General features: G+C 45.2%; 1 protein-coding gene across 1 annotated transcript; it reads left to right on the forward strand.

Annotated features, from left to right (window-relative positions):
- The first annotated feature begins 8,680 nt into the window (after positions 1 to 8,680).
- Positions 8,681 to 39,356, forward strand: LOC142587005 (uncharacterized). Its single transcript, XM_075697871.1, has 6 exons — positions 8,681 to 8,842; positions 11,804 to 11,940; positions 12,005 to 12,078; positions 24,619 to 24,705; positions 25,235 to 25,273; positions 39,133 to 39,356. Exons 1-6 carry the CDS (start codon positions 8,723 to 8,725, stop codon positions 39,300 to 39,302), a joined length of 627 nt encoding a protein of 208 aa, XP_075553986.1. The 5' UTR covers positions 8,681 to 8,722; the 3' UTR covers positions 39,303 to 39,356.
- The last annotated feature ends 32,733 nt before the right edge of the window (positions 39,357 to 72,089 follow it).

Genomic DNA, 72,089 nt, shown 5'->3' on the forward strand with positions numbered 1-72,089 from the left:
CGTCTTGAGACGGTGAAATAAGTCCACCTTGGCTCTTTTGCTTAATTAAAGGTGCCAGCTCATCTGAATGCAGAGCGGTGATGCACTGCTCACATGTTGTTGTTGTACGAACTTTCTGAACAGTAAAGCCTGATATATATGGCACCACGGCATCGACAAATGCAGAAAGGCTTTCGGGCCAGTCGATGCTATGTGTATAATTGTGGTCATCGGGCTGTAGGATTGATGACCTGCGCATGTCAGTGAGAGTGCTTTTTGCATCTGCCATGGCTACTGTAGTGGTTGCATGCGAGATAGAGACCATATCTTGGGAGCAGTTTCCAGAACTGGAAGACGTTATTTTCGTCTGAACCAACAGACGCTTGTATGCAGCTATAAATTTCGCGGTTGTAGGATTGTTACGTCCGCCTCGTCCGGGTATGCATCCGAAGAAGTTCTCGGCGTGATCTTCATTGAGTTTGTGCGTCAGCAAGTACTTCAGCTGATCTTTGCCAACAAGTTCATCAAACATTCTCTCGGTGCTTGCCATGCATATCAAAAAGCCAACGAAGCCAGTTTTTTTTCAGACTTTCGGTAATTGCATGCCCTGCCGGGTCTCTAAGCCCATTTATGTACGCTCGGGTCTCAGAAAAAGACGGCTTCCAGCGAGCTTCGTTCTGCTTCCGAAGGGGTGCTTTATACGACCTTGCTAGTGGGTTCCTGGAGTTCAAGATGTCGAACAAGTGATCGAAAGTTCAAATGAACTTTGATGTTGCGATGGCACTTTTGAATTGTGGCAGCTTGCGCACCTGTTCGCAGAAGTCCAAAGCGTCAACAACTGAGGCACTCAATGCTTGTACAGCATTCGCACCTTCATTTTTTGGTTTTCCCACTGAACGTGGACCTTCGTAAGCTTGTTGCGAAGCAGCAACCCTTCTCCACGTTGCAGTGCTTCCAATTCCGCTAAATAAGACCATTTCACATGCCTTTGTTCCATGTCAACGAGGTGACTTACGGTTGCCAGCGAGTTACGGATGAACTTAATCACATGACAGGCATCTAAGCTAATGTAAATATTTTAGTGGCATCAGTTGGGTTGGCCAAACTTGTGATAAACTGATCAGTGTCCAGTCGAAGCTGAGCATCTAAACACTTAGTCATAGTGAAGTTACCAATAACAATATACCAATCCCGAAGTGTACGCTGTGACGGAAGGGAACCATTGAATTCGGATCGGATGTACTCATAGGTTGCCGGCGAATAAAAATGTAATGTCAGTGCGAAGGCACCGAGCTCAGGCGGGGACTTGCCCTTCTGTTCGTTGCCCGCCCTGCAGAGAAGCTGCTGAATGTCACTTGAAAAGCCACATGTAAACACGTGCGAGTTTTCTTCTCAGAAAAGTTTTCGTTCTCTGATTTCTTTTAATGACTTCTTGTGCTGTCTCATTTCTCTTCGCAAGCCTTCACTTCATTTGCTGCAAAGTCTTAATTTTTATCTTCAACTGCGTTATCTGTTCTTCAGAGGCACTGACTTTGTCCCTGTACCATTGTTTGGTAGGCAAAGACACAGGTGGGTCTTCAACTTCAGACACTTCGCTCAGATGGACAGTGCCACTGGCTTAGCAGTCTTGGTGCTTGCGTTCTGGACGCTTCCTTTTTACCTGAAATGGACACCATATATTTTTGTTGAGCTTGAAGTTAGATAATATATTGGCTAATGAACCAAATGTAGTTTGTTGGCTATACCACAATCTTAGTGCTGGGACGTCTGAGCACCTAAGGCATTCGCCTGACGAAGCAACTTCCAGTGTGAGTGAGCTGTCGTACGCGAGCAGAGGGGACACGGTACAGACTATTTTCATTTTTACAGGCGGACGGGGCTATAATTGCATCTTTATATCCGGATTGACTGTTCTCACGCAATTACAAACACTTCTTTTCAACGAAACGAAGTAGAAAAACAGTTCCCAAGCCACACCTTTTTCCACGAACACAATCATGCAGCACCATATTAAAAGAAATGAACGCGAACACTGTCGACATCTAGACGTTTCGTTTCCTTTACTTCAATGTACCTATACAACAAGGTCCTTCGTCGACTCTCGATTTCGGTGCCGCATTGGTAGCACGAATACATATCACGTGCGGCAAATCATTTTTCCGAGCGCGTGTCACGGTATGACATTCTGCAGTAATACTCACAGGCTTCTTTAGAGGCTGCAGAAAGGCAGGAAACACGGAAGGTACACTTCCCGCCCGCAGTATGGTTGTTTTCCCGGTGCGGTCAAAGCGCTCTGTCGAGTAGTGCACGGAGCACAGGCGATCTCCATCTTTCGCATGCCACTTTTCACTGCGAACGACCCGCTCCCACAGACTCCGCTGTTCGGGATCTTTTGGACACCTGTCGAAAATTTCAGGACTGATATTTGTTGCACGCTCACAGCCATCAGTTAGCACCCCTCAGTAATGTGCTCGTAATGGCCCGAGCCTGAACCGAGACGTTCTCCCGTACACACAGGTGGAATGCGAGACCGCAACCCTTCTTCAGCCTGTTTGTACATAAGTAGGCGACGTAAGAGGCAACCATTATAAAACCGATGGTGTTTACATACATATAGCGTCAACTTGCACTCCAAAACAACGCACGAAGCCGGCTTCGAGCGCGCTTTCTGCCCCTGACAAGATGGCGCCGGCCAGCTTCACTTGACGAGCGCCCCCTCCACTCCAGCAAATCCTATATATCCTCCTAGGTCACAGTATATTAGGAGGCACGCGGTAGGGGGGGGGGGGGGGGGGGGACTCCGTAAGAATTAATGGCCACCTGAAGCTCTGTAACGTGCACCAAATGGGAGTTACGCGTTTTTGCATTTCACTCCCAACTAAATTTGATACCGCGCCCTCGCCTTTAGCAGCACATCAAATTCACTGCGCCACCATGGCAGGTTCTCAAAAAGATATTACAACTGACAAAGGTGCAAAGTAAACCTAAATGTCATTACAGATGACAAAGTTCACCATAGAGCTGTGAATCACCTCAATTGTCACAATATGCAAGAGATGCGAGATACCATGCAAGGTACATTCAAAATAATGGAGCAGTTAATGTCCTTATGGTAGAAATAATTCCCAAACATTCACATGTAACGCCACATGCTTAAGCAAAGATTATAATACTTCTCCTGCTACTCAGTGACTGAGGTCTCAGCTAAGCACTCAGCTAAGCACTCAGCTAAGCGCAGCACGCACAAATATGTTGCTACAAACATGCAAGTTGAGCTAAAATAAAGATTTATCTCTGGCTGCAGTTGCTAAGGCACGCACGGCGGTATGTGTATAAGTTCATAAAACACGCGAATAAATTGCATTTGCTACATGACGTCATTAGGACAGGTACAGAGATGAATGCTTTTCTTAATAACTTTTTCGAAAAGTTCCAGGTTACAAAGCACGTTCAGAAATTCTCGCCAAATTAACATCAAATTTTCTACACTGACTAACCGGTACATTTGGTGAACTACACAAACCACAGATATTGCAACTGGGACTGAACCCAATTTGAATATTATAAGAGGCCCTCGCGTTCACAACCAGCTATACTTTGCTGTCGGTTACATATTCTCTTTAGCATAAGCGAATTAAAAATATCATGATGCTAAGATGGGTGGTTCATGACTTGGCACACGATCTGACTTGAAGAGAATCACTAGGCCGCGAAGGAAGCTACAAGTCACAGAATAAATTTGAGCGGCATAACATATAACTGGCACTCTAACTAAAGACACTAATACGTGCCGGCAAAATGAGAAATATCGCAAACTCTCACCTCGGAACTGTTACTGTCACAAACTAAACGTAAATGTCGCGCTTTGACATGTCATACATCTCATTAGGCATAAAACGTGAGAAGCATATCCGCACTAGCTCACTGGGGAACTCAAATACGAAATACAAAATTCCCAGCAGTGAGGGCCCATGTACTGGAACAATTAAACTGCTAATGTCACAATATTTTCACCTCTTCTTCTTTGAAATTAAGGCTCGGGACCTTTAAACCCCGGACAACACAAGCAGGTCTCAGAGAATCCTAAATGATTTAATATAATAGCTTTTCTACTCTAGTTTGAATTTCCTTTCTATTGTGTAGGGTAACCTAGTAACCTAGTAATTGTAACCTAGTACGTTGTCGCGTCAAAGCAGGACACTCGCTCCGGCTCGCTCTGCCATTCACTATGCCGCTGCCCCGTTTCTCTGAACGAGTAGCAGCATACCAGGCGACCGAGCAAGCCAGATCGAATGTGAAAACGTCAGGATTTCCTGATTTTACGCGCCCTTATACCGCATCATAACGTCAAACACAGTATCCTCCACCAAGGATGGCGCTGACAGAGTAGCACACCGTGGCATAACGGTTATAACAAGGATAAGGTGCCTCAGAAAGGCTGGCCAAAGTTTAGATAGGAGGACCTATCTTCGTCAAAGGTGGCCTCGTCATGCGCTGCGGGTTAGTTTTATTGGGTTAGTAGAGTGACGTCACGTGAGTTCGTTGTCGGTGGCGGCTGGCTGTAAAGGGAGACTGCAAATAAACTGAGCACTGTCATGTGACGTCTCTAGGCGTGGTGTAATAGACGGGGCGAAATAAGCAGAAGAGTGGAAAGGCGGGGAGAAAAAAAAAGAGAAACGAAAATAAATAAGAAAAGAAGAAAGGTCCTAGGAGGGTTTCGGGGAAGCGAGATTTTAGGGACCGCCTTCAGGGGTGTCGTTGGCGGGATGTATTGTGGCGTGATAAGAGCCCGTCGCCGGTCTGTGCGTGAGTAACAAAAATGACATGAGTTGAAAGAATGAGTTGAGTCGCGTAGCAGAAATGTGTCGGGTAATTTTGAAGGAGTTAAGATGGCGAAGTTTGCAGGGACGACATGGCCACAATTAGTACATGACCGGGGTTGTTGGAGAAGTATGGGAGAGGCCTTTGCCCTGCAGTGGGCGTAACCAGGCTGATGATGATGATGAAGATGGCGACAGGGAATCTAAGTGGCAATGGATTGGGTAGCTGCAAGGCAGCGGCTTGGTCGTTCAAGCGACGTTAGTCTCAGTATCTCAGCGTAGGCGTCGTTTAATGCAGTATACAGAGGTGGCGACACCCTGTGTGGTTCAAGCGCCGTAAAAGGTATCGAGGCGGCTGGGACTATGGAAAGTGTTGGTGAGAGTGATTCCAAAAATGAAAAAACACCAAAACAGGGGGGACCAAAACCGGTATAACAAATAGTAGGGTGACCTGAGTAAAAGCGGGAAGGCGCAAGTGTATATGAAAAGGGGTCGTACAGTTGACATATACGTAAAAAGATGAATAATATATTAAATTGAGTGTTAGGGTAGAGGCAGGCGATTATTAGAGATGGAGGAATAGGTGAGGTTAAAATTAAGGTTAGCTGGTGGCATAATGTGAGTTGGGCCTTGGTTGAGGATACAATAATTTCAAGTTTAAGTTACACCTTTTAACTGTTACAATGCCTAAAAGTTGTAACTTAAACTTCTCATTAACCAAGCACAAAATAGAATCGCTAAACCGTTTACATTAAACCTGAAATTCTCGCACTACGAACCAAGACAAAAACACTTTAAGCCACTAGCTAACTGTAATTCTCAAACTGAACTATTCCTCCATTCCCAGTTCTTTCCGTGCCTCGCCCCTTCCACTCCATTTAATATACGCTTCCACGTTTTTACGCATATATCAAATGTACGACCCCTTTTCCCCTATACACCTGCCCCCTCCCGCTATTACTCATTTCACCCTCCTATTTGTTATACTGCTTCTGCCCTCCCCCTTTTTTGGTCCTTTTTTATTTTTGGAAAGACTCTCACCAACCCATTCCAAAGCCCCAAACGCCAGGATACCTTTTTTGGCACCTCAACCACACAGAGTGTCGCCACTTCTGTATACTGCATTGACGACGCCTACGCTCAGCTACTGAGGCTAACGTCCTTTGAAAGACCAAGCCGCTGCCTTACAACTACCCCATCCATCGCTACCCACATTCCTTGTCGCCATCTTAACACCTTCAAAATTACCCGATGCATTGCTGCTACGTTACTAAAGTCATTCTCTCAACTCATGGCTTTTTTCAATATTCACTCAATGACGTGCTGACTGGCTCTTCTAAAGCGACAAAAGCGGGGCACCAACGACACCTTTGAAGGTTCCCTAAGATCTCGCTCCCCCAACACCCACCTATGACCTTCTTTCTCTTTCCTTGCTTTTTTTCTTTCTCTTTATTTTTCTCACCGCCTTCCCGGTTTTACGCTGTTGTTTCCTCTTCTTAGAAACAATTGCTAGAGACGTCAGTCGACAGAGCCCATTTTCTTTGCAGTCTCTCCCTTTACAACGAATCGCCATCGACAAAGACAGCATATGACATTTCAAGTTTCAAGTTTTCAAGTTGATTCTCTTTTTCAATTTCATATACAGCATCCAAATATACATCGCCACATCAGGAGGTAGGCTAAAGGCTGTGTATGCCTGACGAGGTTGTGTATGCTGACGAGGTCGTGTATGCCTGACGACGACCCTCCTGGTGGTGACAAACAGGGCCTTTCAGACGACAACAAGCTTTCTTCTAAGGTTACATTAAAATCCCACAAAAAGGAACAACCACAATTCTGTTCAGTATATATATGTTCTTGACATAGTAATTTTTGAAGTTACAGCTGTGAAAAGAAACAAGAAAGAGAGCACAACAAAAATCAATAACTAAGTAAACCATCGTTATGTACCAACATTGTAAATAATCTGCCACGTTAAAACTACAGTAGCTCGAAGTTGTCTGTTATGACCCAAGTAATAGATCCAGAATTCATTCTTTTTTTAAGTATTTTACTTGGGAACTCGTGTATTAGCGTTTCGACATCTTTGTTGTCATTCAAGAAAGTTATAATGGTATGTTCAAAAGTCTGAAGCCGATAGTTAATTCTAAGCTCATTAGTTCTGCGAGAGACATATCGGAGTTCATAAACAGCATCAGGCCGTGCAACTGAACAAAAGCTAAGGTTAGGCTTTCTGTGGATGAAGCAATGAGCCTCTATTGCGTGTCGAAGTGTTATTAACTTATAGATGTTAACAAGGCCCAGTGGTCGCCAGTATTCCCATGTACTCGAAAACCCGCTATGGTTGCTCAGTGGCTATGGTGTTCGGCTGCTGAGCACCAGGTCGCGGGATCGAATCCCGGCCACAGCGGCCACATTTCGATGGGGGCAAAATGCGAAAACACCCGTGTACTTAGATTTAGGTGCACGTTTAAGAACCCCAGGTAGTCCAAATTTCCGGAGTCCTCCACTACGGCGTGCCTCATAATCAGAAAGTGGTTTTGGCACGTAAAACCCCATAATTTAATTTTTTTCGGGTACTCGAAGTGTCGGGAACATTAACGATTACTCTAATTGTTTTTTTATGGTAAATAAGGGGCTTAGGCTTGTAGATGTTGTTCTACCCCATACATATAAGCAGTAATGGAGAAGTGATTGGATAAGGATAGTTCTTTTTTTAGCCAGGTTAGCAGAAGCCTTAATTTACGCATTTGTCCGACTGAGCTTGATATTTTGGAACGCAAGTAATTATTATGCTCAGTTCAGGTTAACTGCTCACTGAAGACCACAATGCTTCTTTCAATTCAATGCTTTCCCCACTGAATCTGAGGACAGGCCCAAAGGTTTGAATATTTTCTTTAGGTTTAAACACTATAATTTTTTTTCACATTTAGCTGAAGCTCATTGGCATTTATCCATAATGACCGTTCAGACGAATATTTGTTTGAATTTGTTGTGATGTTCAAGAAGTCATTACCGGAGAAAAATATGTTTGTATCATCTGCATACAGAACTATATCAGCTGAACTAGGTAAACTGATAATATCAACTAACCCGTTAAAACTAACCTGCCGATGATAACGATGCCGCCTTTGACGAAGATAGGTCCTCCTACTGAAACGTTGGCCAGCCTTTCTGAGGCGCCTTATCCTTGCTATAAACTTTATGCTACAGTATCCTCCACGGAAAGCATCGATACTGGCTAAAGAAAAGTTATTATAATAAGTCGTTTAGAGCGCTCTGAGCCTTGTCACAGTATTTTCTGAAATTCAAAGGTTCTTCCTTCAACGCAAAAAGAGGATATTTGAAAATGTCAGGTCAATACCGCTCTAATGCCAATGCGGCACAAAAAAAATACTTCACAAACACTCGAGTAACGACACATGCTTGAGTTGCTCTCAATGTCTGCAGAGAAATTGTCTCTGTCTTTCTGACTCACTCCTGCCGACTCTGCATATTTTACGCCCGCGTTGGTGTCACGGAGGTGGGACATATATAAACCCGTCTTCGCTTGTGGCCGATATGTTCTAATATTGAAAACCGTCACGCGTTCACGTGCCGCGAATGGGTTAGCTATCTGGTTTGGGCGTTCAATTTTAATGTATGCAATAAAGTTAACTGAACACTTAACAGGAATACCGTATTTACCATGACCTTTGAGTCTTGACTCAGATATACACGACCTTCTCCTGGTGACACACATTTGAACCTATCAGAAGAACTGTTCACAGCATCTACTATCTTTACGTCAGCAAGAAAATCACGTCAATGCTTTCGTTACGCCCGGGATAAAAAGAACAGTACTTTGCGACCCAGCTGCTTAGAGACTGCATATACAAAGTTTAGTACATCTGATCTGCAAGCCTCAACGAAGCCTTCCCGTCATGCGGTCGACTCGGGCAAACGACATAGTGCTTGTGTGTAGTACGCTGCTCATTGCTATAGTTACGGCTGCTGCAGAAACAGACGATGATGATTGGGGACCACCGATCAACATCACAGAGGTAAATAACTTTGATATTTTTACGTCATTTTGCGTTATAAGAAGGAGAACACAATTTTTTTTAAAAGGTCGTCGTTGTGTGTTATGTTAGGGGTACTAATATGACCATTATTATTATTATTATTATTATTATTATTATTATTATTATTATCTTCACAACTGGCGCTTCTCTTTAACATCTGTAAATAATGTTTAATGAGAAATGCAACCCTTCTCATTTTAATTCCCTCTCTCTCTCTTTCTCTCTCTCTCTCTCTCTCTCTATATATATATATATATATATATATATATTATAACGTCAACACTACACACAGCTTCGCTGGACATCTACCTTCACAAAGTGGAATAGCACTGATTTTTTGTGCTTGTGAAACTGCCCATTTTTTTTCTGCTGTGCTCTGAAAGGCATACGTAGATGTTCGGCACCATGCAACCTCAGCTATGCAAGTAACACGTCCATGAATATAGCGTAGCAGCCATTTTAGTACCTTGGCATTGCAACTCACTGCGCTCAAGTTGACAGTCTGATATACGTTTTAGTGCTTTTTTAGTATAAGACCAAAAACACAATTGTTCAGGGTAAAGCTCTGTTCAACATGGGAAGTACAAAGGGTAAGTACGAGTTGTTGCTTGGACATGGAGCATGCATTTATATCTTTTGGAGAAGCTTTCTCACAAAGTCAACATCACAAAGTCAACATCACTGCATAATTTCACTTGCTCCAGATTAGTCACCTCTTTCATTTGCAGCTCCGTTGGAACCTCACCACTCCCCTAAATTGTACTTGACGATGTCAATAACCTCATAGAGATTTTTTTTTCAGAAACATGCCATCCTTCAATATATGAAGTTGATTTCTCAGTTATCCATAACAATGAATAGCTTTTCTTTGTGAACATCGCCCAGTTTTTGTGACCGTGGGAGCTGCATGGCTGCCCTGTCGCCGAATACGCCAACCAATCACAGCCGAGGAGGCGCGCGTCATCGCCACTGGGTTTCTTGCATCATCACCAGACGGCTCTGGCCTTCGCGCGTCCGTGGCAGTCGTAGCGCCGGCAGTGCGGCGAAAAGAAAAAGAAAGAGAGAAAGCTCGCTCTTGCGCATCCGTGGCTGAGGAAGTAAACGCTTCCTGCCGAAAGTAGGAAATCGAATTACGCTACTTGCGTATGCGCATGCTGCCTCTGAAACCAAGATGCGTTCAAGGCGTCCGCTGTGCTCGCTATTAGTAACTCCGCTTAAGAAAACGCTTGGTATAATTTGTGTGCACCCCCGGTTGCGTATGCGTGTGCTCGTGTTCAGACCCCTTATGCACTCCATACAGAGCTTCACTGTGTACATATCACAAATCGTTGGACGTGCTCATTTTTTTTTTCAATAATGTCCCATGTTTGATTGATGCACGGCTGACATGAGTATAAGCCAAAATTTTGTTACGTCATCTTTATACCAGCAAACATGAGCATTTCTAGCTGAAGCAGCTGCATCGTAGCAGAAGGAAAGCGCTCAATTGTCTCTCTTGTTGTTGCCGGTGTTGCTAGTGCATCGCTGAGCACGTCGCCAGAGTACCTGCCTATTAAAATATCTTCTAAAGCGCTAATTCCACCTTTAACCCGTACTCGATGACTCTTAAAAGGGCAGCCCTGTCTATAGGAGGCCAAAAATCGCGAAAATACTGTTTAAAACTCTATAACGTATCTTGCTGCACCGATCACTATTTTCGTCAAGCAATAAGAAAATTAAATCAATAAACCCGCTTCTCCGCTATCCCGAGTTGTTTCTTTCTTCCGAGCAAATAATTTTTGTGACTTCTGCAATCTGCCACCGTTGATATATAAACATCCCATTGCACTTACCATCGTTTTTTTTTTTCGCAGTGCAAAGCTGCATCAATGATAGGCGATATAATGCAAGCCATTTTGAACCTTCTGCCTTGCAAAATTATTTACTTTGCTTCGTTCATGCTGAGCTATTGCCACATTGCAAAAAGTCAACACTACATGTAACGGAACTTATGATAATCACTTTTTAAAAACTCTTGCATTATCGCACTCTTCACATACCGGGCTATGGTTCAACACATTAAAATAAAAATATTGCTTTTCCATTTTATCACAACACATGCCTAGAATTGACAGATTATAAGTGCTGTTGAAGATTCTCCTGGATTCTGAGCAAATCATACATATTAGGTTGGTTGCTAAGCAATGATATTCACGTGTTTGCGCATAATTACAATGACAGGCCACGTTGCGGTGTGCGCTACGAAATTTCTCACCAGACATGGTAGGTAAATGGAAGGTTACAAGAATGGTCAAACAGCTGATAAAGTCGTACGGTAATATATTGCATGAGACGAGTGACCCTCTTCATTAGATAATATTACCTTTGCGTTCTGTATTTTGTCAGTAGAGGAGAAAAAAAAACACTTATATAGGGTATCACATGAATTACCTTTTGCTTTGACTGTCACTGTTGTAACCAACCGCTTTCCCGCTGGCTTCACTGGAGAGCAAATTCCCGCTGACAAATTACCGTAGAGTCAATCATCTCAATGCGGAGCGTAGTTCCACGAGCAATGAAGTCGGTTCAACAAACACGGTGCTGTATTTTACTCCAATCACGCAAAAGGGGGGGGGGGGGGGGTCAACTTCAGCAGCTTCCTAGCTCATTGAAATGACTTCTCCCGCACTGTGAAACACTGATCCACTTCGCGCTGCTCCCCTAGAACGGCGCACTTTGAAAGATTGTCTTAAATCAAACTGTTGTGTAAATCATCGATCTGAAGAGCACGTCGCTACCTACCAAACCCCTTCAATACGAAATGCTTTTTCCTTTAGTAAAATATGGTACGGTACGAAAGGCTGAGGAGCCGATTCTACCTCCGTTTATCAGTCTGTGAATTCATTATTCTGATGATCTGTTTGCATATAACTGTACTCCATTCCTCTTTTTTTCTTGCAGTTTCTTGACACAAATGATAATATATGGACAGTCATAACTACAGCTAATGACAGTCAATACTGCAAGGTTGACAAGAAAAACTTTATAAATCGCACGAATATATTATTTTACAGGAAGTTTCGAACACCACAGCGCACGTAAGATCATTCACATATCAGCTCACCTTTCACTTTGCACGAAATGCTCTTTATTCATATACAGGACCGACATTACTAAACTTCTTGGAAAGTTTCGAGGTTTTGGTACTTTTAAAAGCATGGAACTCGGGCCCCCAAGTAAGTCTCAACAATCTTTTGTCTTTTGCACGTTTCTAAGATATCGACGAAGCAAGTACAGAAAAGGTTTCACGTTCTCAATAACGTCGAGCGAAATATCAAAAACACGAAGGATATAATCACCTTAGGTGTAAAACAAACAGGTAATAAATCTTTCCCTTTGCACATCATAAATTACAGAGCGCAGGATGCGTAAAGACCAAATAATTGTCCATTCATTCTTGTGTAATCATGCGAGAAGCGTTCTCCAATGCACTTCACCGGCTGCTGCTGGGTTCCACGCGGGGGAAAACAAGGTTCGTGCGCGAACCCTCACGTGTCTAAGACACAGGCATAATAACGATTCCAGACACATGTTTTATTACAATTCGCGTTTAGGGGAGGCTTTTTCCGTGGGACACGCGACGAATGTTAAGTCAACGTTATAGAATACCATGATACAGGGGAAGTGATTTTTATCCGATTAGCCTAATTAGGATACTTCACGCACTTTGAAGGGATTCTCTGTCTGTCTTTCCGCCAACATGAGTCACTGAGTATTAGCTATAATCTTGTGGGGAGAGCATCGCGCTGCTGTGCTGCGCGTACTGAGTTCGAGACGAAGTCTCGGACCAACTTGAATCACTGCAGCTACTTGTGAATGGACCTGTGCTACTTTTCAATGCACCTTTTTCACGGCAGCTTGAGTCGCTGGGTATTCGCCGCATATTAATGAACGTCTTTGACGGAGTCTTCGGCAACTAGGTATGTGCCATTCTTCCATGAACCCATTGACGCCAACCTGATTCACTGGGCATTGTAAGGATTGGGGTCTGGCATGAAATAGATGGTACTGGCCCACGCCATCGTCCGACTCATCCACGCTAAGGACATAGCTGAAGGAACGGACTTGTTCTCATTGAGAGCGAGGAATATTGGATTTATTTACAGTATCTACATGCGGGTGGAGAACGTTACGTTTCTCCAGTCTAGCATGACTGAAAAAGAAAAGCTGCAAAACGGCCCCTTAAAAACACTCTCTCCTCCCTAAATCCCTAGGTGGGGGAAAACGGCCGTTCATCCTTCGACCAGTGGGAGCGTCCAAAGTCATCGCTGTCAACCTGCCTTTGATCGGGAGGGTTCACACACTCACTTCCGCACTTTGGTTTCACTGAACACACCGAGGTGAGAGGGTTCTTGTAGACAGGGACCTTGACCCGAGCAGGCGCCTCTTGATCCCAGAGCTGACCCCGTAGTCAGTAGCCATAGGGTCTGTCCATAGACTGTGACGACTTCTGGGGCCCGTGGGAAAGCACCGCAAAACATCTTTTTCCAGGAGTTTTCTTGCTCCAAGCAAACCGTGAAGGCGACAGCTAATCGACTAACAATACTCCGTCCGCCGAACGGGGCTAGACATGCCGGCGCCGTTTGGCTGTTGAGGCGGCGCATTGTTGCCTTACAAAACGAGTCGTCGCCGCGGGCCGGGAAAATTTTGCAGGCCTGTACTCCTGCAGGCCGATCGTAACAGCATGTGCCATGAGGTATGTGCCTCTCTTCAACGAAACTTAAAATTTTTCTGGTCCTGCGCGGAATCGAACCCGCGTCATATACTGGTATATGACGTGGTATATACGTTGTATATATGTCGTATATTCAGACACTCTTGTCTGAATATGTATTTACACACGTGCCGTGCACTGACTTCGAGGCGGCGCCAGCAGATGGCAGTGTGTTCGGTGGGAATTGCGACAGATGAGCCCGGCTACATACACGCCTTATGCATGACGAATTTCAGTTGTGACAATGCGGTCGATCTGCCGCTGCACTGTTTCAATTCTAATCCCAATGCCGTCGACAGTCATGGCGGTATGAGTTCTACCGGAATTTGTGATGTGTGCTGGTAACCTCCTTTGCCTGCACAAGCTTAATTTTAACAATTCTTACCCTGGTTTTTTTCCCGCTTCCTTAGCAGCCTGATCGGTGCTCTACCTACGTTAACATTGGTGTCAGCCAGTGGTGAGTGGTGCACAATTAGTGAAATTTCCATGAACGACACGAATCATTGAATTACACCAGACTTTATGTGGCCGTCAAGCATAGAAAAAACAGAAAGAGAAAGGGTGCGTTGATTCAGGAAGTGCGGTCCTGCTATCCACTGCTGTCATTCATCGGCATGATTCAAGAAACCTTCGTTTTGAAGCGATAGCTTTCGATGTCTACTTGCGCACTTTGGATTGTTCGACGGGTAGATTTTTCGCACAATAATCTCGAGAGGGTAACGTGAGCTTGGTGGGAGAGAGTAGATTAACAAAGAAGAAAGCGCAGCTAGGGGTAGGAGATACAGGGCCCCTGATTGGTTGGCACAGGCGACAGCAGCGGTGCACGGCGGGAGTTGACCTACATCACATCAGTGGTGCGATCGGATATCGTTGTTCAGAACGCGCGTCCACTTTCGCCTCACGTGATTGGCGTATGCCGCGCTCACTTCGTTGGCCCGGGGATGGCAGAGAGGGGAGGGCATCGATGTTTTTGGTGACGTCAACATAACGGCACGCGCCTGTCAATCATTTTTCAGTCGAACCCGTCGTCTGCTACGAGGAGAACGCAAGGAGCAATGTTTCGTTCATGCTATCACGCACTCACTGGGAGACTGGCTTCGCACGGCACACCTGGGAGAGTGCATTGGATCCAGGCGGCGGCTACGGCTACGGAATGGCACGTTTGAATCCAATCCATAGTATAATTCGAGAAAATGGTGTTTGCAATGGAAGTTCCGACAATAAAGAAAAAAGAAAGCAATGGAAACTCCGGTAAAGTGTTCTAGAATGAGGGTAGGGGGCTGACAGAGAGCCGTTCGCTGACGCTGCTTTTGTCTCAGCGGGGAGATGGCGCCACCATCGTCTTCAGTGTAAGCGACCACGTTGCTGCCCTCCGTGCGAACGTTAATTAGCCACATCTTGAAGCACAAACTGATGAGCAACGCTTATTTATCGGCATTTTTTTTCTCTTTTGCAGGAGCGAATTCTCGCTTGCTCCTAGCGACATGCTAGCTGTGGTCGTGCAAGGGTTAAACTGGCATATGTGCGTTCACTGCAGAACTCGGCGTCAAATTCATACCTTTTGCACTCTGCGCGGTTTCTCGTATGCCATCAACTTTAAAAAGGAAAGTTAACACACCCTGCTCGCAGTTTTCTTCACTGACACTTTTCACTATGCCATAGACGACAAGCAATTCATGGTAATCAAAAATTGAGTCGCTGTCGGATTGTTGGTATTATCAAGCAGGCTCCAGGAGCCTGCTTGATAATATTTTAAAGGTTTTTAAGAAGATCCTGGCTAGTTTTTGAAGTCACGAGGAAACCAAGTTTTTGAATCAGGAAGTAGAGCAAACCTAGTGTGTTTGAATTGATCGCACGTAGACCAAATGCAGTGGAATCGCTCAGGAAGCCTCCTCCGCCCTTTGTATCATTTTCGCATGCGTCGAGATAGGACAGAAAATCCTGCAGCAGAGCTGATCCTCATGACGCAGTAGCAGAGCTTTGGCAGGGAACCGTCATGTCATCACAGAAATCAGCCGGTGGATTTTGCTGAAATGCATAAAACAGCGGTTGTTAATAATCTTATTCCTGCATTGCATGATGTATCCTTGCTGAGTATATCAGATTAATTGACCTAATTTTAACCATCATATGAAAAATAGACCCCCACCTATGTTCCAAGAGTTGCTTCCAACTTGTCTTTATATAGGATGAAAGCTTGGAGAACTCTTGTTCCAAAAAGCCGGAAGCGTAACTGACCATCATTTTCCTTCAAACTCGTTAGGTTTAAGGTGACCACAGTGTTATTCCTGGCATTACTTCAAGGGTCACGTTGCAGGAGTCTACTTTGTAGGCTTCCTTCGCATGGTGCCATATGAACTTACAAAAAAATTACGTGGACCATGTTAAAATGCACCTTGCTAAAGTAAGCATACGCTGAAGTAAGCATATATTGAAAAGCTATATGTGACATATGCACAAATGACATCAAACTTACATGGCCTGCGGAACTGTTGAACCCGGACTTCAGCAGTAAGTAGCGTAAACATTTTATGGGATGTGGAAATTCAGATATAAAAAATGTCAACCTGTGTTGTGATGCACCACTGCGGTGTTGGACTTTACAAGGATTAGAGTCAGCTGTCCCTTGAATCCCAATTATTTTAGATATTCTTCTATTTAAACTTGCACGATCGCGGGTAACAAAATCCACTGTTCACGGCGGCCACATTTTGATGGTTGCGAGATGCGAAAATACCCATGTTCTTAGATTTAGGTACATGTTAAAGAACGCCCGGTGGTCCAAATTATTTCGGCGTCACCCGCTACGGCATGCCTCATAATCAAATCGCTTTTTTCGCACGTAAAATTGCAAAAAAAAATTCCAAATCCATGAAAAGTTCACTATTTTTGGCTAATATGGTTGCTTCAATGAAAACCTCGAGGAGTGTATCACCTTTCCGGAACTATGAGTAAGATGAGATGCGGCCGCAGCGCAGAGCGATAGGACACGTGGTGCATTGCCTCCGTTGATTTTCGGCTGGAACCACGGAAATCTAGGTGAAATCCTTAAGAAACCTCTGCGAGTGCATCTGGGAAGTCAGCAGGATCCATGAGACGCCGATCTTACCCAGTTAGGCCCAATTTTCGGCCAATTGGAGCAGCATTTCGCATCACAACATAGTGGCCGAGCTAGGCCTAACGGCTGGTTAACGGCTGGCTGCTGGCTGCGGAGGCACCCGCCGGCCAACCTCTCGGCATGGCGCTGCCATAAGAACGCGGCTACAACCCCACGACTCTATCGTGGTCGTCTATTCCTGCAAGCCAACCAGAGGAGAGCCCATCCCCCACTTCGGTGGAGCAAGGCGTCATTCTTCAAGTCATCGAGAGGCGGCGTCGCCACCGGCCGAACACATGAGGCACGGCCACGTCCAAGACTCCTCTCAGCAATTCAGTCACGGTAGACGCTCGCTCTCCCTGTTCTAAAGCTCCACAGAAGACTTCCTCACCATCCTCCAAGTGGACGGCAAAGCCAACGGTCAGGATGAATCCTGACGACTGCGTGATCGTGCTAAAGCTGCGCACTACGGTCGCTCTCAAGACAACCTTTCAACAAGGTGAGCTCGGCGCTGCCAGTTCCCAACTCATCGGTAGGCAGCACATGAACGCCATCACCATTTCTCCCTACGGGGAACAAAACATCATCGTCTGTGGGACGCAGAACCCCGAGGTAGTTAAGAACCTGCTAACGGACTTTCAACTGAACACCCGCAAAGGATCGCGCCCGCTTCAAGGGCACCTCAAGCTCACCGATGGCGTGTGTCGTGGAGTGATTTCCATGCATAACCTCGAAACCAGTGACTCCCTGAAATGTAGCAAGCAGTGGTGCGGTGGCGAACTATTCCATGTGGGCAAGCTGGGCAACTCCAACGTAGCTGTGCTGACATTCGCGAGACGTAACGCTCCCCGTTCCGTCCACTACAACGCAAAACTGACTCCCTTCAGGGAGGACAAACAGAGAGTGCCAGCGTGCTACCATTACGGCCCACTCGGGCACCGGGCGGACAACTCTACCACCCCAGTCAACGGAAGATGTAGTCCTTGTGGCCAAAACGTGGGAGCTGATACTAAGGGAATTACCCCCAGGAACGCAATCCAATGTGCTTAGTCTGCGGGGGCCCGTACCTCCCCCGCTCTCGCGAATGCACCGAGAAATTAATCAGGCTTCAGCAGCCAGGGCCCAGAACATCGAGGCCCCCCGCAACATCGAGGCCCCAGCTGGCTGGCAAAGCGCCAATCACGCCACACGATGGAGCCAATCTCGGTGCGACACGCGGAGTCATGCCACCTGGCGTCAGCAAGTCAACCAGGAGACACCGCGCCGCGGCGTGACACCACTCCCTGGCAAGACACTCGCAACAACGCCACCACCCGGAGAAACAGAGTTCCCAGGTCTCAGCACTTCATCTGGGGGCGCCACCCGCAACCAACCCAAGGTAGGCTGTGGGGCGAGTGCCGCCTCCTCTCCTCCCCCTCGCCCCTCCTCCCCCCCAACACAACAAAATTGGCTGACCTGAACAAAATGATCCACGACACCATAGCGTGTCCGATGGAGAGTATCATCGCATAGGTGACACAAGCCGTATCCTGCATTATCCAAAAGTGGATACAAGACAATCCGCGTGTCCTTAAGCGCATAGGGCTCATCAAGTATGTTAACCGCCGTTAAAAATTTTACAGTCATTCCCGATGAGTCTGACTTTTTCGGAAGACTCCTGCACGTCTGCGCCAGGCACTAGCGGACTGGGGAGTCTACAACGTAACCCCACCCTCCGTCTCTCACCACGGCCCCCAACCCTAACTCATCCGCTTGCACTAATACAGTGGAACTCCACACGTCTCAAGGACCGCAACAAGCTGGCTTCATCTCCGCCTCTACCTTGAGACCCCTAAGTTCTTCGCCACTGTGGTTGCCCTTCAGGAGCCCGGCGCCGGCGTCAAACTCACAAACTATACTACATTTCAACACAGCCCGCAGACATACATATTTGTTCACAAGCGCCGGAGGTCACATTCTCCACAAAACCGCCTTTCCCATACGCGATGGTGTCGGTGCTGCCCGTAAAGTGGTCTGGCCCAACAGTACACATTCTCAACATTTACTACCCCCGAAACATAAGAACGTTACGTTCAGCGAAAGTTTCACACAAGCTAGGCAGGTAGCGGGAAAGGACCCCCTTCTGACCGTCGGCGACCTCAGCGCCGTCTTGGGCTGTGCTAGGATGTACGAAGCTTCTGAAAGCCAATGCTTCATTTTCCTAGGGCCGAGAACAGGCAACTGCCTTCTCGAAGCTTATCCCTCTGTTGACATTTCCACCTATTATGGTGCACTGCAACCAGTCTGCTCCTACATAAGTCCGCACTGACGCTAGCGGTCATAGAATCGACGCCATTTTGTGCCCGCGTCAGCGAGGGCACGACCGTGTTATTGCATATACCAGTCATATGCTTGCTGCAGCCGAACGAAACTTTTTTATCACCAAGAGGGAGTGCCTTTCGTTTGTCTTTCGACCTTGTACGTTCGACCATTCACAACAGAAGTCACTACAGGAGGCCAAGCCCTGTGCTGGCTTTCTTCCTTGAACGACCCTACAGGAGGCCTCGGTCGCTGCGCGCTGTGACTTCAGCAATGTGGCCTACAGCCCTACTTCAATCGTGGCCTACAAGTCCGATAGCTTACACAAAGGTGCCGACTGTCTGTTATGCTATCCTGTCGAACCTCCGGATATTTTTTCACCGACACTCCTGCTCCTGTTCTATCGTTTTTGGCTTTCACTGATTTCGCCACCGAGCGGCGCCCTGACCTCTACATACGTGAAGCCATGAAAAAGGTCACTTCTGCGACGTCCGATCCCTCCCTTCGAATGTTTCTCCTCCAGAACGGCAATTTGCATCGGCTGTTCTTTCTCGTTTCCCTCCACCTACATGCCACCATTCTCTCTCTGTTACACGATGTGCCCACTGCTGGTCACCTTGCAGTCTCATGCGCATACGATCGTGTCCGGTGCCGCTTCTTTTGGTCCGGTCTATACCGATCTGTCAGCCACTAAGTCGCTTATCCGAGTTACGTCAGCGCCAAAAAAAGCCACCTTTACTTCCTGCTAGTCACCTTCAACCTATCGACATGCCTCCAGAGCCGCTCTTTCGCGTTGGGTGAGGCCTGCTTGGACCTTTTCCTATATCTGCTTCCCGCAACAAGTGCATTGATGTCGCTACCGACTACGCAACCCGGTATGCGAGCACCAAAGCACTTCCGACATGCTTTGCAACATGCGTCGCTGAGTTCCTTTTGCACATCATCCTTCATCACGGGGCTCCTAGTCGACTTCTTATAGACCGCGGCCGGCATTTCCTGTGGTGGACGATCTATTCCGTTCCTGCGCCACAACACAAGCTCACCACTGCCTACCATCTTCGGATAAACGGCCTTACACGGCGCCTTAATTGCACCATCACAGACGTGCTTTCAGTGTGACCACCGTGACTGGGGCAATGTTCTCCCCTTCGTCACATTCACGTACAATTCCTCACGCCACGACACAGCGGGTTGTTCACCCTTTTATCTATAGTACAGCCGTGACCCCACATAAATTTTCGACAATATCCTTCCCATCGCTCAAGATTCTTAGTCGGAATGTGCCCGAGATGTCATTGCCAGAACCAGCCTGGCACGTCAAGTTGCTCGTAGTCACATTATTATGTCCCAGAACAAGCAGATCACCTGTGACAGTCACCACCGTGACACCAACTTCCTTCCCGGGGACCATGTCCTTCCATGGTATCCGACCCACCACGTCGGCCTATCGGAAAAGTTAATGTCACGTTTGCGGGAGTCTATTGAGTCGCAAAAACATTTCCATCTTTGATCGCTAGCTTATCCTTTCGGCGTTTGATCTTCTTTTGCATGCGCCGAGCTACGGGGTCTTTGTTCAAGTCCCAAACAACGACACCCATTCAACGCCCTTGCTCTCTATCAAAACCGCCGTGAGATAGACGTCGCAGAAAAATTTTGCGTGAACGTCGCCGGCGGCACAGTTTTAGTCCCTGACATGGCTCTAGGCAACATCCCCGGCCCACGTGATGCAAGTATGGACGCTCCATTCTCTATGGAAGAGTTAGAAGCTGCTATGGCGCTATGCATTGGCGCTATGAGTTAGCTGTAAGAGGGAAAATAGAGGAATTCCAGATCAAGCTACAGAACAGGTATTCAGCTTTAACTCAGGAAGAGGACCTTAGTGTTGAAGCAATAAACGACAATCTTGTGAGCATCATTAAGGAGTGTGCAATGGAAGTCGGTGGTAACTCCGTTAGGCAGGATACCAACAAACTATCGCAGGAGACGAAAGATCTGATCAAGAAACGCCAATGTATGGAAGCATCTAACCCTACAGCTAGAATAGAACTTGCAGAACTTTCGAAGTTAATCAACAAGCGTAAAACAGCTGACATAAGGAAGTATAATATGGATAGAATTGAACATGCTCTCAGGAACGGAGGAAGCCTAAAAACAGTGAAGAAGAAACTAGGAATTGGCAAGAATCAGATGTATGCGTTAAGAGACAAAGCCGGCAATATCATTACTAATATGGATGAGATAGTTCAAGTGGCTGAGGAGTTCTATAGAGATTTATACAGTACCAGTGGCATCCACGACGATAATGGAAGAGAAAATAGTCTAGAGGAATTCGAAATCCCGAAGGTAACGCCAGAAGTAAAGAAAGCCTTAGGAGATATGCAAAGGGGGAAGGCAGCCGGGGAGGATCAGGTAACAGCAGATTTGTTGAAGGATGGTGGACAGATTGTTCTAGAGAAACTGGCCACCCTGTATACGCAATGCCTCATGACCTCGAGCGTACCGGAATCTTGGAAGAACGCTAACATAATCCTCATCCATAAGAAAGGGGACGCCAAAGACTTGAAAAATTATAGACCGATCAGCTTACTGTCAGTTGCCGACAAAATATTTACTAAGGTAATCACAAATAGAATCAGGAACACCTTAGACTTGTGTCAAGCAAAGGACCAGGCAGGGTTCCGTAAAGGCTACTCAACAATAGACCATATTCACACTATCAATAAGGTGATAGAGAAATGTGCGGAATATAACCAACCCTTATATATAGCTTTCATTGATTACGAGAAAGCGTTTGATTCTGTCGAAACCTGAGCAGTCATGGAGGCATTACGGAATCAGGGTGTAGACGAGCCGTGTGTAAATATACTGAAAGATATATATAGCGGCTCCACAGCCACCGTAGTCCTCCATAAAGAAAGCAACAAAATCCCAATAAAGAAAGGCGTCAGGCAGGGAGATACGATCTCTCCAATGCTATTCACCGCGTGTTTACAGGAGGTATTCAGAGACCTGGATTGGGAAGAATTGGGGATAAAAGTTAATGGAGAATACCTTAGTAACTTGCGATTCGCTGATGATATTGCCTTGCTTAGTAACTCAGGGGACCAATTGCAATGCATGCTCACTGACCTGGAGAGGCAAAGCAGAAGAGTGGGTCTAAAAATTAATCTGCAGAAAACTAAAGTAATGCTTAACAGTCTCGGGAGAGAACAGCAATTTACAATAGGCATGCATCCAGGCACTGGAAGTCGTAAGGGAATACATCTACTTAGGGCAGGTAGTGACGGCGGATCCGGATCATGAGACGGAAATCATCAGAAGAATAAGAATGGGCTGGGGTGCGTTTGGCAGTAATTCCCAAATCATGAACAGCAGGTTGCCATTATCCCTCAAGAGAAAAGTATATAATAGCTGTGTCTTACCAGTACTCACCTACGGGGCAGAAACCTGGAGGCTTACTAAAAGGGTTCTACTCAAATTGAGGACGACACAACGAGCTATGGAAAGAAGAATGATAGGTGTAACGTTAAGGGATAAGAAAAGAGCAGATTGGGTGAGGGAACAAACGCGAGTTAATGACATCTTAGTTGAAATCAAGAAAAAGAAATGGGCATGGGCAGGACATGTAATGAGGAGGGAAGATAACCGATGGTCATTAAGGGTTACGGACTGGATCCCAAGGGAAGGGAAGCGTAGCAGGGGGCGGCAGAAAGTTAGGTGGGCGGATGAGATTAAGAAGTTTGCAGGGACGGCATGGCCACAATTAGTACATGACCGGGGTTGTTGGAGAAGTACGGGAGAGGCCTTTGCCCTGCAGTGGGCGTAACCAGGCTGATGATGATGATGATGATGGCGCTATGCAGGAGTTCGTCTTCACCAGGGCCCGATGGCATAACATATACTGCTTTGCGCCACCTAGGCAGAGGAGCACGAAGAGAGCTCCTCAGCCTTTTTAATAGTTCATGGCAAGATGGTGTCGTCTCACAGGAACGGAAACGCAACCGCCTGGTACCGCTTCTAAAAGCAGGAAAGTCCCCGCTCGAACTGGCATCCTATGGGCCTATAGCTCTTGCCAGCTGCGTCGGGAAGCTCATGAAACGTATGATCCTCATGCGTCTAGAATGGTACCTTGAATACCACAACATTTACCCTGACTCTGTGGCGGGATTTCGACGCGGTCGTTCATCAGTTGACAGTGTCATCGATCTAGTATCCGCTGTGGAACAACAAAAATCTCGGAAGCGATTATCAGTAGCACTCTTTCTTGACGTGAAAGGTGCTTACGACAACGTTTCCCATCAAACCATTCTAGACGCACTTTTGACAATTGAACTAGGAGGGCGAGTACATCGATGGGTCAGTAACTACTTGACACAAAGGTCCTTGTTCGTACGTATGGAAGATTGTCCGACTACCGACCACTACACATGCCGAGGCGTTCCCCAAGGCGGTGTTCTAAGCTCTATTCTTTTCAACCTCGCGTTTCTTGGGCTGGCCGAATCCCTGCCGGAAACAGTGAGTGTTTCAATCTATGCCGACGACATCTGCATCTGCGCATCAGCGCTGTTTTTGCCTATCATGAGTCTCTGACACTACGTGTGATGTTTAACACCACCAGACACTTAGTGCAGCCATACAGTTTCGTGCAACTATTAGAGGGATCTTTGGCGCTTTGATCGTTTAGCCACCACGGGAATGATAGGTAGTACATGGATTTTTCTGCTATTCGTGCTTTGGCCTCAGGCGTTATTGTGGCTTCGCTTATTACGCTTTATATTTGCCTAAATTAGCCTAATTTTCAGAGCAGGTTATACTTCGTTTAATTCAGAAGGTAATAAGACTCTTCAAGCAGGCCTAAGCACTGCTAATTGCACTTGTACGGCTTGTCCATGCACCCGTTGCATAATGGTTTCAATATCAGGCTTCTGTGCTGGAGGTCCTCTGTTCGAATGCTGTCGTCGGACAATGTTAATAAAATAATTGTTTATATGATTATTCGTTACCTAGTATTTTCTTTAAAATGATCACTTTGCTATTTCAATACGTCATTTAAAGCCAGAAGGACGAAACTTGGGCAAATCCGTCTACTACCGATCATGCCCATGATGGTAGAACTGCCCCAGTTGCAGCTCCGTAGACAGAATAGCCACAGTTCCATTATGTAATTGAATAAAATTTTATGACTGCAGCGGACGCTTTGCTTAGGCTACAACACCAGCTACATTACCGCCTCACCGCGTCCATTCGTCATCCCATCACAGCGCTAACGCAGCGGCCAAGCAACTTCAGAACACCGCCTTAGCAGATATCCGACAGCAGGTTCACCAACAACCTAGACTGACTGGTTTGTGTTATAATGCATAGTACCATCTGTAATTCATAGGTGCACATTTGAATTGATAAGATATAGTAGCCTGGGATAAACAAATATTAATGGCCCTACAATCTCGCCCAAGCCATTACCTACATTAGTTCCGTGTGGTGAATAAACAGCTAATCAAAAATTGAATCATCGATGTGCATAACACTGCATGAAGATAAGCAGAAATCACTAATTAGTTATTTTGTGTGGCGTGGATGCTAACGCCTTCTGTGCAACCAACACAGGTCGAGAGGCTACAAGCGTAGAAGAATTAATATATCAAGGAAAAGACAACATATGTGGAGTATTTGAGCTCCGGAACCTAACCACGGGTATGTAAAGTATTTCCAAACGCATAGTCTTGAAAAAAACACATTTCAAATGCCTTAAATATCTGGTAGATGTGACTTCTTTTACTTCAGTGGCAGGCACTCTAAATTTATGACGAAGAAATTACACAATTAAGTTGGAAATCGCAGGTCGTTATTGCTTGCAAGAGATCGTCTAAAACGTCACTGCACAAATAAGCAAAAAGACACATAGACCTAAGTAACCACACCACTTAAGACGTAGCCATCATACTACAGTGTGTTATTTTGCGGTGAGCACCTTATAACAATTTGTTTTTTTAATATGTTTCATGGATGCAACTGCAGGTTAAACCATCACGCTGTTTTGCGTTTGGAAAATAATTGGCAACAGGCACGCGTAATTTAATTTTTTTTTTACTCAGCCGTAATGTATCGTGGCCTAATTGTCTCGCCGTAATTTGTGCCAGTCATGAAATTCATTGAAACTTATTGTGGATTAGTGTTTGCGGACGCGTTAGAGCTTACGCTTACTGTACATTTCTCCTTTCAGAGATTCCCCAGCCTTGCTATTATTTTTACAGCAAACCATGTGAGTACTTAGAAGATTTCGTGTATTACTTCTATGTGCTGCTAGCCCTTAATCGCAGAAGGTGCAACCAGCAAAACGTGCATGGGTACTCCGTGGATGTGTGTCAAAAGATTTTTAGACAACGACCGTACCAGTCGATATCACTTTACCTATAGTACGCAGCTATTTTGAACTGTGGTTACAGTGAGGCTGGGTTTACACAGTAATCATTCGCAGACAACGGGGAAGACTCTCGAGCAGAACACCAACAAAAAAAATTGCCGTCGTTACTCTCAAAAAGCAATATGAAAATAGTATCAACAGATCATAAAAAAATAACATGACGAAATTTGTGGCGCATCACTGCATTTGTTATCGCTTCTCTGCCGAAGGCTGTAATTTTCTGACGAGAGAACAAGCCATTTTCGTTGTTAGGAATTCTAAAATAGACTTGTTCCTACAGCGAAGAAAAATGTTTCCAGCGGCTTTTTGCTCTTCAACGCTTATTTTTTGCTTATTCTTATTGCCGACATAGTTGACGACATGGTGTCTACATATATATATATATATATATATATATATATATATACATTATGTACACGCGTATCAATTGCTTTTGTTTGTGTGAACTTTCTCACAAGCCAATTGCAGTTGCAATGTTATCGGGCAGACCAAGATGCGTCTTCTTATACCAAGTGTTATATCGCTGGTTCTATGTGTTATCTACGTTTGTGATAGGAACCCAAGGTGTTTGAGCATCGCGTTCAAGTTTGCGCTGCTGTAGTGGTGTGCTGGAACTGCAAGAAGTTGACAAGCCCGTGTCTCGCACTTGACAAGCGGCCATGTCACTGGTCTGAGGCAACAATAACAAAGATGTCACCGATTTATGCTTCCTGGCCTGGGACGTGTGATCTTGGGCAAGCCGAACGGCCGTCTTCACCTGGGCCTGTGCATATGGGGAAGGTGAACTGCCCTGTCTTTGCCTATGCTTTGCGCTCTGTTGCGGCCTGTTCGGGTGCCAGTCCAGCTTCGAAGGTGCTGGTCTGTTCCTGCAGCTGGCAGCACCACGTCCCTGCCCAGTGGCGAGCATCCACCCCGGCCTCCACTAACTACCGCTATGGTCCTAGCATCGGCACGGCCCAACCAGCCCTGCGTGTGTGTTAGCGTGACACCTCCATAGGACTTAAGTGCTAACCAAGCCGAGCAGTACAATAGCTTCATTGCAGACTTTGCTATGTTTAGTGCTTATCTCGTCTCACACACGCGTCATATCTTCACCCAGTTACGTCTTGACGTTGTGTAATGTCTTCTTTTGTTCATTGAGCCTTCATGTGCGTCTGAGATCTGCGCACACATCATAATTATCTCAAATTCTGGCGAGCCTGTCTGGATTTGGCTAGGTTACATCGTGCCGAGACTCAAGCGCGCACGAAGGAAAAATCGAGATTGAGAGGATCCACACCATAATGAAAGATTTGGGTCATTCTGGAACTGAACTAAAGCGCTGGTAGATTCGCAGATTGCGAGAGAACAAGAGAAGAGCACCATGCTTGGTGAAGACGCGAAAGCAAAGTCAGAAGCCGATAGCCTTAGATTATAAAGGGAAGAACGAGGTGAAAAGGCTCAAGATTATGCTCCAGGAAAAAGCTGCTAGTGCACGAAAGAGCTCTACTGGTGCAATGATGGACATACAGCTGATCATACAGCTGACGTTAGCGTGAGACGCAACGTTGACGCTAAGAAAGGCTGCACTGCGCGGCACAAACTAATTCTCTAGTTTAATGGAACACAGCAAAGCGCTGTCGCTAACGGGCAGATGCGGCACCATCTCGATGCAAAAACAGCAAGTACTGGCAAGCCAAATCCATACGGAATGTCGACCTAATTGAATGCCAATTCCACAAATGTCTCACTAAGTCAAGCGAACGAGCGAAGTACAGGCCTTGGTGTCATCCCGACACGGCTACAGAAACCGTGAGCACACATGAGCAAACTCTCTTCTTAAGCCTACTGCGTTTCCAATTGAGAACATATCTCGAAAACAACGACCTTTTGTCACCAGTAGGCTGCTGTCAAAGCATCATATCACACAAATCTAAAGCAAATACGAGGATTAGGGAGGACAGAATGAGCCTAAGCGGGCAGACCGACGGCAAGATAGTTCCGAAGCAGGAGGCTCGAAGTAACGCCATGTTGTCCGAAGTAAGACTCCTCTTGCTATGCGTTGACGTTGAGCACTGAATCCCGAAAATAACGCAAGTGCATGAGAGATCCAGCACCGTTTACGCAAAGCGCATGCACAACGTAGAGCCCGCAACGCTAACGCAAACGCCAACTCTTTGCATTTGCTGCGATAGGCTACACTAGAACTGCCTAACATTGGCCACGCCTGGCCGGCTACGTGATCCGTTACGTCGAGATATGCCTCGACAATCAGCGAAGCAAGACACCAACAACAAGGCCAGCAGTATCGCTGCAGCCGATAAGCCCTCCTTGCCATTCGTTCCAGCTGATGACGATGAGCTTATAGAGTCTCATTCCCACGTGAACATCGGCATACATGTGGACTTTCGTGGCCACCGACTACATTATCCGTAACGTCGTAGTGAAAACGCTGCCGAAAAGTAGTGCAGCCGAAGTGGCGAAATTCTTCGTCGAGAACATCCTGCTGCCAGGTGCTGCCGCAGCAATCGTCGTCACCGACAGAGGACCGGCTGTTAAGCGGAGCTACTGAATCTCTCTTGCAGTATAGCCAGACACATCATCGGAGGAGAAGGCTAACAACTCGCAGACCGATAGCCTAGCGGAACGCCATTGCTAACCAACGTGTTAGCAATGTACGTCGAAGTCGAACGCAAGAGGTGAGCAACCGTTCTTCCGCACGTGAAGTTCGCTTACAACTAAGCAGGCCACAACACAACGCAGATGATGCCATCGAAGTTGGATTGTGGAAGGAACCCTGGCGACAACTCTCGACCCCCCGATGTTGAGCATCAGCGAAGAAGGGAACCTCGACGCCGTCGGCTATCTGCAGCGTGCCGAAGAAGCCCATCAAAATGCCCGCCTGCGCATCACGAACCAGCAGATCACCGACAGCCGACACAACATACGACGATGCTGCGTGAAGTACCACCCCAGCGGCCTTTTTCGGTTTCGGACACCAATACAGCCGATGCGGGATCAGTGGAAGGCTACTTCCACGTTATTTCGGGCCGTACGATATTCTTCGTCGTATCGGCGCACTGGGCTATGAAGGCGGGCCGGACGGCACTACGAAATTGCAGCGGCACCACGCCCAACCTGGTTCCACCCATGTGGTGTGTCTCAAGCCATTTTTTACGCTCTAGCAAACCGTGCGACTTTATTTCTATATTACTTTTTTCCTCATGGTGTTGTTTTTCGCTTTCGTGTCCGCTTCCCAGCATATAGACGATTATTTTCATGAAAGGGGCATCGACATGTATATATATATTGATTGATTTTCGTGAACATTTCTCCCTGGCCCATCTCAGCTACAATGTCATCGCTCAATGCAAAAGGCGCCTATCTGTATGAAAAGTTTCTCGAATGGTATCGCTGGGGGTATTTGTTGTGCATGTTGTCTCCGAATATTACGCAATGATATTGTATGCAGGCCGCGAATAGTGTAACCTTTCTGGGGGGTATGCGAGCACTAGCGATTGCTCTGGAACCTTGGACAAGTCACGTATAAAGAGACGATGCGCCTGAAACGTACACCAGATTTCGACGTGCTCGTAACTATTGCTCTGCCCGAGCGTAGGCAGTGTTTGGGGGCACGGGTTCGCCCAATAGAGATTTAGTCTCGTGACTCGTCATTGTACCGCAGTATGATTCTTCACCCTCACGACAGCTTGACAGTTAGAGTAAAGGAATGGCAGAGAAATCTTGGCAGAACTGGCAGAAAATTATTATGTCGACACGTAGGAATAGTTGACCTGTTGGCATCTATCATGTCGACAACATCTATGTGCCTTCTTCTTCGGAGATATTTTTACCAAACGGGCCTATACCTAATGGGGGGAAGACGGCGAGTGCCCTTAATTTATTGAAATGCTCAGAATTCCGCCACTGTATATGGTTCGAATGTATGTCCTATTCAATGGCTGCAAGGTTAATTGAGTGTACGTCTGGTATGGTGTGCCTGACTTCAACCTCCTCTAGTGCACTACATCGGCATTGACGCCTGACACCGGCAAAAGATGCCGAGAGCGGATGGGCCTATACTAATCCAGGTACAACCAAATTAGGAAGGCGCACAAAGCTTGAGCAAAGACACTCCCTCACCAGAACAGGAATTGGCCTCCCTGGTGCAGTATTCGGCCACTACTTCCCTGATAATTCCTACAATTCACCCATGGCCCTCAGTCCCCAGCAGCCGCGGAGCACCGGACCAAGGCGGCGGTCAGACCTGTAACGCAGCAGAGGGTGCTAAGGACCTCTGGGTCCGGACAGGCCGCCAATGGAAACTGACCCTGTCAACCTTTAACAGCCGAATTCTGTCGAGTGAGGCTAGCTTAGCAAGACTCTTTGAGGAACTATCGGACATTGTTTGGGATATAATCGGCCTTAGTGAGCTTAAAAGAACTGTAGAGACTTACATATTGCTGAATAACGGCCATGTGTTCTGCTATAGAGGTCTCCCAGAAGGACATCCATAAGGACATAGCGGGCAGCATTGATGAATTCCACAGCATTAATGAGAGGGTAGCAGCAGTCGTAATCAAACTGTATAAGAAGTACAGATTAAAGGTAGTACAAGCCAAAGCTCCTACATCGAGTCACAATGATGAGGAAGTAGGTCAGTTTTATGAAGATGTTGAGTTAGCGATGAGAAAAGTACTAACTCAGTATACTGTAGTAATGGGCGACTTCAACGCAAAAGTGGGGGAAGCGCAGGCTGGTGAACAAACAATTGCCAACTACGGCATCGATTCTAGGAACGCTAGTGCAGAGATTCCGGTAGAATTCACAGAAAGGAATAGTCTAAGAATAATGAACACCTTTTTTCACAAAGCATAGAAACAGAATATGAACCTCGAAAAGCCCTAATGGTGAAACAAGAAATGAAATTGATTTCGTACTTTCTGCCGATCTCAACATAGTGCAGGATGTAGAAGTGATAGGTAGGGTAAAGTGGGGGGGGGGGGTGATCGTAGGTTACTGAGAGCTAGGATTCACCTCAATTTGAAGAACGAAAGGGTAAAATTGTTCAACAAAAGCAGGTCAACCTAGAGGCATTAGGGTAAAAGCAAAAAAATTCAGGCCGGTGCTTGCAAACAAATATGCAGCCTTAGAACAGAGAGATGAAGATGACATAAGCTAATGAATGAAACCGTAACTAGGCTGGCTTTAGGCACCAATTGAAGTGGGAGGCAAAGTACCAATGCAAACAGTAGGCAAGCTCCTCCAAGTGACAAAGGACCTTATAAAGAAACGACAAAGAAGGAAAGTGTCCAACTCAAGAGATAACATAGAATTCGCGGAGCTGTAAAAACTGACCAACAAGGCGGAAATAAGTAATATTTGAAATTATAACCTGAGAAAGACTGAAGAAGCCGTAAGAAATGCACACAGCCTGAAATCAGTGAGAAGGAAACTTGGCACAGGGCAAAGCAAGATGCGTGCACTGGAAGATAAACAGGGTAACACCATCAGCAATCTAGAAGGTATTATAAAAGCAGCGGAAGAATTCTATACTGACCTGTACAGTACCCAGAGGACTCAGGATAACTCCATTCGAAACAGTAATGAACAGGATAAAAAACCCATGCTATAACTAGCGATGACGTCAGGAGGGCATTGAAAGACATGAAATGGGGTAGAGCGGCCGGGGAAGATGAAATAACAGTCCAATAATTCAAAGGTAGAGGAGTCTTAATGCTGAAAAAAACTGCCGACTCTCTATACGAAGTGTCTATCGACAGCAAGTGCTTATAATTTCTGTCGCGAGAACAAAGTCGTTTTTGTAGCACTAAAAAAGAATTCCAATTATTTTTTACAAAAAGAAATCAAGCAGGAAACAATGCTAGAACTCATGTCACGTTGACTGTCGAGAGTAATGCGATTAGCATTCGAGCAATGTAGCGACAGACTGTATTTGTGAAGTAACAATCATTTAAAATACGAAGTGCTCCTTGCGAGACTTCGTAGCTTCGGCTATATGCGCCATACACCAGTATCATTGTGTGTATCCCGCCACCGGTCGCGCTTCTTTTTTATTTTAAGAGAGCCAAGGTATTTACTGGGCCAGAACCCAACCAGCGACAGACTCAGGCGCGGCCGTTGATAATAGGCGAAGAAATCCTTGCTATAGAAGGACTGAGCATGAGAGCGTATTGTGACGACTTGCGTGAAATCTCCCTACTGCAGGCTGCCATCGCTAGGTACGTGTCAGGGGACAATTGCGAGGCCAGAGTATCGCCCAAGCTTTGTACGCGATGAAGACGACATGACGGCGTTTCACGTAAGCCTGGCGCAAGTGGCGCCAAGTGCCCCAATAAAACAATACTGAACATATCTCCAATCAAAGATGACCTAAAGAGACAAGGAAAAAGAAAGAGGGCGGCGACGGAGGAGACACGTCGGTAGGACCAGTGCGAGGAAGGCTGCTGGGCTGCGGAAGCCCGAGTCCCCACGCCCTTCAAGCTCGCACCTTAGTTATCAGCCGCAAGGCGTCGTTCCCCTGAAATTGAAACGCAGTCGCCTGGTACTGCTGCTATTAGCAGCAATGTCGCCGCTCGAGCTGGCATAATATCGGCCAATATATAGCACTCGCCAACGGCGCATGGAACCTCAAGGACCAAATGATTCCCTTGCGCCTCGAGTGGTGCTTTGGCCAATACAAAATGTATCCTTACTTCACGGCAAAATTTCGATGAAACCGTTCAACCATTGACAACGTCATCGATATCGTGTTATCCGTAGATTAGCAAAAATTTGGGAATCGATAATTAGTGGCGCTCATTCGTGACGTGAGTGTTGCCTACGACACTTCCCATGAAGCCATCCTAGACGCGCATTTAACAGTTGAACTAGGAGGACGAATATCTCGATGGATCCAAAGCTACCTTACATGACGGGCCTTGTTTGTAGGTACTGAAGATGGTCAGGCTACCGGCCGCTACACGTGCCAGGCCATCCCCAAGGTAGTGCTTAAGCCTTATTCATTGCACCCTCGCGCTGCTTGGGATGGCTAAATCACTACCGCAAAATCAGTGCGTCGATCTGCGCCCATGGCATCTGCGTTTGGGCATGAGCAGTGACTCGCCTATAAATTAGTGCAAGGCTGCAGAATGCAACAACGCAGACATCTGGCTGTCTTCGCACACGAGGCCTAACCATCTCGCCAGAAAATTGCGTGTTAGTCGCTTTTCCGCCAAATGCAGCACTGGTTATCAAGCATGCATCAGTGGCCAGCCTATCTAACACACATGAAATAACAGCTTTTAGGCTTAATTGTTAACCGGAACCTATCCTGAAACCCTCATGTGGCCTACTTAGAGAACGTCGCACCTACTGCCCATGTCGTTAAATTTACGTCCGGCAAAACTTGGGATCATTAGTTGGCTCCATGCGAGAGCTGTACCGAGCCCATTCCATCACATTTATGCGCTATAGCTCTCCTGTGCTTTCTAGAACATGCAAGAGCCTAATCTCAGAGCACTTCAGAGTGTGCAAGTGCAGGCACTACGCGTTTGCCTAGGACTTTCGCGGAGCAGCTCTACAGCGAGAACAGTTACTATAGCTCGAGACCATCCGATCACGATTTATATTACAACGGACACGCATCATTGAACGGATGCAATCGAACAACCTTGCTTGCTTGCCAGAAGTGCCGACAACAGGTGTCATTCTCCAACGTAGTTACCACTCATCCTGCCTCCCTACCGCGCCGAGCTTCACATCCTCGGCACGTTTGCCCACAGCCTTGATGTGTTTATGACAACTTGACAACTTATGGCACCTTTCCAAAGCCTTCTAGATAGCACAAGGCCGGTGCACTTCAATCCACGACGTCATGCGACCTTTCCCAAGTGCCATAGGATCTAATAGAGATTCTTCCGAGTGCGCTGCGTTGATTTTTACATCATCACTTTCGTCAAGCCGGGATTCACAATGGAAATTTGGTCTAAGTAGCATGGAGTCATAAATCAGAGCACAGAGACCAGCTATCTAGGAGGAGTTGGCCTTTGCACTCCTGAAATGAGAAGGACTCACCTGCTTACCTTGGCCTTGAAACAAACAATTCTAGCGCATTTCCATACTTTCTCCTTTGACCAAGTCCATATTACTGCCCCAAACTACGTCATTATTGGCAAAGATCGGCCAACACGAGGCGCTGGCGTTGCTATTTTGATAAAAAGGGAAATTCCGTAGGTTAAGTTGCCTGACGTTGAGGGGGTTGAAGCTGTATTTTGCAAACTTTGCTTTGGCAATACCACCTTCATTGTTGGATGCATTTACCGTAGTCCTTCTACTGATCTGAATGTATTGCAATCATTGCACGTGTATATGCAGCAGCATGTGAAGGGGACCAAGCTCATATTACTAGGCGACTTTGATCTCCCTGATATCAACTGGCACACACTGCATCACCGTTCACCTTGCGCAGATATTCTTTTCGACATTATGCTCTCATTTAACCTAACCCAGATAATAACTGAACCCACGCGTGTACAATGATCCAGTTCTAACATTTTAGACCTAGTATTTTTAAGCAATCATTTCCCCACCCATAACGCTAAATTCGAAGTCTCAACCGGCTTGTCAGATCACAAACTAGTATTGTGTGAGGTGCCGTGTCAAGATTCGCTACCCTCTTCACAACCAACAAAAACGTATAAAGACTACAGCAGAGCTGATGATACAAGCATCATTGATACACTGTCATTTCAACTATCGACATTCAATCAACTCGCACATGATGGAAACACAGACATAGAAATTTTATAGCACGAATTTAAGTCCGTTGTGTCATATTGCATCAGTAACTACGTCCCCTTGAAAACTAAGAAAACTCATAAACATAACCCCTGGATAACTCGGACCGTTATTCATGCAAAAAGGAAAGTTCGCCGAAGCAGAAGAAACAAAAAATCCCATCCCTCACAACGAACTGCTCAACAATTAACTTACGCCGTGGACGATTTGAAAACAAAAATTAACAAGGCCATATCACACTTCGTCAATTTTACAAACACACTTCCTAACTTTATAAAGAATGCTCCCAAAAAATTCTGGCGTTAGTTAAACCCTAAAAAACGAGATGAAAGAACGACATCTCCTGCGGATAACAAAAATGCTGCGACTTCTTTGAATAATTATTTCTGCTCTATTTTTACATCTGATAACGGAGAACTACCAGGAATAACCTCCGGCACTGGTGTGAAGGTGGAACGATTAACTATAACAGAAACAGGAGTACTAAATCTTTTACTAAATCTCGACACAAAAAAAGGACCAGGGCCAGATAACATCCCTAACATATTCCTTCATCAATATGCCGAGTGGATGGCAAAATTCCTAATCCTCCTTTTTAACAAATCATTATCCACCTGCACCCTTCCTACGGAATGGAAAACTGCCAAAATAACACCAATACACAAATCAGGAAATAAATCTGATCCTTCAAACTACAGACCCATATCATTAACCAGTACAGTATGCAAGTTATTAGAACATATTATTTTAAAACACGTAAATGCTTATCTAGAAGTAAATGATATCCTAACCCCTTGTCAGCACGGCTTTCGTAAAGGCCTTTCTACTACTACGCAATTAATTGAATTAACACATGACATATCCAAGAGCATTGATAACCAGAAACAAATAGACCTCATATTTTTAGGCTTTTCGAAGGCATTTGACCGCGTGTCACACACTAAACTTCTTGCAAAACTAGAACTAACTTTGGGAAGCGGCCCTATCCTTGATTGGATTAAAAACTATCTTAGTAATCGCACACAATTTGTTGAAATTAACAACGAGAGGTCCGCGACAACTAACGTTACATCAGGAGTACCCCTAGGAAGTGTCTTAGCCCCAGTATTATTCTTAATCTTTATTAATGACTTACCAGCACATGCTTCACAGAAAATCAAACTTTTTGCAGATGACTGCGTTCTTTTCCAGGAAATTAACTGCCTTGATGACCATAGAACTTTAAATAACGCCATAACAGCAGTTTCCCGATGATTCAAGGACTGGCAGATGAATATCAATCTAAAAAAGTCCGTTCTATTATCTATAACCAGAAAAAGGCATACATCAGCCTTCCAGTACACCCTTAACAACATTCCCCTTGCATCTGTTCATGAGCATAAGTACCTTGGTGTGACACAAACATCTGACTTCAGGTGAGATTCTCAGGTTAACAATATCACATCAACCGCAATAAGACAGCTATTCTTCATTAACAGACGCCTTAAACTAGGACCATCTGAAACAAAGTTACTCGCATATAAAACACTTATAAGACCGGTTCTAGAGTAAGCCAACACCGTTTGGTTCCCGTTTACTAACAAGCTGATTAAAAAACTTGAGGGGGTACAGCGAAAAGCGCTGTGATACATATATAATAAACACTCCATCACAGACTCACCAACAGCATTACTAAAACGGGCAGAACTTCTAACCATGTATAACAGAGCCAAGCTTGCTAGACTAAAAATCATGTATCAGTTAATACACAATCAACTTAAACTGCCTATTACGAAATGCATATGAACGCCCTCGAGTAGGTTAACTCGTCATGAACACACACACACATTAAGCGAATTTTCATTCCGCACTGATATTTTCAAATATTCATTTTTTCCAAACGCGACTCGCGAATGGAATAATCTTAACACAAGTATCACTGACAGCTCATCCTTAGATACGTGTGGTACCCTGATTGCGGATCAACTACACGCATTGCAGCAATAATTCTTCACATTATTTACGTAGTTCCTTGTTGCCTTGTTATTTTAACGGTGTTTGTGCTTGACTATAATTACGGCAATGATGCAATACATTTCTTTTCTTGTTGGCCCTATTGTAACCTTGATTGTTGCGTGACTGTTCTTACCTCAATACTAACCCTGTAACTGGTTTCTATAACTGCAATTATTGTTGTCATAAGCTCTCCGTTCTATTTATTCTCTTGTGTAATCACGTAATCAAATTCTAATATGCCCAAGTTTTTTATTGTATAAGATTTAGTAAGTAACACCTTATACCATGTTCCTATGTATGACGTACAGCCCTTCCTGTTACAATCCCTGATGAGATTCACAGTATCAATAAATGAAATGAAATGAATATATACATGGATGGTTCTTCTACTCAGCCGAGCTCCACCGGCGCAGTCGTTATATCATCACAATCAAACATCTACAACAAAATTTCTCACTTCACAGCATCGACTTCCTAGGCGCCGATCATTATATTACCCACCAATCAGCTAATGGGTGCGCAATATTCTGCGACTCAAAGGCAGCTTTCATTATCTAGCGTCAACGCTTCATCGCGGGTCCTATGAACGACTCGTGTCAGACACACAAGAAACGCACCACCATGCGATCGCGAAAGGACACAACGTCGTGTTTTTGTCCCCGCCATTGTGGTTTCTCCGGCAACGACCTCCTCGACGAACATCTAGGAAAGTGCATGAAGTGACTAATATCGTTTCTATAACTCTGTCTGTACAGACGCTTCCCAGCACCTGAGCAAACTAGAGCACCGTATGACATTGCAGGAGAGGAACAACGCTGAATTCATTCACTATAGGCTGCATTATCTCGATCCATCCATGCAACTGCGGTTATTACATGGTCTTCTCCGAACTTAAGAAACAGTGCTGTGTCGCTCACGCCTGGGCATTGGAACCACCGATGCCTGTTCATTTTTGGTTTGGATGGCCGATGGCTGAGAGCAATGGCCGGGATATTGAGGAGCATGGACAGCTGGGCTAGTTGGTTGTGATTAGCATTATGAAACATCGTTCCAGAGCACAACTGAACACGGACGAGAAGAGAAAGACAACACGAACGCCGGCGTTCGTGTTGTCTTTCTCTTCTCGTCCGTGTTCAGTTGTGCGCTGGAACGATGTTTTATAATATTGAGGAGACTATGGAACGCCGCCTATGCTACTGCCCGTTCTTTCAAACTCAAAGACACGACATCCGCACCTCTCCAAATCACCTAGATGGAAAACCATCTTCGTTGAACAAGGCCTTGGGGCCATGACATCGTATATCACAGCTACGAAAGGCCACAAACACGCTGCTGCGATTTCTGAAGCCTACTAGACTGAGTGAGCCTCTCTGATCCAGTGCAGAGAACTGTCACTATGTCCGCATATCAACAGTGAGCTTTCGCTTCGTATCCTATTTCCCTCCCCTTTCCCCCTTGCTCCAGTGCAAGGCAGCACGCCGGGCGCAATGCCTGTTAACCTCCCTGCTTTTCATTTATCCTTTCTCCTCTCTCTCTTTTCTCTCTCTATCTTGTAAATAATTACTGAACTCTTTTTTAACGGTTAAACGATGTTCTTAGTAGCAAGGAAATAAATGTACTGCGCACTTCTTACTACATTTTCAGATGTCCTCGGCGAAATGAAAGGAACACCTAGTTCATATGTTTTAAATTATGAGCATATTGTGGGCAGTGTGTTTGGGCTGTTCAAAGTTTCTGCATTATTTAGGAACTTATCATTATTCTACGAATGCATGTGATTTGTTATCAGCAAATTTTACAAACAACGCTGAATTTAGCCCGTTGCTCTGGGAGAGCAATAAACGCAACCGAGAACAAATATGGAGATGATGCGGGGAACACTATTTGCAATGTTCTCGAGAATTAATATTCCTACGGATCAAGTACTGGTTTTGTGAAATATTTCTTAATAAGCGCCCTAAAGCACTATACGAAGGCAAGTTTTCAATTGCGCTAGTCATTTGGTGCGACGTCTTAAACCATCTGGAAAGAGAAATTCTTATTGCAACTGTTTCAAAGAGACAACTTCGCTGCAGCAGAGGTTGCGGCAGACGCATCGGAAGTGCAGTGACCGCGGCGGCGCTTCTGTCGGCGTAGTGTGCTGCTATATGAAGAAAATGTATGATTTCATAATGTATACAGCTCATGTATGCAGCCTGAACAGCTTTGCTGGTAATCCGCCCCGGTATGAATGTTGCGGCCCCCCGAATTTACAGATTACGGAGCTGCTTTCTAATACATCACTTAGCTTTAGACTTTCACTGACAATTGTGCTCTGTATCGAGCAATCAATTCCCATAGTGACCATAAAGCCCAAAATTGTATTGCGACTTTGCAGGATTGCCCAAGTCTACCGTCATTTTTGTCTTCCCGCTGGCGTAATAAATTTTCATGAGAAATCTGACAAGCAGTCATGCTTGAGAGGCCGTTGGGTGACCCACCAGAGTCTATTATAGGTGCTCATAAAGTCAAATCTACGTTAAAAAGGTGAAAAAAGCGCATGAAATATGAGCCAAAGTGTTGGACTTACTCTGGGTCACAGGAAAACCGTACATGTTTGTTGAAATTTGCAATTTACAACACATTACGAACCACTTGAACAGTGATGGAGTGCGCGTGGTAAACAAGGATAGAGTGAAAATGTACGACACATACGGCGCTGCCGCCTCAGTCCGTGTGCCTAACTCAGTCCGTGTTTTCCAGGAGCAGCCTATCACAGTACGAACTAGTAACTCGTCCGAGAAGAGCAGCATTCGAACACCATCTTTTATTTTGCGGCGATAATGTTAGGGTCTGTACGCTAATCATTATAAGCTCTGCCGTCACTTATGAACGCCGGCGTATTTCATTCTTTTAGACGTTATAGTAATGTTCTCGCTTTCCAGGTTGGCAATACCGTGCCTTCGATATAAGGGTGAGGGGCAGCGGCGGCCAGGAGTCAGCCAAAGAGTGCTCGAAGTGGTTCCGAGATGAGTACCCACAAGAGACCTTCACACGATATTTGTATAACAGCAGTTGTGAAAGGATTGTCACACTCAAGTTAAACCAATGTTAGGTTGAATAATTGATTGACTCAATTTGAAATGATTGGTAATTAAATAAACACAGTTGCCGAACAGAATTTTCATGCTAATAATTTTCTTCTTTTATGGCACAGCCTGTTCTAGTAAAATTTCTGAGCGTTCTCGACTTTTCTGTGAATAAATGGCATTATTAAAAGTTCCATAAACGCTCCAAGTGCGCTAACGTGCCAAAGCGCTTTTTTTTTCTTTATGTTACTTCAGCATAGTTCAAAATAATGTTTTCGTAAAGCTCACGCTACCTTCTCAGGAGTTTTCTTCATCTTTAGTTCTTCTGGGAAATATTTATAGCAAGATGTGTACTGCAGGAACGCGCCAAGTGTTTTTTCATTCCGTTTGAGAAATTATTTTTTAGATGACTAGCATAGCATGCTTCAAAATTTCTAAACGCGTTTTAAATACAACGGCAGCTCCCTTGCGTAAAGTCTAAACAAAAAAATGCTCTCATATAGGCTAACCAGGCGTTCGCCTTCCCGAATTAATACAGTGGAGACACTAACGCGACTACAGAAGCGCTCGAAAAGGTTAGACTGCAGTTTTCGTGGTTTTCTGAAGGAAAAAAAGTGCAATTCTTGCGAAGTATAAAGTTCGAGCAAATGTGGCGGGCAAGACGAGCAATTTGAAGGCCGATTTTCAAGTTTGTCTCTCAATTATTGGCAAAGTGAAAGGTGCCAAAACCTCGTGTACGGGCAGTTTAGAGGCCTGATATGAAACGCTTCAAAAGTTTATCCGCCTGCCCGAAAGGACAAACATAGCAGATAATTCATATTTTCGAAAAATTGGTGCCACTTTATGGGTGGACAAGCCGCAAGTTTAGAATGTGTCGAGGTTGTGTCGTGGCCTCGGCGTCGTAGAGGATAGTTATGGGAGCAGGCCATCGAGCTACCTATATGCGCCGAGAAAACGATGGCGACGACATGCCGCGTGCAATTGTCGCGAGCGCGCCGACAGTAACAATAAACACTTAGCAAAGCAAATTTCAAATAAAAGAAGTTTATATGTCACTAGAAGCGAGTACAGAAGAAAAGAAAAAGGAGAATGGAGATGCCCCGTCATCATCATAATCATCATCATCATCATCATCATCGGTGGCGGTTCGGAAAAGGCGGCTGAGGTGCAGAGTTGTGAGCTTGTTCGGCGCTTGGGCCCGGGCTCAGGAGGCCTCTGCCCAGCCTTCTCTGCTTTTTTTCCAATGGTCGGTAATCTCCTGACAACGACGTGGCAGAAACTTTACGAGGAAAGCTGTTGGGTTGCAAAGGCGCGGTCTTGATGGACGACTGGACCCGGGCTCTCAGAGGCCTCCATCAAGACCACCGTCGCTCGCCCACCACAAGTGACGCATCTTCCACTGTAAGAAGAACCGGGTGGGGTTTCGATGACCAGACAACTGCAGCACTAGGCCTTCTTTGAGTGTCAGCGAATGTCGCCGCTCTGCTTTCGTCGACCAGACCTCTCAACAGCAGGAATTTTGACCTGGTGAAATCATTTATTTCCAAGTTTTATTAAGAATGAGAGGGAACCTACAGTTTCAACTAAGAACGTGTCGGCACGGTAGTAAGCCCGCGAACGTTTCAGCCGACACAATTCCTTGCATGCACTCTGTTGTTGCAGGCTGTTACCCTTTAGCGAACTTATATGATGTTTGTGAACTTAACGCAGATTTGCGGCTTGACGCAGTTTGACTTTCGTCACACAAGGTACGTTTTTCTTTGTCGTGAATTGCAACTAGCTTCGTTCCTTTCTGGCACCGATACAACACCTTCTTTGTTCAAATCAAGCTTGAACCAAATCGCTACAAACGGCGTCCGCGACAGGACAAAGGAAGCTACAGATCAAACGTTGGTGCCGGCGTTAGTATGAATGCCACTGAGTTGACCCACTTTGGAAAGAGGTCTGGATTTACGGAAAACCAACACAAAGAATGGGTTCCATAGAAGCTCAACATAGTACTAAGAAAGCTGATAGCTATCCAGGAATGATTTTATAAGAATCAATTGCGACAAGGTTGAAAGACAAAGAGAGAAGAGGAAGTCGCTCAAGTGTGGTCAGTGTTGCCTGAAGTTTTCTTGCACAAGTGGCTATTGCAAGTTAATACTTGCAACGAAGATCCCTCATTTTTTTAGGGTCCGGAGCTGTTCAAGACGACGATAATGTTGTCGAAGACGTGATAGCTCTACGGGAGTAAGCAGGTGTTGTGCAAAGTTTTCCAACATTTGTAACAACTAATGGATCCGACCGAATCCTACAGAGAGAGTGTCAGGCGCTCGGGGAGAGCTGCGAAATGGCATAAACGACTCTTTGATGACGCTGTACAAACTGAACGCTGGTAACAACTAAAAACCCACCACAGGAATTGTGCACACTTTACCACATTCCAAAGCAGCTGAGAAAGCACTGAAGTGCAGTATCCTCATTGCAATGGCGGAAGCAGAACTGTCTAGCGGTGGATCCCTAAGCTTTGACAATATGGTTGCCAGTGCGGTCAATGTGGTTTCCAAGCTTTAAATTCCTATAAGAACGAAAAATAGTTGCGTGTAACATAACTCGAGTTTATCTTAATTTGGGTAGCCGTCTCTTGGCAAATCAGGTGGTGTCTAGCGCCCAAGTATTATCCAAAGCAACGTTTCGTACCCCAAGACAACATTTCGTAGCTGCAACGGCCCACAATAAAGGTATATTGTGCAATCACTGCTGTCTAGTTACGTGAACGCGCCTTCCATTTGCTAATCCAAATAAGTTGTGAGCGCAGGGTCGCGTGACTAGCCCTTTCGCTTTAGCAAAAGCGCCTTGCAATTTTGCAATTAAACCCCGTTTTGCAGTGCGAAACCTCAAGTTTCTATGCAGCCTACGAGGCTGGAGCAGGACACAGAGTCGTATTTCTTTCAAGTTGCTAGTAAAGAAGGGCAACAAGCTGACAAAATGCTCAGAGAAAGATTTATTTATTCACGATGTGTAATGATACCGAAGCAACATTGACGCTATGAGGCGGGTCTTAGTGGAGGGCTGCGGAAAAATTTGGCCACCTGTGGTTTTACTGTCTGCCTGAACCTTTATAAATGGTTTCTTTTTGGAGCAAACCTGTATATGGCTAGGCTTCCATGTATTTTTTGTGTTAGTTCAACAATAAATAGAGCTGAGCGTGAATCGATTCTACAGATAATGCAACACCGGGCCAACCCGCGGCGGAGCTTAAGCAGGCTTCAAGCACTCCGCCACTAGTAATAATAAAAATAAATACGTAATACATGAAATAAATTAATCAAGATGCATTGTTTCTGGCCAATGGTTATACTAGAATCGTTTGTGAACAGCACGTGGACTCACGCGCAGGAGGCGACTCTATCTACGCAAAGCACATAATGTATGTACATTCATACACCCTCCCCTCGCAAGAGGACAATGCCACCCACTGTGGGCATGTATGCGCCGTACAAACAAAAGACGGTACTGCGATATTCACTGCGTATATATCTCCAGGCACACCCAAGGGTGATATCGAGCAGTTCATGACCACGCACTTTCTATGGGTAAGCCGTGATGATGCCAGCCCTGTTATCATCGTTTCACACTTCAATGGGGACATTTCGAAACTAGACAACAAATGAGTCCCTCAGCTTGTGCCGGAAGAGGGTGGTTTGAAGTGACGCTCAAATCCATGTCACTCAGCTACTCAAGAACGGTCGTGTGTAGATTGAAGTATGACCTAGAAGTTGCCTAAGGTCGTAGCCGATTACTGCGCATATCTCAGTAATCATAAAGCTTTCGTCACCATGATTACCAAATAATGAATATATATATATATATATATATATATATATATATATATATATATATATATATATATATATATACGCTACGTCATACGCCATACGTCTATACTACGTCACTGCGACCCTTCTTCACTCCCCGAAATCCATAATGCCGTCAGTGGTCTCACACAGCTTTACAATGACTCATAACAAGCTGTTGCTTATGCCAGTCGCTGTCTCAGCAATTTCGAGCGAAATAACACTGCCGCGGCGCAAGTAACTGCGTGACTGAAATACAGTCATCTGGGCCACGGTGTACAAAACATTCTCCTGTTAAAAGCACGTCATCTTGCCACGAAACCCGCGTCGATTCATTTTATAAAATATATTACCCGCGCTAGATCAGTAATAGAAATGACGGCGCAAAATGTCTTAGTATGGATGTATGCGTGTCATTCTACACGCCCACGTCTTGTATGTATACTGTCACCTATAGCGCCTAAAAACGTATACTCATCCTAGCTTGCAGTTGTCAAAGATATTGCAAATTCGGGACCTGAACACAGGACTTCGTAACGAGCTGTGTTGATTACTTCGTTCTGTTTTCTTTTTTGGCAGTTTCACGTGCCTATTGCTGTGTCATTCTTTCTCCGCATTTATTTAGTATTCTCTGTAGCGGCCCAAATACAGCGATGTATATGTAACTGCATGAGTGAATCGCGGCCGCTTCAGGCACTAACCTTTTGAGGGGATATTTTGTTTATCCTGTCAAGGTGATTGGTGTATTAGCGTTCCGTTAGTTGATGTTATCATGAACGAAACAAAACCAGTACGTTTTTTGTCGATGCATACATGTTAGTTTTGTCATGTTCTCCACTGGCTTCTGCTCAGAGATGTCGCGATCCAAGCCCCTGTTATACTGCGCCTTCTGTCAAACAGCAACAAATATGTTCCTCTTTCCCTACTCCAGATTCACAAAAGTACCCATTTTCCTCCGTTTCATGAACGCAAGACACTTTATTCTGAATGCTAAAAACTAAAAAAAATGAATATTTAAGTACGCATCGTGCAAGTGCAAATTTTGTATTTTTTTTCTCAATCTTTGCGTAAACCATCTTCGTATGGTAAACGCAGTGTTCTCAACCAGTAAAACCAATCAGCCGCTGTATTTCATCCTGAGTATTTAAGATCTGTAAAACAAACAGAGGTTGCATCTTATCAGATAAATCTACAGAAGAAGAAAAAAGTTGCTCTTTTTGCAGCGTTCGGAACTTATGCACTAAGCAGCATTGGCAGCGGGCCAATATAAAAATAAAGAATATTTGCGCGCGATAACTTGTTTCTATCACTGTTATCCAGAAATTGCCATATAAGCACAAGAGAGCGTATATTGTGCAATATGAAATACGTAGCGGGCAGTTATTCTGACTCTGTCCTTGTACATCTAAGATAGAAAATTAGCCAGATTTGCTAGCTCGATAAAGGAAATGGGAGTACGAGGCTTCATGAGGGCATTGAAGAAGCGTCCACCTCGAGTAATGAAAGGGCATGGTAGTGACCTTGGTATCAGTAAAAAGCTGTCTCTTCCTCGGCCGGCCTCTGAAACGTTGCCGTAATAACTTCTGTGACTCAGCAATTAATTGACAGCAAGGATATTCTTTGGCGAATCATTAAAGCGCCTCACTGCATTAAGCATTGGGTAGGCTGTATCACAAACGCAGCCGCATTGGGGTACTTGATACGTCTCGCGCGTGCTGAAGACGGTGTACGGACGCTACGGTACAGCAATTACGTTGGCAAATACACAAGTTACATTTATTCGCGCATTATAAAGCTTACCTGCCGGCCTAACCTATGTTACAGCTACTGGTTGGTTTTGCGACCTAATTTGGCAATCGTTCTAGCTCTCTATGCGTAGTGGGTCCCTATGTGTTGCAGATGGGGCTTTGCCACTATAGGATAAAGAGATGACCCTCCATTATAGTGGTGGCACCCTACACTGCCCTGCACCGCTCGAGGTAGCCGCACTCGTTCATGATGCGGGGCTCCTGCGTTTACGCCACCCCATGGAGACGCACACGTTCTGCCATTGCCAAAGGGGATAGACATTCCTTTGTCTTGCTGCCCGAGTCTCACCACGCCATTTCCGGGCCGTTGGTGGCGAATGCATGGTGGCAATTTGTTGCAACTTCTGCAACAAATTGCACACTCGTGGGTCTCATAACTCCTTATGAGCACCAGCATGAGTTTGGCGAATTGTACTCACTATGGCAGAGTGAGCTCTCTGAAACGCGACCACTCACGCTCGGATCAACAAACGTGTTGCCGGGCTAAGTCTCTGGGAATGCCCAGTGAGTGGCTGCATTTTGCTCCGACTGCGTCATCAGTGACGCGACAATAGCGTCGTCTGTGCACCCGACGCATGCATGGTGCAGTAACGGTTTCTTTCTCCTACACAACAATAATTGGGTATAAGGTACGTGAGCAGTACGGTTGCACAGGTGGCAGTGATAATGCTTTAACATGTTATTGTTTACATGTGGTTTTAGCAACGAACCCTCTCCGGTCAAATTTAAGGACCAAAACAATCTGCTCAGCCATAAGAAATCATCTGCAACAGTAACCAATGTATGGGAAAAAACATGCATAACAAAATACGTATACAGGAAGAATTTTGTCAATGACAAAAACAAAGGGGCCTAACATAACCGCGACGGGGCAAAAGCTCACCAAAAATTTAGTTAGGCTGCAGGGTGATAGCAGTGAATAAATTGACAGGAAATGGAAAAGAACTGTTGTCTAGTTGAACAATCCTGAGCGGTGATTTATGTTCCATTGGAAACTCTCGGATCTTTCGTCACAGGCAAAATATGCCATGATTCCGCAAAAAAGGCACACAGCCCCAAAGGAAGCAGTGATTTCAGCGCTAAGGCTAAGAACTGCAACGCTTACCGCAATGACAAATACATCTGTTGCCTGTGCTACAGCAGCGGAGCGTGTAGTAAACGACATTGCACATGCTTGCCATGCTACGTGGCAAGCCTGGAATTGACAAACTGTAAAACCAAAGTGAAAGCCACTAAAGGAACTGCTGATTTCGAAATGCTTATTTGATTGATCTTCTAATATTTTTACTGGTGAAACGGGCCAACTTTATCAAATGCCATTTCCACATCATACAATTTTTGTAAATTGGTTTGTTCATCTTTTCAATCTGTTGTTGTCGCTCATTCTTTCCATCTTTTTAATCTTTCAAAATAAATTCTTTGGTTTCTAGAACATTATTCAATTAAAGCTATAGCTGGTAAGCTCGGCTGTTATGTGGTGAATTTCTTTTTACTAGGAGGAATAAGTATATTACTGTGAATGTTCACAAAATTTAGTGTGCGTTTCAGCATGAAATTACAAATATATTCAGTTTACGTTGTAAAAATAATATGCAAAACATAAACTCTTGCTTCACGAGACCAGTCAAAAGTACTTCATTGTAAAGAGTACATTCCCACTCATAACTGTTAAAGTAGGAATGGAAAAAAAACACAGTGACTATTTTATAACAATCAGAACACGTCATTGTCGATAAACGCCTTTCAACGCTGGTATAGTCCAGCAAGGTAATGAGAATAAGGGAATATAACGAAGACCATTTTGGTTTCCAATCATGAACATGCCACGACTTGCTATTCCTAAGTCTCTCGGACATATTTTCAGCAGTACTGTTATTTTAACCAAAAAAAGCGTTCAAGAATTATCCGTACCACCCTGCGGAAGCTGTGCATTAAAAAAGAAAATGTGCCACTGATATCGTGCATTAACTTCCCAGTGAGCTAGACAGAGGCTGCTCGTGCCCTACTGTAAATCGAGCCAGTTTCGCTCATTAGTCGCGCTGCTTATTTCTCCACTGACTCCGCAGTGACGATCGTGCATTTTCCGAATACCGGTGCCCCTAGGGCCAGCCCACACTCTGGGCATACAGTTGCGCAAGTGGACATCTGAATGCACTGATCCTTTCAAATGGCGTCACCTGGCCAGGAGTAAACGATTGCTAGACAAGTCAACGAGGGCAAACATTCGGGCTGCCTGCATCGTGGACGCAGACGCAGTGGCGTACGCGTAACGTCCTGTGCGTGTAGTCGGTGGAGACTGGGTACTACGGTACAGAAATGACGCAGCAAAATACACAGGTTACGTTTATACACGCATTAGAAAGCTTGAATGCCTATAACCTGTGTTAAAGTTAGTAGGGGTCCTACGGTCTAATTTTGCAATCGTGCTCGCTCCCTATTTGTCGTGGGTCCGTTTGCTTTGCAGAGATTGGTTGGACACCGTAGCGCAGAGAAATGACCCCACTACTGGTGGTGCCGTAGACAGCTCCGCGCGACTCACGCTCTCCACCGTCGTAGTTCGTTGGCGCTCCTACGCCTGTCTCAATCTCCTGCGCTGACGTTCTCTGTTGGAATGGGCAAGTTCCGCTGTGACCAAAAAGGTTGGCTATCCCCCTGTATTGAGGCCCGAGTGCCTTTAGACAATTTATGGGCCCTACGTGTCGAATGCAAAGTACTAGCGTGCGTGCAGCCTAGCAACTGTGAAATTTCTGCAACAAATTACACGCTTGTACGGTTCATAACTACTCACGAGCACCGGTTTGAGTTTGATTAAATATACCTACTATGACTGAGTCATTATCGTCATCATTAGCCTATTTTCTGTTCACTGCAGGACGAAGGCCTCTCCCTGCGATCTCCAGTTACCCCTGTCCTGCGCCAGCCGATTCCAACTAGTGCCTGCGAATTTCCTAGTTTCAGCGCTCCACCTAGACTTCGGCCGTCCTCGACAGCGCTTCCCTTCTCCTGGCACCCATAGCGTAACCCTAATGATCCTCCGGTTACCTAACCTGTGCATCACATGACCTGCCCAGCTACATTTTTTTTCTCTTAATGCTAAGTGGAATGTCGGCTATCGCCGTTTGCTCTCTGGCCCACGCCACTCTATTCCTGTCTCTTAACGTTATGCCTCACGTTCTTCGTTCCATCGCTCTTTGTGCAGTCCTTAACTTGTTCTCCAGCTTCTTTGTCAGTCTCCAAGTTTCTACCCCATATAACTAAGTGAGCCCTCCCAAATGCGATCACTTGCGCTCCCATCGACAAACTACTGCCGAGCTGTGCCTCTCTAGTTCTTATTGCGTCATGCGTGGCACAACAACCGCGCCATCTGTGCACGCGATACATACATGATCGAGTAATCATTTCGCGCTTCTATACAATGATTGCAGAGGAAGGAACGTGAGTCAAACAAACGGTTTCAAAGATATAAGCAACAATGCTATAACATGTTGTCGTTACATAAACTTTTAGCATGAGAACCCCCCCCCCCTCGCCGTTGTTTAAGGCATTTGACATCAAAACATGCGGGCATTTATGTTGAGCACCTTGTCACTAGACTATTTTCACGGGCTTCTTTAAGCTGAAACGCACTGCATTTACACTCCAGGTATGATGACGCGTACCTCATGCCGGCAGTGGACATCAATCAATCAATCAATCAATCAATCAATCAATCAAGTTTTATTTTCGCCGCAGACAGTACATTGTTACTGCAAAAATAGGGGGCCAGAGAAAAAAGCTGCATCTGTGCAGCTTGACTAAGCTCTAGCCACCCGTACAACAGCAGTGACACGACGATTTATTATCTTGATTCAGTTATATAAACATATCAGCAAATAAACGATCAGGCAGTCCGATCACAAATGACAATTACGAGAACAATTAGAAGCATAAGCAGTTTCAATAAAGTCAAACAAACAGGTCAAATAAGGTTTTGTTAGTAAGGGCCAGAACGTTCACACCTTTCCGGTCTAGCTCATTTAGTGTAGTTGCCAGGGCGTAGTCAAGTTTTTCTTTCCCATAATGGGTGCGCGAGTAGGGAACGTAGTGTGGCGGTTGATATCGGAATGGGTAGGAAATTGTACTTCTCCTGAGATTTGATAATTCTTGGAATAGTTCCGCCCTACCTAATGTGGCGTTTTTATAGGTTCTTAATAATTTGTATTTGTATATATCATGGATTTTTAGAATTTTATGTTTGTGAAAGAGTGGTTCTGTGTGTTCTAAGAACGAGGAATTTTCTATTGATCTAAGTGCTTTTTTCTGAATAAGGAAGAGTTTCTGCAAGTTGAATGCTGTCGTGTTTCCCCATATTAGCATGCAGTAATGTAAGTGAGAGAGAGAGAGAGGGCTCTTTATTGGAAAAACAGAGAATTTTGCCGGCGCGTATATAACTGCTGGCATGCTACTCTGTATAGGGATGGGGAATGGGATTAAAAGATTCCAGAAAAGAGTTCGAGAAAAAAAGGATAAAAGTAAATATGAAATGTCCGAGTGGACCTGATACTAATATTTACAGGTGACATGGCGGGTAAACTTAAGCTTTTGTATAGGAAGGATGCAATTTTTAAAGCTTTCCTATTTCACCAATTTCTGTCAGGTAATTGAACAATAAATCCAAAACCCGTCGCTGGTTTGAAGGGCCGGGCATGGCCAGGTGATGATCGCTTGTTTACGTCGCCGATTGCTGCCGTGAGCTCTTCGATGGTGAATGGTAATTCTAAGTCAGGAAGGGTAGCTCGAGGTGGACTAGGCTGACGACTTGCAATTTGCCGCAAAGGTTGTGCCCCGTTGGAAAGGAGCCTGCAGTACTGCTCTGCCACCTCTTTCAGGGATGCGCGCTCATGTAATGAGAGGGCGATAAAAGGATACAGCTGTTGCGGCTCTTTGCGAATGCCTCTGACGACTCGCCAGATTTTGCTCAGCGGTTGTCGTATGTCCAGTGTCCCACAAAAGTCCCTCCACCTTTTTCGGTCCAGTTTGGTGAGGTAACGTCGTATATGTCTTTGTGTACGTCGACAAGTTCTGAGGTCTTCGATATCCTTCGTACGTAGAGCCTTCCTTTCGGCACGCCTTCGAATGGCACATAACCTTTCAAATTCCTCGTCGTTTGTTGGTACATTACAATGCTTAGTGGCAGAGCGGGTACTTTGTTTGAGGCAATGAGCTATTGTCGGTATTATTTCTGTATTCGTAGTTGAGGCTGTGATTCCTTTGTCTACGGCTGCTGTGTAAGCTTCCCAGTCTACCGACTTCAGTTTCACTTTTCTGGGCGACGTCCGAAAATGGAGGGCAGAGATTAGGATCGGGTAGTGATCACTACCTCGAGTCTCGAAATCTGTACACCATCCGAACATAGGGGCCACTTGACTTGATACGAATGTGACGTCAATGCAGCTAACAGTCGTCGGATTTTTAAGGTATGTTATGCTGCCATCGTTCAAGGGCTCTATATTGTATTTTGCAAAAAGCTTCGCCAGCTTGGCACCCCGAGCACATGTATGTGAACTGCCCCAGATCTCGTTATGTGCGTTGAAATCGCCACAAATAATATGTGGAGACTGAGTGTTTGTCAACAAGGTTTCCAATCTTGTCACGTCGAAAGGTGATCCTGGTTCCAAGTGAGAGTTAAAGAGGGCAAAATATAACATCTTTTAATGCTCATAGGATGATGATGATATCATCATATGATATCATCATAGGATATCCTATGATATCATCCTATGATATCATCATAGGATGATATCATAGGATGATGACGATGACGACCACGACGACGACGACGACGACGACGACGATGATGATGATGACGACGACGACGACGATGATGATGATTATGATAATGATGATGATGATGATGACGATGATACCATCGCACGTCGCACGCATTCCTCAAAGGCAAAATGGCGCCCGCGTCTTACGGTGCCGTTTGCCGCTTGCGGTCTCGTCTGTCAGATCCCCTGGAAGACTGCTGACTAACTTCCACAACAAGGTATTCTCACAGTAGGACAAACAAGTGTGTCCCAGCGTCTGCGCGGAAAACAGGTGTCTCCATCTGGAAATCACAAACGTCGGTATATACAAACACGTGAACGAGCTGACTTGAATTGCGCCGGCTCTGCCGACGCCGGGGTTGGCTGCGCGTGCTTGTCTTCACCGAACGCGAGTTCATACGGACGCTTCGAGGCTCTGACGCAGACTGCGTTGCCCGCTCTTTATGAATCGGTGCACGCCAGATGCGCATAAACATCAATTAGGTCTAGAAACTCACGGCGATTTATTCGTTTCTGCGTCAACAAGAATGAAGCCGATATTCAAGGTCGGCGATAACAAATCTGACACCGCTGCGGAATTCACCCGGGCTACAATGCATCCCAATACATGTCTAAAAGCTCAGCCCTCGTAGCTTTCCCTTAATAGCCAAAAAAAATTTGTCCACGAGTATCGATGCCACCGAACCACAGTGGGGAGCTAAGGAAGTTTTAGTTTTCGTTAACAATAAGATTTTTGTCGGCTTACGAAGTGCCACGTCCTAACCAAGCGCTACAAACAAACACAATCATAATTAGTTTCTTAATTTCCTCACTGAAGCTGTCACCAGAGCACTATAATTTCCATAGCGTCGCGGTTCTCGTATGGGCCAGAATAAAATGAAAGGCCAACGAGTTTTCCAAGTACAAATCATTATTTCTAAATGTTGCGCTGTGCAATGGAAAAAGCTACGTTTAAAGACGCTTGATTTAAGCGAGACTTTTTCCCTGTAGTTTTGATGCCTAACAAAATTGTTGTGTGTGCAAATATCTAGGTGTACAAAAATTACAAAAGCAACTTGATCAAATCGGTCGGTTCGGAAGTTAGAGGCAATGTTTAGATACACTCCAACAATGAATCCCCAGCAGCACTGCTGTTCGTTTCCGTATTACCTGAAGCAATACGCTGCACAAGAAATAGCTTTGTCTGTGTGTATCCTAAATTTTGGCCGAATTATGATTATTATCTAATTTCAGACCCCAGCTGCAATGTCTTAACGAATGTTACATCTTGATTTGGCCAGATGCATGCAATAATTTGGTCATTGAACTAGCCAAAATACAGCGTTATCCTATTCGACGGAACAATTTTCAAATCACGGTAAACAGTACAAATCCTGAATAGTGCCGTGATTTAACCTATATTGACGTCGGACGCTGCGCTGTTGCACAAGCTATGGGTTCTCCTCTCCTTGATCTGTGCCACACAATCCCGTGCAAGCATTGCTCTGATCTTGTATTACTTGAAGATTTACTGTAGCTTAATTTACATTTTTTTGGTTCTGCCCTTATTAATTCTTGTTTCCATGATTCACCTACAAGTTATAATGCAAAGCGTACTGCTTGCAGTGAAGTTTCGGGTCATACGATAGCACCATTTCGACTTCGGTCTGGTCCTCGCTTTGTCACATGACCTGCTACTCATTCCGGAAAGAATGTCGAACATTTCACTTTTATTAAACAAGTTCGACTAGCCGCAGGGGCAAAATTCTTAGCTACCTCAGATACTCGGTTAGCAGTAGCGTACTTGTAGAAATGCAGGCAATCAAAGAGTAATCACTCTTGGAAGGAATTTATTGCACTTGTCTTGCACTTTCTTTTTTTTCTTTTTTACACAATGCCTAGGAAGGCCACTCGCCCAAATTTTGAGTCTTGCTTGCCATTTCAAGTGCGCTCTGCTGAACGGTACGGAAGTTACTCGGAAGAGAGCGTGGTGGAGTTTTACAGCGAATCTATTAATGGAACTGTAGAGGCACTCGAAAACATTATATGTAAGTTGTCACAATTTTATTGCTATAGCAATTACATTGACACTCCAGGCGCACGTTTGCCTTGGCCGTCGCAGAGGTGTAATGTATAGAGTGCAAGGGCGATAACACCGCCGCTGCGCGTCGTATGCCGTATGTGTGAGTGAAAGGACGTTAGGGAAGCCAGCGATCACTGCTCCATCTAGCGCACGCAAAAAGAGAAAGCGGAGAGCCTCCCGTCACACGAGAGGCTGTGGAGGGATGGCAGGGAGTTAGGCGGACGGCGTTGTGCTCTGGCGGCAACTTCGCATTTCGCAATTGGAAGCAAGGGCAACTGACGACCGCGGCTCAATCTCGCGCGCCATACATGGAGGAAAGCGGGGAGAGAAGTGGGCAGTCTTCAACTCCGCCAACAAGTGCGCACTTTGCACGGCCGCGGGTGGTCGCGTGCGCCGTAGCTTGAAAGAGATCTGCAGACGGCTTACACCTTTGTTTAGCAGGGATAAGCGGGCTAGTTGGCGGTCTTTATTGGAATGCATCATGTAACCGCACAAAAACAAGGGACAAAATCCGCGCCTGTCTTGTGTGTTCCTTCTTTGTCCTTTGTTTTTGTGCGGTTACATGATGCATTCCAATTACACCTTTGGGCCTGCTGTATTCTCGCTTATTTTTCGTCGAAAGGATAGACCGCACGAAAGTCACCTCGCTCGCTGCTGCTGCCGCGCTTGCTCACACCAGAGTTTAACGCGACAGCGTTAAGGGCCACGCGCTGCAGGAAATCTGGCGTCCCACGTCGGCGTCCAGCATCGGACGTCGTTCCGGCGAAAAGATCTTCAAACCAACCATACCCAGGCGCTCCAGATGGCGCAAGCAAGTTTATTAACTAATTGAATTTCCCAAGCTAATATATGTAGTAAAATGGTAAAGTACGACTTACACACGATATACAGACTTGATAGCGTCGGACTGTAACTTGAATGTAGGAGAAAACATAATTATGTTACGCGAAAACTCAAAGAAAGCCCTTTTCCAGCGTTTCTTACATACATAGACCGGCCACGCCTTTCGCCGTTTGCGCGCGCCGGCGCGGGGATATCAAGAAGGCCACGGAGCGGCACGCCTGCTTCCTTGTAACACCTCCAGATGGCGCTCGCATATGCCGCATCGCGGCCCCACGCAAAAAGCCGCGTTTCTGCCAGAGAGCCTGCCTTCGCGCATAGTGTTCGCTGCCCAGCCTGTCCGGGTAAATATGACGGTTACATGCGCTCCAGTTGCTGGGAAGCCTGAGAAGCAGTCAGGGTTCTTTGAATGCTATCGCGTTTCACCCCCAAAGACTAAACTTAAGTACCCTCCAAATTCTTGACAGCGAGTGTCCGCCCTCATAGAGTGTGAAGTATTCATGTTTGCTGGTGCGTGCTGACACCATGCTTTTTGATTCAGTTAGTAAGCGAATGTTTACAAGTTCATACGGCCGATAAAACTACTACCCGTACTTCGTATAGTTGTTTACTAGTTTGCTACCGCAATCGATGTTTCGCCTTTCGGGCGAAACTGCGACTATTTTTAAGCACTACACAACACACAATGTTTGTGTTTTGAGTAAAAGCGGAGTAAAACAGGGGCATTAAGAAAGAAAATGTTGAAATTTGTTAGTCAATAAGGGGTTAAATTAACACTGCTAAACCCCTGTTATTGGCCCATTTACAGGCGTTACACAGTATAAAACGCTTCAAATCTTTCTCTACTTGCCTGAGAGCATTAAAAACACTACATATTTCATATATGCAAGAAATTAAAGTCATGTTATGGGCAAAACGTCCCTAAAGTTCGAGCTGTGCACCTTAATTAGGTGCGCTAAATTCAGCCCTCGGCTTCACCAAATTTGTATGCGTTCTGCAAGGCATGTCATCGCTTTTTCTCAGTCTTCTTGCCTAACTAAGTGAAGCATGGTGCGTATATTTCGTTGTGAGTAACGAACAAGAAATGTTTAATTGTCGTAGGTTACTTCTAACATTTGTAGAAACTTGTTCATTCAAACATTGCAGAGTTTCATGCTGCGGCAATGAGACAGGTGTCCCAGTGTCCTAAGACAAGGAAAGTGACATCAACTCCAAATTGTGTGAAAGTAGGCTAATGTCAAATGTACTGCATGGCGAAAATTCCATATCTCTCGCTGGAATAGCAGGGTTACAAATAATTACCCTTGTTATTTTTCCCTTTTTTTAAACATGATACGAGGAATGTACGCTGCTTCTCCTGTGTCATCGACTAACTGCACAAGTCACCCTGTCTATATTATACGAAACTAAGGGAAAGTTGTTGGGTAAATTAAATTTGAATTGGCTGGGTTATTAACGGCTTTTCCAATAAATTACGCATGCAAACGCTTTGGAGCTTCTTGAGTGTGTTTTATGAGCAATGCAAAAAGCATATAGGGAACGCTATCTCAAGTTTGGGCGCCAAACGCACGCGTATCAATTACTGCCTTTGCAAAAAAAAGAAAGCCTTCAAAAATTGCTCGAAAGTGTCACGCTACAGTTTTCAGCTACGTTGCCCTACTAACCAAGAGAACTCTAAGTTAAAAAAAATTACATCTTTTAAAAATGTGGGTGCTGTTAACTGCAATCTGTACTAAAATTTTCATCTTCCTGGCATTATCAGTATCCTTAAAAACATTTACTGTACCCTCCTTTTTACGCTTTTTTTATGTGTGATGTGTCGTTCGCCTGGTGTCCTCAGTAAAATAAACGAGGCAGTTGCTTTACGTTTGGTGCCAGTAAGGGTTAGCCAATGGGTGATGGGAAGGCAATGTTGAAAGTCAGTGGAATACATGGGGCTTTGGTAATCCATCGCGTATGCAAGCTCTCTGGAGCGTTATGAAGAAAGCGAAAGAACTAAAATTTCGCGAAAATCATTGGAAGGCTATGTCAAAGCTCCATGCAAAGTACATGGTAAATGCTTTTGTAAAATAGTATCTTAATAAAATGGTAAACAGCACTACAGTCAGTGCTTTAGCGAAGACGCGTGTGTGTGAAGACGTGTGTGTGAAGACGCTCTATACAGCAGTACAGACGGCAGAGGGAAGGGCGAACTATACTGAAAGAAGAACAACAAAAATCACACACAAAAACGCGGTTAGACATAGCAGAACTGCCAGCACAGTATAGTGTGCAGATGCACTAAGCGGAACTTCACCCCAGAAGTAGGCACTCTGACCATGGTTCTGCATACCGTTTCACCTCGGCTGAATCAAGGTACTGTAGACTTTTATTACACTGTTTCACAAAATCCAACTAAGTGATAGCTGAAGCCTCTTTCGGTCTACTGCAACCTAAGACTTCTCCAAACGTATTTATTATATACGCTTGTCTTCTGTTGTCCAACTGAATCCTATCCCAGTTATCGTACAACTTGTTAATTCTTCAATCCCCCTTGAATGTGGACAGGTTTCTTCGATATTACTCTGTTGCCTAAACAGCCAACCAATTATTTTTTCCTGCACAATGCACGAATCTGCTCACATGAACTTGTCAGTTGCACCTACACATAGCAACTTACTTGGACTTGTTTGCCCTAATCCCCACTAACGTCTTCATGACTCTTAACGTACCACCTATAACATGCCATGGCGTCGCACGTTGCATACGACAAATCGGGAGGATGTACGTCTTCGACGAGAAAACTCTGGCCGGCCAATTCTATAACGGTGTCAGTGATATGCTTCCTTGCCCTACTCTAATTCATGCGAATAGTTTATTTCAAGTGCTTATTTTTATCAAGGAAGCATGGGCCTTCGAACCATGCCTTAATAAAACGTTATTATCATCTTCAAAGAAGCGATATTTCTCGAGGTCGCCCGTAAGCGCCGGTCCCGTGAAAACTACGTCATCGACTGACATAGCAGAGCCTGGCTTGGCCACTTTAGTCCGCTGCAATCCACCTGAACACACTATAATCCACCTTGATCCACTTCAATTTGCCTTCATTCAGTTTACCTTCATTCATCTTACTCCACCCTAAACCACCTTAATCCAACTTATTCTAACTTTTATTCTATGTTACCACTGATGTCATACAAGAAGCTGATGACGTCACGGCTGCTGATGATTTTTGGTGCCACTCGTTGCCTACTACGTCGGCTTCTCTGCCTCGTGGGACGTTTAATGCTTTCACATTGATAGCATGGTTTACAACTGGTCATCTTCCGTAGAGCGTTTCGCTGCACGGCGATACGTGCCAGCAGGCCAGACAGCTAGACGCGGTGACCTCTACCATGTGACTCGTGCAACCACAAGCTACACAGTTTCCGAGTTCGTCCCGCTATGCTATGACACCGTCCACGGGTCGTCAGGCCGAGTAAGCTGGGCTGATCCTAAATTGCACTGTCTCCTGGTTACACCCACACGGCTTCCTAGGAATGAGATGCAGATGACGTGTCAAACTCCAGAAAATAAGGCCTGGAAAGCATTGATTTATTAAAGGAAACATGAGCCCACTCTTGATTCTTTCGTTGTTGCAGCACGGATTTCTGCCTACCATTCTTTGTCGTGACTTTCTTTGTGTGTGTGCAGAGGGGGGAAGGGGGCATGTGCGCGTGCGCGCGTAATATTGTGGCGATAATAACTGCCAATCAGCGGACCCCTAGATCTAGCACAAATGCTAGATATAACTACACAAGTCCATATATATATATATATATATATATATATATATATATATATATATATATATATATATATATATATATATATATATATATATATATATATAGTGCGAATAATGTAAGTACTAAGGGTGTAGACGAGCCGTATGTAAAAATACTGAAAGATATCTATAGCGGCTCCACAGCCACCGTAGTCCTCCATAAAGAACGCAACAAGATCGCAATAAAGAAAGACGTCAGGCAGGGAGATAAGAGCTCTCCAATGCTATTCACAGCGTGTTTACAGGAGGTATTCAGAGACCTGGACTGGGAAGAATTGGGGATAAGCGTTAATGGAGAATACCTTAGTAACTTGCGATTCGCTGATGATATTGCCTTGCTTAGTAACTCAGGGGACCAGCTGCAATGCATGCTCACTGACCTGGAGAGGCAAAGCCGAAGGGTGGGTCTAAAAATTAATTTGCAGAAAACTAAAGTAATGTTTAACAGTCTCGGAAGAGAACAGCAGTTTACGATAGTTAGCCAGGCACTGGAAGTGGTAACATCTACTTAGGGCAGATAGTGACCGTGGATCCGGATCATGAGACTGAAATAATCAGAAGAATTAGAATGGGCTGGGGCGCGTTTGGCAGGCATCCCCAAATCATGAACAGCAGGTTGCCATTATCCCTTAAGAGAAAAGTTTATAACAGCTGTGTCTTACCAGTACTCACGTACGGGGCAGAAACCTGGCGGCTTACGAAAAGGGTTCTACTTAAACTGAGGAGAACACAGCGAGCTATGGAAAGAAGAATGATAGTTAATTGTAACGTTAAGGGATAAGAAAAGAGCTGATTGGGTGAGGGAACAAACGCGAGTTAATGATAACTTAGTTGAAATCAAGAAAAAGAAATGGGCATGGGCAGGACACGTAATGAGGAGGGAAGATAACCGATGGTCATTAAGAGTTACGGAATGGATTCCAAGGGAAGGGAAGCGTAGCAGAGGGCGGCAGAAAGTTAGGTGGGCGGATGAGATTAAGAAGTTTGCAGGGACAACATGGCCACAATTAGTACATGACCGGGGTAGTTGGAGAAGTATGGGAGAGGCCTTTGCCCTGCAGTGGGCGTAACCATGATGATGATGATGATGATGATGATGATGATGATGATGACTTAGGCCAGCGACTTCGCTGCCGCCTTCAGTCCCTACACGAAACTTTCGGGGAAGTTCCGTGACCAAAGTATAGAAGGAGCCTGGTGCTACACATCAGCAGATTCATTTTATGACAGCCTTGTGTTTAGCAGTTCGGCAAGAAGCATGCGCAGCCGCGGTTAAAAATATCAGAGGGCTCGCCAACAAAGCCTCGAGTTAATATTTTCTTGCATTCTGCTTCACCCTAGAGATAGAGAGAAAGATAAATGAGATGAGAACGGCAGGGAGGTCAACCGAAAAAGTTTGCTACATTTACTGGGAAAGGGCTACAGGTAGACAGAAAAGTAAAGTAAAAAACGCTCATACATTGAAAGAAAGGCAGATGAAAAAAGAAAACGAGACCATATAAACACAAAGGAATGAGGAAATGTCACAGTCGTTCAACCAATTCGCTTGACCTAAGAAACTTAAGCAGCGACATCGTCGTGGGCCTTCTGGTGCGGACACCGCATCAGCCGGCACTCTAATATAGTCTACTGAGAAAGCGGACAATAGTCGAGGCGTGCCAACGCCGTCACGAACGACTGTCCCTGGGAGCTGTAGCGAGGACAATAACACAGGAAATGTTCGAGCGTTCCCTGGCTGCCGTAACTATCACACGCAGCACTGTCAACCATTCCGATACGGCAGGCAAATGCATTCGTAAAAGATACTCCAAGCCACAGTCGGCAGAGAGCAGTAGCCGAGATAGAGTGCGTAGTCGAAGGGATGGCTCCAGTCGCTGCAGTCGAGTAAGCCGGTATCATAACCCAATGGACAACAGGCAACCCTGAGACAACCTCCCGATGACATTGCCGGACTAATATTAAGACGTCCGCAGGACGTACGAGAAAATCCGCGGAACGTACTAATGGACGTCGATAGGACTATAAGGCGCAAAGGAAATGTACGTCTTGAGCTGGTACGACGGACGTAAAAAATGGACGTTCGGACATTTACAAAATTTTGTTACCGCTTTTCACTACGTCCAGCCGACGTCAGCGTGATATCCGAATGTCCAGTGCACGTCAGGAGCAGGAGTTTCTGTGCTCCTTGGACATCCTTAGGAAACCAAAGCAGCGGGTCTTCTGCGGACCTTTGTAACGGAGTTCAAGGCAAGGCGGACGTAATGTGCCGCTAATGAATTGAAATATCTGAAAATTTAACCGAAATCCATAATAATTATTTTATTAGCGCTTGGGGGACAGTTGTTTATATAGCACACTTGGAAGCGGTGAAATTTTAGTGCGTTGGGTTTTTTTTTTACTTTGAAGTCTAATTCATGATATTCTTCTTTGAATATGAAGATCAATCGAAGCGATATGGGAACCGAGAACGCCTCGTCGCTACGTCACACGGAAACATCCCGTCAGTAAGCCACGGCACATGATGATGCTGCACGTCACGGCAGAGGCTTGCCAAGCAAAACGAGCCATATCAGTATTTGCCGCGATGTTCAGTTTCAAACATAGTCGCACGTCTGGCCACGAAGCGTTTCTATGCGATATGATTGAGGGAACAAACGCGAGTTAATGACATCTTAGTTGAAATCAAGAAAAAGAAATGGACATGGGCAGGACATGTAATGAGGAGGGAAGATAACCGATGGTCATTAAGGGTGACGGACTGGATCCCAAGGGAAGGGAAGCGTAGCAGGGGGCGGCAGAAAGTTAGGTGGGCGGATGAGATTAAGAAGTTTGCAGGCACGGCATGGCCACAATTAGTACACGACCGGGGTTGTTGGAGAAGCATGGGAGAGGCCTTTGCCCTGCAATGGGCGTAACCAGAATGATGATGATGATGATGATGATGATGATGATGATGATGATGATGATGATGATGATGATGATGATGATGATGATGATGATGATGATTGCGGGGCTGCCTTTCCTGCTCTCCCGGTGCACTCGTTTATGATATTGCCTGGATTCAGTGTTGAAATTCATTGCTGAATCTGGAATGAGCCACAATTTTCAATATCTTCTTTATTGGGGGGTGCATTCAAATTTGACTGTCTACAAGTTTGGCATTACGGCTACCCTCAAGGCACTAATAAAGTAGTTAATTAGAAAGAATTTCCTCACTGTTCAGAAACTCACGCTATTTCCCGGAAGATATGTCTGCTTCGCCTTGAAAACTTCTCTAAGAGAAATGCCACGTTCGCTACGATCAGAACTGTTTCATAACATATCTATATGCTGACAAAAAAACCTGTATGATCAGCAGCGAATGGACAGGAAAGCTTCCAAATGGGAATTTAATCTTCCTAAGTACACATATTCGCACACCAGGAGAGCGGTAGTAATTGCAAGAGAGGTCACTATTTTTTTTTCTTTTTTTCACCTCAATGCTGACAGAATGCAAGATATACGAGATACCATGTAGAATGCGTTAATTGTAATGGAACGGCTAATGTCCTTGTAATAAAAGAAACATTAATCCCTGAAATGTTCACGCGTAACGCCACATACTCGAACAAAAAGTGCGAGAATTTTCCTGCTACTCAGTGACTCAGTTCTCAACAAAGCACAGCACCCACAAATATGTTGCTGCAAGTGTGCAATTTCAACCGAAATAACAATTTATCTCTGCCAGCAGTTGCTAAGGCACGCATGGCGGTACTCATACAAGTTGATAAAACCCATGAATAAGTTGCCTTTGCTGCATGACATCATTAAGACAGGTACAGAGGTGAATGTATGTGTCAATAATCTTTTCGAAAAGTTGCATGTTACAAAGCAGGTCGAGAAATTTTTGCATCATCAACATCAAATATGCTACAATTACTAACCAGTGCAGCTGGTGAACTACACAAACCACACAGATTTTGCAACTTGCACTAACCCAATTTGAAGATTATGAAAGGCCCCTTGCGAACACAACCAACTACACTTTAATGTCGGTTACATATTCTCGTTAGCATAAGCGAATTTAAAAAATATAATGATGCTAAGAGAGAGGGTCCATGACTTGACACACGATCTGACTTGAAGAGAATAATTAGGCCGAGAAGGAAGCCAGAAGTCACAGAATAAATTTGAGGGGCATATAGTATTACAGACACTCTGACTAAAGACACTAATACGTGACGGCAAAACGAGAAATATCACAAATTGTCAACTGGGAACTCTTCCTGCCACAAGGTAAACGTAAACGTCGCACTTTGACACGGCGTATACCTTGTCAGACATAAAAAGTGAGCAGTTGATCCTCACTAGCTCACTGTGGAACTAAAATACGAGACAAAAGATATCAAGCAATGTAGGGTCCTTGTATTAGAACAATTACGGCGGCAATGACACAACATCTTCAAGTCTTCTTTTTTAAATGAAGGCGCGGCACCTCTAAACCCTCCAAATGTGCTGTCAAGACTCAGAGCATCCCAAATGATTTAATATAAATGCTTTTCTAGCGCTATTTTCAGTTTCGTTTCGAATGCGTAGAAACATTACAACATAATACGTGGTCACGTCAAGGCAGGACATCGAGATGCTTAGACACTCGCTCCAGCCCCCTCTGCCATCCGCTATGCTGCTGCAGCGGTTCTAAGAACAAGTAGCAGCATACGAGGCCACCGCGCAAGCCAGATCGAGGGTCAAAACGTCCCACTGTCTTGATCTGATGCGATCATATGCCGTGTCGTGACGTCAAGCACAGTATCCTCCAAGGAATACACCGAAACTGGCTAAAGAAAAATTATTGCAATAATATTCTTAGATCACTCTCAGGCTTGTAACAATATTTTATCGAATACAGGGATCTACGTCCTTCCCTTAACGCAAAAAGAGGATAGTTGCAAATGTCACGTCAATACCACTCTGACGCCGATGTGGCAAAACAAATTACTAAACAAACATCGAACAACCCATGCTTGAGTTGCTCGTAATGTCTGTACAAGAACTGTCTCTCTCTTCTTTCTGAGTCACTCCTGCCAACACGACAAATTTGAAACCTGCGTTGGTGTATCGAAGGAGGGATATATAATTACCCTTTGCGCTTGTGGCCGATGTATCCTGATTTGGAAAAGCTTCACGGGTTCACGTAGAACAAGTGGGTTAGCGATCTGGCTTGTGCGTTCAATTTTGATGCCTGCAATAAAGTCGACTGAAAACTGAACAAGAGTGCCACTTTTCATCGCGACCTTTAAGTCTTGAGTCTACTATTCACTCCCTCTTCCTGATGCATTTGAACCAATCAGAAAAACTGTTCATAACATCTACAATCTTGACGTCAGCAAGGAAAGCGCGTCACTGCTTTCGTTACGCACACGGTAAAGAGAACAGTACTCCGCTACCTGCTGCTCATAGACAGCATATATAAAGTTGAATAAATCTGAGCTTCAAGCCGCAACGAAGCCTCCATGCTATGCGGACGACTCAGACACACCTCAGAGACATGATGCTTGTATCTACTCTGCTCATTGCTACAGCAATGGCTGCTGCAGCAATAGACAATGACGATTGGTTCCCACCGATCGACATCAAAAAGGTAATAAAAGTCGTTATTTCTTATGTCATTTTGCGCTGTAAGAAAGAGGACATAATTTCCTGAGAAAGACATTGCCGTGTATTACGCTAGTGTTATTAGTATTGTGGGGTTCTCCTCCGTGCTCTTGGGACAAAGGAACGACAACACAGTAGTGCGAACAATCACAAGGGCATTTATTGCACCTTTCATAGATCAATGCCTGCTAGCCGAGTTGCTATCCACAAAACATGCCGATGGGCGCGCGACAAATCTAGAAGTCCGACTCACCGCGACCGGATAGCGAGCGAATATGTTCGCCTCATGCTGGATCCCAACTCCTGGTCGTTCACGCGTACTGTCACGCGAACGGTGGCGCATTCCAAGGCGGCCACGCGAGACGGTCTCGCAGAAGCATGTGTCGGCGCACGCGCGGCACGGCACGTCCGTACCGCTTGCTGTCCCGAATCCAAGAGGAAGCGCCTTCCGCTGCCGCACCCAAGTAACCCCGCCGGTAGCAGCGCAACACTCGCGCCATCTCTCGCGCTGCGCTTCAACCACATCGACCGCCGCGGGCGTCACGCAGGCCACGCGGCGAAGCGAGATTGCAGGAGATGGGGGAAAACAAGATATCTGGGGACGCCGAGAGTCGCGCATCCCCATAGTATCTACATAACAATTATAATGTTCATAATTGGCTCTTCTCTTGTACATCTGTGAATAGTGTTTCGTGAATAACAGAACACTTGTCATTTTAACCATATCCAGGCGCTGTGAAATTATTCAAGCCCATTAGCACTATCCGTGATCGTGTCTGTCTTGAAGAAGACATGCACCTTTTAAGCACTGGCGCGTTGAAAAAAAAAAGCTTTGGGAAAATGCGCCATAGGCAACTGTTTGAATTCTAAGTGTAAAAAATACCGTCTTCCTTTGTAACACAAAATCAATGACACAGTGCTGCTAAGCGTGTAGGAGACAAATGACATTAGTGTTCACTTCGACGACATACTGAGAACACTGATTTATATCCATTTAGTGCCTAAGAGGCCACTCACTTTGGCCGATGCGCCGAATTCCACCAAATCGGTATTGTGTGAGTTAACGCACTTGGATGAATGAATTTATAATTACACTCTAAGGACTAGAAGCTACTATAGGTAGGTTTATAATTACGGGTCTTGCGTTACGGTAGCGCGCGTGAAACCGCGCTACCGTTTTAAATTTTTGTTTGTTTATTCTTTCACACACTATTACTTTTCGGGCACCCTGCATAAATCCTCAGCTCCCTTAGATTTCGCTACATTTTCTCCACTAGTTCAAGGAGTGCACAGCTTTCGTACGCATTAATCCACGCGCCCTCTGCACTCTCATATTTATTTTGTGGGCGCGCACACCGAGCTTTTTGTGTGTTCACGACCAGCAGGCCCTCCACTGAGCTTGCTGTGCTTGACCAAGAGGAATATTTGCTCGGAAATCTGGAAGATAAAAAAGCCGGTGTTTTTATTCATTTCACTCAGGCGTTCGACTGTGCAGATTATAGTATCCTTCTGACAAAATTAAGCCACTGTTTTATGCGCGTTCTGCCTCTCGAACTCTTAAGAAGTTATCTATCTATTAGTTCCAATTTATTTACATAAGTAATGACACGGTCAGCGAAAATGAAAATAATTTCTGGGGTTCCCCAAGGAAGTCTTCTTGGTCCCTGACTTTTCAACTTGTATATAAATGACATAGTGCACGTTTCTTTCGTTCCTAAATATGTAATATATGCTAACGACACCAGTATATTGTAGTCTCTTTGTCTCCAGACGAGGCATATTGAAAGGTGAATAAAGTTATGGAAGAATTAGATTCGTGAACGAAAGGAAACAAGCTAAATATCGATACAAACAAAACGAAAGCAGTCATTTTAGAGCTAAAAGCAGAAGAATTCCTGCAGATAACATCACTTTTCTTTCTTCGAAAATTCAAACAGTCAAATCTATAAGCGTTCTTTCTGTTTACTTTTCTGAGACGTTACTATGGGATGACCACGTCAGTTACATATTGCAAAAATTACGCCACATTACAGGCATATTAAACAGAAATGTTATTTGCTACCACAATGCGTGAAATTATTAAAGTACAAAACTCATGTTATTTCCTATTTCAATTACTGTAATTTAATATGGGCCACAACCACCTAAAGAAATGTTATGAGGCTCATAAAAGCTGAACAAAGAATTGTGCAGATTATTGCAAACCTCGCCTATTTTGAACTTACATCGCACTTGTTCAACAAGTACAAAATGTTAAAGTTTAGCGATCTATACCGGCACATGCTAGCGCGAGCGTATTCTTTAGATGTTAAGCAGAGGAATTTGCTGTTTACGAATTTGCGAATTTAGAAAGAAGTACTGCCAACCATGACACTCGATCGGAGGACGGAACTTCGGAAAGTTCCGACATGCCGTTCCATGTATGGCTTACAATCACTAAACAATAGTTTGCCGCGCTTATTAATTGAATTTTATATATTCGGCTTTGGCATTTCGCTCGTTAAACAATCTGGTTTGGCTGCACAATTCATTGTGTAAATTACTTACTTCTGTTTATAAAAATTGTTCTTGAGTGCTTTTTGTCAAGGTACTTCTACGTGATATAATGTTTTTTTTTTTGTTATTGCCATTGCTTCTTTGTTATCAAATTCCACAGCATACCTTATAGATTTCACGTATTTGTCAATGTACACCTGCCAGTGGTGTTTTTCGTATGTGCTTGCATTCTGCACCAAATTAATGCATTTACTGTCTTTCCTTTTACTATTAGTTTTCTTTATTGCGTGTTTTGCTGACCTGTCGCTGCCATGTGTTGTCAAAGGGTTGAGAGTTTTTCAAGCCGTCTCTTTACGCCTTTTTTTTCACCTTCCTCCAAGTTCAATGAAAAATAAAGATTCATTCATTCATTCATTCATCGCAGTACACGCTTCGCTGGTCATTCCCCTTCACAAAGTAGAATGGCACTGATTTTTGTGCTTGTGAAGTTGCACCATTTTTCCAGCTGAGTTTTGAAAAACATACGCCGATGTTCTGCACCATGCAACTTCTTCTATGGAAGTAACTTGTGCACGAACATAGTGTAGCAGCCTTTTTAGTACCTTGGCATTGGAGCTCACTGAGCTCAAGTTCATTGTCTGATTCATGTTTCACTACTTTTTCCGTACAAAAGCAAACAGGCAATTGTGCAGGCAAAGCTCGGTTCAGAATCGGAAGTACAATGGATACGTACGATTGGCTGCCTGAACGTGAATATATTTGTGTCTTTTGAAGAGGCTCTCTCGCAAAGTCAACAACACTGCATAATTTCACATGCTCCAGTTTAGTCACCTCTTTCATTTGCTGTTCCAATCGAACCTTGCCACGCCCGTAAATTATACTTGACCATGTCAGTCACCTCCTTGAGATTTTTTTTTTTTCAGAAACCTGCCCCATCCTTCAGCACATAGAGCTGCCTTCTCCCAGCTATCCATAACATTAAATATGTTTTTAAACACGGTTTCCGTGGCCGTGGTAGCTGCGTGGCTGTTCTGCTGCCGAATACGCCAACCAATCACAGCGGAAGAGGCGCGCGTCTTCGCCGCTGGATCTATTGCATCAGCACCAGATGGCTCTGGTTTCCGCGCATCCGCGGCAGCGGTGGCGCCGGCCGTGCGACGGAAAGAAAAGAAAGGAACCGGAAAGCTCGCCTTGGCGCATCTGCGGCGGAGGAAGTAAACGGTTCTTGCAGATACAATGAATTCGACTTACGCTACACCTCTGAAACCACGATGCGTTCAAGGCGTCCGTGCTACTCGGTTTTAGTGAGCAACTCCGCTTAACAAAAGGCTCGGTATATATTTTTGTGCACCCGCGTTGGTGCGCGTGCGTGTATTTGTATGCCGACTCTTTATGCACTCACGCGAAGCTTCGCTGTATATACGAGGTGTGACACAAAAAAAATGAGACTAAGTGTGTAGCTTGAAAAAAGAGTGGAGTTGGCAACAACTGTTTTGCTGACGTAATCCCCCACCCGTCCTCTATTCATGCCTCCTGTTTCGAAGGAACCGATCACGCCAGTTGGGAGTGCTGCGTCATTGAGTGAACACGTGCAACTGCATTATTCCGGAAAAATGTCTGATGGAAAAACCGAACAGCGAATCAATATCAAGTTTCTTGTGAAACTTATGAAATCAGCTACGGAAACAGTTCAAATAATAACCGAGGCTTATGGAGATGTAACCTTGTCTCGTGCACGTGTGTTTGAATGGCATAAGCGGTTTTCAGGGGGAAAGGACAGTGTGGAAGATGATGAACTTGCTGGGCGTCCTTGGTCAGCGATTACAGACCAAAACATTGCTGAAACCTGAAACCAAAACCTGAAAGAAAAGTTTCGTGGTTAAGATCGGAAGCCAATTCATGGTGGCTCTCAATGGCCTTTATCAACAATATGGCACACCCCTCACGCAACGGCATCAACAGACTGTCGCTATGGCGAGGCACAAATTATTCGCGAAACCCTTCAGTTCACTATCACTTCGAATTGAAACCATGAAGCAGTTTTTTACAGCACCAATCGCAATGCCTAAAGTACACACGATGTACTACAGCGCAGCTTAGGTTGCCTAGAAAACGAAAATTCAAGCACCTTCTGCCTCACCATGTCTCGATCCAGCGTTGTTTAACTATATAAATGAAGAACTATTCACTTCGCCAGTACATAAAAAAGAACGTCGCGAACCTTCGCAAGGAAGAAACCACAAGCCTTACATATTTCACTTTATTTTTGACCCTCCACCGAGGAGTTATGGTATCTTCAATACGTCCCATACTACTAACGAGTGACGCTTCGGCTTCTTCGGACCGTATGGCCAAAAGGCATATTTCACAAAAAAAAATTTGGGCCGAGCAGCCTGTGTCAGTTCGCCAGACAGATTCGTCATGTATATTCCTAAAGCAAGCAGTAACTCACTTGAGCAATAAACTGCTCAAGTGAGTTGAACGTATAGCACGAAAGGGGGAATATATATTGGTACATTCCTTTTCGTATTCTGCAAACAGCTCTAAGCCTGAATGAGCTTTACTTCAAATTACCGTCACTTAAAATAAGTACGTGAAGGACCGTCTAATTTTGAGAAGCAGTTAAAAAAGCAAGTGGTGCTGGTAGAATCTAAACTGCTGTATTAGTTAAGTCCTCGTGTTACTGCCGAGCATTTCTGTGAAGAAATGCAACAATTCGATATTATGCCATAACCTACTCGTCATGAGTAAACCTGTTTTAGCGGATTCAAGTCAAGCTAACTGTTATAGAAGTCACATACAGCCAGCGTTTGTGACGTACTTGTTGCACCGTGGCAGGTATGGTAGCACCCCTGTAGTTCGTTCTCAGAGCTAATAGGTCACAGCAAAAGGACAAATTACCTCTCGGGCTGCTAGCACCCTGCAAAATTTGGCTTAGTCTGTGCACATGATGTTGCTCAAAAAGTCCGGCGACTCATCCGACATTTGTGAGGACACAATTCTAGAAATTTAGATGACTCTGCAGGTCCCTATCTTCCAAGCATTGGTGTAGGTTAAGGTGGTACAGGTGAAAGGCCGAATCATTTAGAATCCTCCAAACTGATGACTTGGAAATCGCTACCTGGGCAGCCATGTCCCCTAACGCTAGCATAAGGGTTTGAGGACACAAATGCTTAGAACATCCATGCGTAGCCTAGGACTCAAAGATGGAGTCCTCCGCCACTGTTTCTGGAACTACCGGTTAGTCTCAGGATTTCATAATTTGTGATGGTAGTCAATGTGCCTGGCCTACCACCACACTTACATGACTGATATATATATTTGCGGCCTTCCTCTCGTTGCAACCTGCAGCTCCCAAGGCAAGGATCATGTTTCCCTTCCTGTCATTAGAGAAAGACATGGCGACTGGGACGAAAAAGCACCTTTAAACCTCTGCACTGACTTTCTCGATTCGCTTTTGAGGTGATAGGTAATGCGGCAAAAGAAAGGAACAAAACCATCCGTGCACTTTATGTACGTTAAGACAACAGCTATCACAGCTTGCTTCCAACTAACACCAAACGCGACGTGTTACTTCAGCCAGGGGGCGGCAGATGAAAGCTAGCTTAATCATGATGCTTTTCTTTATTTCCTTTATTTCCTTCTGGCTAACGCAGACGGAGCTTGTTCGAGGGCGCTGCTTTGTGATGCGAGTAGGAGCGCAGTCACGTGGTATTTTTCATACCTCGCACGGTCTACTTATCAGACATTGTACGCAACTAGTACGTCGCTGCAGATGCCACAATTGGTTGTCCCTTGGCTGTCCCTACAATGCCTTTGACACTTTGATAATTGGTATACTATGTCTCAAGTTAGATAATTAACTACAATTATGTAATTAAATCTCAGTAATAAAAAATTACTGGCTACTCCACCGTTCCGGCAACAACGTGCACTAGGTTTTCTTCGAGTAATGCAACTGCTCTTTTTTTTTTTTACATAGGTGCATGATAGTTAATTGGGACACCCTGTTATATTTTGACCTCTGTGCACAAGTGACAATGTTTCCATCCCTAATGAATTTCATTTCTTTTTTTTTTTTTCATGAGTCGTTAGCATTGCTCACTGGAAGGAGAAGTAATACCGAGACATTCACCTGCATTTCAGACGTCGTTGATAAAGGTTTCTGCGGAAAGGTCACTGATGTCTGCAGGTTTTTTTAAATGTCAAAAAAGCACACAAAGCAATCTGAAGTGAGGTGAACATACAGCAACATATTCATTCTCTAGGCATAGGCTATCCATAGTTTTAGACATAGTTTTTAATAGGCTACCCCTTCTCTTTCAAAAATACAAAGTTTGTCCTGTGTGTATATTTAAATGCATTGCGTATGTTGTTACGTTTCGCCTACGACGCGCGGTATAGCCGGCGCCGATGCAACGGACGCCGGGGCTTCGTTCAAAGCGGCGGACATTTTGGCCCGTTCAGCGCTGCCGCAACGCTTCCTGCCAAGCGCGTCCAGGCATGTTTCAATGCCACGTGTCTTCGTGTGTGTGTGTGTGTGTGTGTGTGTGTTTGTGTGTGTGTGTGTGTGTGTGTGTGTGTGTGTGTGTGTGTGTGTGTGTGTGTGTGTGTGTGTGTGTGTGTGTGTGTGTGTGTGTGTGTGTGTGTGTGTGTGTGTGTGTGTGTGTGTGTGTGTGTGTGTGTGTGTGTGTGTGTGTGTGTGTGTGTGTGTGTGTGTGTGTGTGTGTGTGTGTGTGTGTGTGTGTGTGTGTGTGTGTGTGTGTGTGTGTGTGTGTGTGTGTGTGTGTGTGTGTGTGTGTGTGTGTGTGTGTGTGTGTGTGTGTGTGTGTGTGTGTGTGTGTGTGTGTGTGTGTGTGTGTGTGTGTGTGTGTGTGTGTGTGTGTGTGTGTGTGTGTGTGTGTGTGTGTGTGTGTGTGTGTGTGTGTGTGTGTGTGTGTGTGTGTGTGTGTGTGTGTGTGTGTGTGTGTGTGTGTGTGTGTGTGTGTGTGTGTGTGTGTGTGTGTGTGTGTGTGTGTACATGTTGGTGCCCACGCTTGTCAAAGCGCGGCAGCCGGGGAGAGGAGCTCCCCAACTGTGAAGCGAGGAGGTCTGACCAGCGCCGGCCCGGCGGATGCGTCACTTCTCGTCTCAACGTGTCCGTGCGCCGCCGTCACGTGCGCCTCATCCCGAGCCATTCCTTCTTGCCCTCGACTCCGAGAGTATAAAAGCAGCTGCCCCCGGATGCCGAGAAAGGCTTCGAATTCTTCCATCGAGTAACGTGCTCTCCCGTCTCGCCACTTCGGTCGATCTGACCGGCCGCTCTTTTGCGATGCTATAATAAACAAGTTGTTCTGTTAGCAGTCGACTCATGCTTTGCCAGGACCTTCGGATGCTTCCAGCTGTGCGCCAGGCCGCCAGGCCAACGCTAGCCTTGGGGCTTGCGACCCCAGATGCAACAACTGGCTGCCAGCGGTGAAATTGCGACAACGGAGGCCAGCAGCGAAGATATGCGGTCGACTGTATGCTGAGCAGCACAACGACCATCCGGGAGCAGTGCAACGAGCCCTGTGTGATGACTGGTTGCCTGCAGCGGAACGACTGCGCTGAATTCTTGGCTGCGAGGTTTGGTGAGTGAGGGACTTTCTTCTTCTGAGTTTTGCCAGGCTTTTGTTAGTGTCAGAAACAGAGCTGGTAATTGTGGTTGTCGTTGCTGCCGGGTTAGTTTGCGGCAAGACAATAGTAGGCAGTAGAGAAAGCAGCATTCAGAGCAGCCATGGATTGGAAGTCGTTGCGCAAACCGAAACTGCTGGAGCTTGCAAGAGAGTTGGGTCTGGATGTCTCAGACAAACTCAGAAAACCAGAACTGCTAAGGGCTATTCTTCAGTTAGAAGCTGAGGATGATGAGCTGTCGGAATGCCTTGAGACCATTGAGGAGAGGGAGACGGCAAAAAAAGAGAAAGACGAGCGCGAACGAAAAGAGCAAAAGGAGAAAGACGAGCGCGAACGTAAAGAGCAAAAAGAGAAAGAAAAAGAGGAGTGCGACCGTCAACACACTTTGGAAATGAAGCGTCTCGAGGTAGAGATGGAACGCGCTCGTAATGGAAGTCGGGCACACGGTGCAGGAGAACGGGTATCGTTCAAAATGACTGATCTGATGCGACCGTTTAAGCTTGGAGAGGACATTGGTTTGTTCCTGGTTAACTTTGAGCGAATGTGCGAGAAGCAGGGGTTCCCTCGGGAAACGTGGCCACAGCGCTTGCTCACTTTGTTACCAGGCGAGGCGGCCGACGTAGTCGCTCGCTTGAAGAAAGAGGAGGCAGAGGATTTCGACCAAGTGAAATCGAGTCTGCTAAAAAAGTACAGGCTGTCAGCGGAGGCGTTCCGTCGGAAGTTTCGGGAAAATGAGAAAGGCAGAAGTGAGTCATATACAGAGTTTGCCTACAGGCTTATGTCAAACATGCAGGAGTAGCTCAAAGAGAAAGCGTTTGGTGACCACGAGAAAGTTCTGCAGTGTTTCGGGCTGGAAGTGTTATAGTC

This window comes from Dermacentor variabilis, chromosome 7 (assembly GCF_050947875.1).
Source record: "Dermacentor variabilis isolate Ectoservices chromosome 7, ASM5094787v1, whole genome shotgun sequence".
NCBI lineage: Eukaryota > Metazoa > Arthropoda > Arachnida > Ixodida > Ixodidae > Dermacentor > Dermacentor variabilis.

Bases quoted from the DNA above. Each gene is read 5' to 3' on its own strand.
- LOC142587005 (XM_075697871.1), top strand. From the start codon at position 8,723: ATGCGGTCGACTCGGGCAAACGACATAGTGCTTGTGTGTAGTACGCTG. The intron at 8,843-11,803 runs GTAAATAACTTT...TTTTTCTTGCAG, and splicing joins CACCGATCAACATCACAGAG to TTTCTTGACACAAATGATAA. The intron at 11,941-12,004 runs GTAAGATCATTC...ATTCATATACAG, and splicing joins TTTCGAACACCACAGCGCAC to GACCGACATTACTAAACTTC.